The sequence below is a fragment of the Haemaphysalis longicornis genome, unplaced genomic scaffold, assembly GCF_048455015.1.
Source record: "Haemaphysalis longicornis isolate Haplotype H1 unplaced genomic scaffold, Haemaphysalis longicornis Haplotype H1 scaffold_9, whole genome shotgun sequence".
In the NCBI taxonomy this organism is placed as follows: Eukaryota; Metazoa; Arthropoda; class Arachnida; order Ixodida; family Ixodidae; genus Haemaphysalis; species Haemaphysalis longicornis.
The window spans coordinates 32,914,544-32,986,632 of NW_027526460.1; the positions used below are offsets into that span (position 1 = coordinate 32,914,544).

The following is a 72,089-nucleotide window of genomic DNA, read 5'->3' on the forward strand; positions in this document are numbered from 1 at the left end:
TCAAGGCCGCTGCGTTGGCAGCTGCTCCATACGGTGTGGTCCTGAGACTAATGTCTACCAGTTGTTTTGTATGTTTTGTAATGATACAGTGTCGATTTAGAATTAAGCCCGTTCACAGTTTTATTCGCCTTCTTGTTAGATGACGTAATTGGCGTGCGCTTTTAAGGACATCGTTTCTGAACGCCAGGTGAATGCGGGCTCTTGCCAGCCTAGCCAAGTAACGGTTTCACGTTAAAAGATTCGACACCAGTTACCATATGGATCGCACGGGCTAAGCTCGTTTCCAATGCACTTTGCAAACGGGAAACTCCCGTGAGTGGCTACCATCGTAACTCTCAGGCGTTCATTGGTTGACAGAATTACTCGCTGCGGTACGCATGAGGTCGCGAGTTCTATACCGGCCGTGGAGGCTGTTCTTAGAATAGAGACGACGTACCAAGTTCCCGTTTGTACGGTGTGTCTGCAGAAGTTCAAGAAGCGCATGTGGCCTAAATTATTCCGCAACCATTCACTGCCGGCTATCACAGTCTAGCTTCGGTGTATTGCAAAGTGGTTGGAACTTATTAAAGTGCAGCTCTCAAACGCTCGTTCTGGCGCATGACTCGCGTCGACATTGAACGGAGGAGTGCCAGCAGCACAGGGGAAGATGAAGGCGATAGGAAAGAGATTGCGGGAGGAAACCGGAGGAACTATGATGAAGGCATCGGACAAGTAATGAATGAATGAATGAATGAATGAATGAATGAATGAATGAATGAATGAATGAATGAATGAATGAATGAATGAATGAATGACTTTATTAAGGAGGAGGCCGTAGTCCCCGCTTGGAGACAGGTTCAGGGAAAAAAGCGACAAAGTAAATTTTATTGTGCTTACATCACTGATCAACATTTGTACGTTTATGGCAGAGGAGGAGAGTATGGCAAAAGAATTAGGAGAGCAGATAGCCGCGCGTGACGTGGTCCACAGAGGCCAGCGACTGCTGTGAAATCCCCATGAACATCACCCTTGCGCTATTTACCGCGATATCCCGGTTATCAATCCAGTCGCGTCACACTGGGCTGAGTTTGCACTGAGCCGCCACATAGTGTCCGCCCTCACCCCACCACTCACAGGCTACCACAACTAGCGATGCAACCAGTAAAAGGGCTTCCTCTGCGGTTACTACTGCAAATTCACCGAGTTTAAAGCGAAACTCTTAAATAACCGCTCATGCAAGTTGAGCAGTGTATGCGTCAGTTTTAGCCTTAGAGCATGGAGTGGACGCGTGCACCGATACCGTAATTGGAAACACTGCGCTGCATGAGCGGAGATCTGTCTGTCGTGGCAAGGAGAGGATGCCAGAGTTGTCTGTAACCACACATACATACGTGCACGTCTGTCAAATTATTTGCTTAAATGTGCAACATCAAAGCACATAAACAGCTGCGCTCAGATTTCGCTCTAATCACCGGTGGATCTTTTTAGCTCTTTAGAATCGGCGCTGGCAAACAGTGAAACGTTAATATGCTGTGCATCGAAATTGCTCTTCAGTGATGGGATATATATTTTGAGCAGCATGAAGCGAGACAAATCCTACATCTTAGCTAAAGCTGTTGCGTCCACGCGCGCAGTTCAATACGAATTGGATAGAGAGAACAAGCTGAATATATTAAAACGCAAATCATATCGACAATGTTGGGCGTCGCGTTTCCTATAAGCGCTGAAAAAACAAGGATAGTAAAAAATACCCCAAGAAGATCTGCTGCGCTCGCGCTATGAGTGAAGTGTTGTCTGGGTGAAAGACGGAATAAAAAGCTTTTCTTTTTATACCGCTGTGTCAAGGCGCGCACTCTACAGGTGTGACCACGAGGCTCTAAAAGGTTAAAATTTGCATACATAAGGGAAACCGCGTCGACAACCTTTGAAGAAAAAACCGTGGAACGTTATTGATGCGATCGTACGGAGATTTTTTTTTTTTTTCAATAAATTTTTTCTCTCAGATCTAATTTCCCTGAAAATGTTGGCTGGTACCTCCACAGCCCGCGTTTTATATCACCCATCAGGAACCAACTGGAGAACGATGTGATTAGTATCGCTTGGCTTGTCTTGGCTTCGACTTTGTGACTTCCCCGAAATCCGTAGATCGTGCCCGGATTTCCACCATGCACGCAAATTCGTGACAGCTTGGTGTTCTCGCGCCGTATAACCGCACAAATGCAAACAAATGTGCTTTTTTTATGCTTGTGCACACTGAAATTCATTGCTCCGGGTTTTGAAGAGCGGCGCTGTGGAAAGAAGCGCATCAGGACAAAGGTAGAAGCCATGTCATGGCCCTGCGTATAGTGCCTCTTAATTTTCTGCGTGCTGAGAACTTACTTTTCTTCTAATAACGAACCATTTGGCCCAGGTTGACATCCTAGTTTCTATTGCTTTTTTACGAGACGAGACGTAGTTCGTAATTTGTGCATCAACGTCGCCCAGAAAACGATCCTTGCTCTCAAGGTTACCGGCTGTTGCTAAAACTTCATTATAGCCACTTTACCACAGCGAAACAAAATGGCCAAAACATCAGTTTTAAGTTTTCGAGCAATGGATAACTTATTTTCTCGCCTGAAAACGTTGTACTTCAACCGGTGCTAATTTGACGCCGTTATTTTGGGCGAACTTTAGCCTTTCCACCTACACGAATGCTACCGCGGTTTCCACTAACGTGGAGTTTGAAACTCAAGACTTTGGTTTAAAATCTTGCCGCTTGTAGAAGCCGTGCGTAGAAATTTACGGGCCTCATTTTGCCAGTCTACCGATAATTTGCAAATAGGATTGGCGGCCAAGAATTTGCTGCTGTTACAAAGTAACTTAAATTCTCCCTAAGAAAAGTAGAGACTATATACAGTAAAAATAAAGATAACGAGTGACATACTTGGTCTTTAATGAAGCTGGAAAGGCTGAAATGAGGCCCACTGGTATAGAAAATCCGGCGGAGTATTCCGAATAATAGGCTTCGGTGAAAAAGAACAGCCGCCGCATGCAGCATGTACGCCCGGCATCGAAAGTTTCCGGGAGGTGAGTTCGAAAATCGTAGCGAATTCCTCTGCTGTCTTATGGTTGAGAGCTTGATTTGCCTTCTTTAGCGAATAATCAAACTTAGGAGCATCGTCCCCATACGCATAGCAGGAGCTTAGCCACCAGGCGGTACGGAAATTACCTTCCGTGTTCGAAATCGCGTCCCGTTAACTTTTGACGCCGGGTTTACCTATAACCACGAAACAAACTACGTTAGATGCAGGCTCAGCGATTACTTCCTGCTTTATTCGCGGCCTAGGTGACCCAACACCAGGTAATATTCGCGAAGGTGATGTTTGGGTGCCCAGTAAGCGAATAGATTAGCTTCGGTAGCTTAAGCCTGTCCGCAGTGTTTTGTTCCCGATAGTAAGGCATCATGGTGGATGAAAACGAGAGTTGCTGTGGGCTTCTCACATGCTTCCGTTCTTACTCCGGTTGTATTTCCGATTCCGCTTGGTGCCTTGAGACACAAACGCTAGCTGATATACCTTTTTCAATCACTACAAAGAGTGCGTTTTCTGGAAAAATAAGGAACTAAGACAAAATTGAGAAAGCTCATGTACACAAGGCGTGGTTAAATTGAAATAACTAATCCGCTGGTTCCGCAACACACTGTGACACTATTTTGGTTATTATTTTCTATGGGATCCTATCCACAGAGAAGTGATATACCGTATATCTCCGAAGCGCTGTGAGCTATATTTGGCCCCAGAAAATGGTGATGGGAAGTTCAAACACAGGAACTGAAATTTTGGCTTGTTTTAAATTTCCGCAGCACCAAGCAGTTTATAAAAAGAGCAGCCGAAATGTTTGCACCCGTGGCTTGTTCTGTACCGCCCGCTACAGCGAGAGCATAAATTTGCTCGTGCGCAGGGCTCTCTCGACAGCCTTCGTTGTTGTGTTCTGCATACTTTTTTACCAAGAAAGTCACCAGGGGAATTCATTTCCGTAAGCAAGCTTCTCTACAAGAATTTTGAGTGGGAAAAAAGAAATCGCCTGTCGTTTTTCCCAGCATGACGCAGTGCTGTCTACTGCTTGTTCTCCTTTTTAAGTCTCCATTCAAGACCCACGGTGTCTACGATGGCCACTCCTTTTCTTTTGGTGGGGGAGCCAAAGAAAAAGCACCTGTCAAACTATAATGCAGACGCAGTTGTACCACATGTCCGTCAATTCTACGGTTGACCCTTTCTGCCTCTCTCTCTCTCTGTTTCTGTCTGATGCTGCGCTGTGTTTCACCTCCCCCCTCCTCCCCTCTATTAAGGCTCCGTTCGTTCGCCGACCGGACGTCTATTACAGGCGCGCACGCGACAGATATTAAAAATGGCCTCTTCAATTAACTGGTTGTACACATAGTCTGTTCAGAAAGGTGCACATTCTCTTGAAGCCGTAAGACTTACAGAATGGTGCAGTGGAAGGGGTTTTTTTGTTCAGAAAGATGAAGTCCCCCCATCCGATTTTCGCGCACCTTAGCGTTACCATCGTCGTTCTGTAAATGCAATTGATGGTTCGCTCTGGACGTTCCGGTTTTTTGTCTCCTGCTTTTCATGACGAAAATTTATGAAGTCATATTTTTTTCTGAAATTCCCGCGGTATGTTTCTCCGTCTTTTGTTATCTTACATGTATGCACAAAGTCACTAGTGTGGTTTTAGGGGTACGCAATGACTTCTTCCAGCCCTATGATAGCCACAAAAAGGACATTCATGAACGGAAGCATCTCTGGACGTGTGTTTAGTTTTTCTTTTTTGTTCTTTTAACTGGCACTCTGTCTTGTTTTTCCTCCTTCCGACAGAAAAGAAATCGTTCTTCTAAGTCCCTCGAAAATTCTGAGAGTACGCAAGATTCGGTCGCGAGCTTTCTCGTTTCAAAGTGGCGTGTATGAGACTCGATTTTTTAAGTCGCCCCAAAGCCGTTTCTTAACTTGCGAAGCCGGCGGTCAACCCACAACTGTTCTCACAAAAGGCTGCAGCAGCAGCGCATCCTATCGTGCTGTCCTTCAATTCTTGGGCGCCAACTGGAAATAAAAGTCCCGGCTGTTTTTTTTTTTTTTTTTTTTTTTTTTTTAGGGTCAGTCCGCATTCAACTCACCATTTGTGGCGCCTTGCGCTTTCGGTTGCGAAAAAAAAAAGGGGGGGGGGGTGCGCTGACGTTTTTCAGTCCTTTTTGTTCATAGCCCTTTTTTTTACCGATGGTCACACTGCCTCACATTTTGCACTGCAGCGCTCCATTGGTATAGACAGCTAAAAGAAGCGCTTTTGCCATGGTCTAAAAGTGACAGGGCTCGCGTGAGCTCTGTATGTTGGTACCGAAAGTAGACAACCGTCTCACAGCTTAACAGATAAAATATATGTGCGGATGTTGGTTATCTTCTGGCAGACATTCCAACGTTGGTGATTTTTCCTCGGCAAAGGAGGTCAAGAGGTAAGGCTTAGCGCTAGCTTTGGCATTCAGGTGCATGTGAGTGGACGTTCGTTTCTCTTTTGCACTGGGCAGTAACCCGATTCCGGAAGGAGGCTTTTGAGCTTTCACACGAACATTAACTGTGACCAACAGTTGCATTTTATCAGAGGGATGTATCTTGGGTTTGGTTAAATTTTGTCCCTACGTGCTTACAGTCCAAATCAGTTTGAAGGTCTTTGGGGACCGGTAGCGTTAAGCAAACACGGTGACTCCGTGTTGCTCATTGTAGAGGCAGTGAAAATGTGATTTTGCAACTGCTTTCCTTACACTTAATCTGTTTTGGGCGATCAGCAACGATGATATCGACGTTTTCTCTTTGTTATGTTTTGCATAATGGCTCTGAAGACCAACAGTTTTGACAACAAAAAAAAATGTAGAAACTTTGTCTCCAGCAACAAATTCGGGTGTGCGAGAGCGTACGCCGTGACAAAGAAGTAAATGAAAAAATAAGGACAGCTGATGATGATACAGATAAGGGAAAATGCGTAAAACGACAATAGACGTACAAACTGCCCTAGAAAATAAAAGGAAGGTGTACGTTTTCGCTGCGGGTGGGAATTCAAGCCTTTCAGCAACCAGCCAACGGGTGATGGAAGCTCACATAACATAATTCCCGCGAAGGCCCCAATGCGCCTATCATTGTCCCGGTTGTCTAGATTGGATGATGCGACGGCGACAACCTTCAAATTGGTATCGACTGTAAGTCACGAAGGCTATTCGGTGCACGCACAAAGCTACTCCTTTTTTTCTTTTCGAATAACTGTTGGAATACTTGAATTACCTATTGGTGCTGCAGTTAGACTCTAGCCAACCTGGTGCCGTTTTCACGCATTGAAAGGACATGAAACGGAATAGTAATAACTGTTTATTTACCTCTATAGATTAACATCTAGAATGAGCAATTTGTTCTTTACCGAGTTACAAGCCTTTTTAAAGCGAAGCTTTTTATGTCTAACTGATGGCGTTCGATGGCCCCACATAACGCACTGCAGGAGAGCCAACTTTTCACAATGGGTTACACAAAAAAATAATGCTGATAAGCGAAAGAACATCAAGCGCCCCCCCCCCCAAAAAAAAAAAAAAAAAAAAAAGCTTCCCGTGGTCGAAATCGAATCCGGGTCTCTTGCGTTATGAAGCAGACGTCTATCCGATCGCGCCATTCTGACATGGTGGGACTAGTTCGAATTTTGGACCTCGACTCAGCTTTCACGGGAGAAAGCCTCGCGTTGTGACCATCTTTCTCTTAAGAAAGGGTTTTTAGTTTTAGATCGTAAAGTGCGGTCGAGTGGACCGTTTCTCTCGCAAAATTCTCCCCGATCATTTTTATCACGCCGGAAAAGTGGAGTGGAGTGGAGTGGATAAACTTTATGTGGACGAGCTACAGGCGCTGATGGTCGGACGCCCGCCCGGTGGGGGGCCTCCTCTAGTCCGGGAAGCCCTGGTCCGCGCTGGCTGCCCTAGCCCTCTCCACCAGGCTATGCTGGACTGAGAGGTCGGAGCTGGCCAGCTGGCCCGCCCACTGCTCGTACGTTGGGTGAGGATTTGGGGTAAGGGATGGGGTTTTCTGACACTCCCATACCATGTGGTACAGGGTGCCGGGTTGGGGACAGAAATTACACGTAGAGTAGTAGAGGGTGGGGTATACATGGCATGGAGGATAGTGGGGTGAGCATAGGAATTTGCCTGAAGTCGGCGAAAGGCAGTCGCCTCTGCTCTGGATAAATGGGGGTGTGGTGGCGGGGAGCGTCGTTGTTCGTGGCGGTAATGGGCGAGGATGTACGCGTATGAACTCAGAGTTGCTGGCTTGGGAGAGCGAAGGGGCTGCGTGACTTCGCCTTCTCGAGAAACGGCCCGGTGTGTATGAACGCGGGCAGCGGCGTGTGCCGCCTTGTTACCCTCGAAGGATTCGTGTCCGGGGATCCAGATGATGTGCATTTCCGGGAGTTGGCGCACACTTCGCATAAATTTTAAGGCCGTGGGTGTTATGCGCAACTTCCTGCTACGCCGGCAAAGAATAAAAAAATAATTAAACTTCACCAAACACTTTCGTTGCCCTTCGCGCAATCCGCCGTCAGCATGTCTTCTCCCAACGCAAGAAAGCTAGGCGGCAAAACACGCTTCGCAGGGTTTCGCGAGCTGTTTTAATTGACAGCGACTCCATACCGTTCAATTTAAAGGGACTCTGCAACACCTTCTATAAACGCTTTTTCTCTTTCATACACTGCCCAGGATGAACGCATAAATTTCATGGCATGCGCAGAATTTGCCAATTTTATTTACAGAAAGGAACTGAAGAGAGTGCACACCTAGCGTCCTATAAATGGATATCCCACCGAGAACAGGCGGCGTCTGGCATTCGCATTCAAAGAGGCGTTCCGGCCTTACAGTGAAGACATTTCATCGCTCCGCGGCGGGTACGCTTTCACAACCGATGCCAACACTTACCGCTAAGCCTAGTCCATAAACCCTTGTCTTCAATATATGCCAAAGCCTTGCCATCTCTCCATTTTTCGTCTGCACATAAGTAAGAGGTCGCTTGAATACCAGTGAATGGCTTCACTAGAGAGATAAGTCAGGTTTCCCGGAGAACACCTTTATCCTTATGCGTCTATATGGTAAGTGTCCCGAATTTCTAGCTTTTGCAGTGCACACGCTTCTGTAGAGCTTCAGGGAAGAAAAAAGAAAAGAAACAAAGGACAAAGTCAGACACGTGCGGCGTAGGTTCCTGCTACAAAACTAGGTAATCCCATCAAACACTGCGGTATTTCCAGTTCGAGGCTGCGGCATGATTCCTTCAGAAGCGACGTTGTAAAAGCCAACTTACAAGGGCCGTTTTGCAAACAATAAAAATGGGCCATCGAGAAAAAGATGCGAAAAATATCCACTTTAAACCAGGCGAAAGGTGATTTGACAGGTATAACCGCGGTCGAACTAAACTTAAACGCTGTGGTACGAAAACTAGAACGACGCGCGAAGGGGCTCAGAAAGAAAAAATAAACTGGGAGTGGAGGAAGATATCGCTGCCAGGCACACGCGAGACGGGAGTTTATTCCTTAGTGGTCCTTCCCCTTTCCTTTTCCGACATCGGATCGCTTTTCTCGTTTCCTCTTTTCGTCGGCATTCTTTTATCGCGTTCCTCGCAGACCCGAGCGGAAGCTGTTTTGTGTATGTGTATAGGACGAATGGGAAGCGGTAAGCGATTCGCTGCCTGCCTGCCTTTGCTCTTGCCTGCCTTTGCCAGCCAGCATCCTGATTGGGGAAGAAAAGGATGATGCCTGCGCAAAGGAGAGGGAAACGAAGGAGGGGGACTTCACCTTACGTGGGTGGGAAGGGGGAGCGAAAATGTGACACTGACGACGACAAGACGACAGGCTGGGAATTGTTTTCCGGCCGGGAAGCTCATTAAAATGTGACAATCGAAGCTTACGTTTATTCTGTTTCCGCTGCCCCGTTCCGTCAGTGCGCTCGTTCTCTGATCATTTCCCCTCCTTCCCTCCAGATATTATATATTTATATATGGTGAGGTATCTTCTGTTGCGCCGCACTCTTTTTCTTCTGCACCGTCGTTGTTACTTTGTTGTTTCGCCCCAAATCCGCAAGAGTTAAACCGCTGTTTTTTTTTATTTCGTTCCTTCTTTGGCAGTCTTAACAGCCCATTGTTTTTGTACGCTTTGGTTGTACGGGCTTGGCGGTGATGTGCCCCTTCCGCGACTACCTCTATTACATCCTTCGTTGGCTAACGTCCCTTCGTCGGTCCGTTAGTTTTAATATAAAACACAATTACTTTTATCATTTTATCCTCTATGAGGTGCCACGAAAAGCCTCGCTCCGGGCTTGACATTCATTTCAACCTATTTGTTTCGCTCGTAAACACACAGTCCCATTACGACGTCTCGTCTTCATTCAGCTGTCCGTTCAGTAGATTCTGGGAGCACCACTTCATCTTTGCTTTCAGTATATTTCTTTTCGCAATCATGTTTCGTTTCTAGCGGTGACCTCCCCATTTTCCTCTCTTTCATTCAGTGTCGCTATGTTTTCGCTTCCAGACTGGAATTCCCGAAATAGAATTAAAATTTATTCCGTGCTTGCCTTCTGCGCCATCGTTGTCTGCGTTTTCTCTAACGCCTCTGAGATAGGGAACAGTCACTGCCACAAGAATTTTGCGCGCCCCTGACACCCCCCCCCCCCCCTCCCGTGCCTGTTTTTTTTTTTCGTTCCTTACATCTGCTTCTCTACACCTGGAAATACAAATCTCTCTCTCTCTCTCTCTCTCTCTCTCTCTCTCTCTCTCTCTCTCTCTCTCTCTCTCTCTCTCTCTCTCTCTCTCTCTCTCTCTCTCTCTCTCTCGCACGTTTTTTTTGTGTGTGTACGCGTTACTTACCACGGCCTTCTTGCCAACCTTCGTACGCCACCGCGTCCTTCTAAACCGTGGCAGCCAACAGACAAAAAGACTAGCGTCGTTTTTCTGTTATGCTAAAGCTCCGCATTTTTTTCTGTTGTTTCTGAAATTTATTTGTTGCAGATTTCTTTCGGTGCTCCCGACACTCTATATCACCTGACACGTAAACGCACTGTTTGAATTGAAATCCGCGTCTGACTGCGCCCTTGTTTTGATCACAACATTCTACACTTCCAAATTCCGAAGTCAATTACTGCCATTTGTCCTGTGTGTCCAAAACTCGTTATACTTGAGGGGCGAGGGCCGATGTACTTTGTTGTTATGCCCATAACTGAACCGCGTTTACTTCATTTAGAATGCCTCTCTGATCCCCGCCCTCCCCCACCCCCCTTTTCTCTCTCTCTCCCTCTCTCTCTTTAAGAGAGAACATGTGGCGGCTTAGGATGAAACCGGGCTTCAGTGAGTGTTGTCTTCTTGTGATGGTGACAGCCAGAGGTTCGAGTGCGCGAAACGTAACGTTGTCACGTAGACAAAGAGGACGCAACTGACTTAAAGAAGTTTATTGGAGCGAACTTGTGCTCCCCTAACAACTAAAAAAATACACAGGCGGCGAAGCAGCAGTCAACAAAGTGACGAGCGCAGGCGGGTGTCGGCGAATCGAATACCGCAGCGCCTGCTCTGCGCGAAATTATCTTTGGGCGCGAGTGTTTCTCGAAACGTCGAGTGACATCCAGAACACTGCAGATCAAAGAAGCTTATTCTAAGCTGTTGACATTAGTTCGAAACGCTCTCCCTATCAAAACAGATTACATGTGCGACATAGAAATAAAGAATGGAGCATGCACTTCCCTTGGCACACAGATAACAGACTGGCGAAGCCGGGTGGTAAAAAAACATAAATAAAGAAACACAATGTATAGTTGGCGGCAATATAGTCTTAAAAAAAAACAAGTGCTTTGCGTCAACAGATTTCAATAGGGTTGCAAAAAGCGCGTTTCTAAACGAACATGTTGATTCAAGGCCAAGACGCTGAAATTTACCATTCGAATTCGACGCTACCCAGAATTGACCAGTGAAGCGCGGCCCTTTTTTAATTTTTTCGGGGGGCAAAAGCGGGGACAAACAAAAATAGAAAAATCGCGGGGCCTTTCCACTATCGTGAAACCTGGGGAGGAGCGAAGCATGCAGTGTATAAGTGTATTCTTGGCGCCTTGGCGTTTTCGCCAACACAGATGAAACCGTTGAGGGGTTCAGATATACAGCTTTGCTTTAAAAGTCTCTTGTCTTTGAAGCACAAAGCTTTCTAGCGCGAGGCGTAAACGAGTGTCCCGGGGTATTTTTTTTTTTTTTTGTACGCGTTACGTCCTGGCACAAAGCGTTAGCGAGTTTCCCGGTGTTTTAGTACCCTGACTACTTAAGACGAACGACGATTATGACGACGACGACAACAGGAGACGCCAACAGCCCCAGCCCCTATGGGGCTTCGCCACTAAAAGGACGAAGTGATTGACACTTTCTCCACGCTGGCTGAAAAGCACGTTCAGCGCTTCCTGATACACAAAACGCGAACCTTTTTTTGGCCGCTGGAAATGAACGAAGTATAATTTGTTGAAGCGACGAAACGCTCTTTCGGGCTGCTACCACGTTGCGCGTTGACTGATTCGTGCTTTGGTTGCGCGGCGGAGGTGGGAAAAGCTTGGAGCCTCTGCGGCCGTGCTATCTCCCCTTTCCAGGTGCGCTGCGGACAAAGTTGATTTTGGCGAGCGTAAAGGTTCATAAGTTGGGCGTTCTGCTCTTCGCTTCACTGCATATTCATTTTTGTAATCTAGTTAATCATATTCACATGGCCAGACAAAATGTGGTAGGGCCCCAAATTTTTTAGTGTTACTATTTTCAAGAGCCCTACCTTTCTTCCTTCCCTCCCTTTTCCCTTCCACTCCCTTACCTCCCCTCTCTCACACACTCTCTGTTTCTCCACCAAATCCAGCCCTCGAATAATCATAACTGTTCAATTGTACCGGTGCGTACTGTTTCGCTTGGTCGTACCATTGGAATTTAAAGCACTGAAAAACTGTTTTTAGCGTTACCTCTATTACGTCACCGTCAACATAGTGTAGCGTCTAACTGAAAATGTTTAGCACTTATTTTTGTTTTGTTTTAATAATATAAGTTACGAAGCCTGCTGTTTCAAATTAACTAATGTTATATTTTGTCCTCATGGTACTCTTACTACCTCCAACACATTACTAGCACACTAGTACCCCGCACAATAAAAAATAAACCTCCCTCAACTCAACTGGGATAAAGAGGGCAATACCCTCCTGGGACCCCGTCATTATTCAAGGGGACTCTTGTAATCGCCCGAGTTTCGTTCTCGGGGATGTTCCTACGGTGTCTTTGCATTATTAAATCGTTCCGAGCTCTTCCATTCCGACACGTGTCAGGGAACGCCTTGTCTGCAGCTGGATCCCGGCGGGACAAGAGCGGAGAAGTGCGAGTGCGCGCACGGCACAGAACGAGCGGTTGTTAATGGGGCGTCGCTCTAATCAGCATGGAGCTTTAATGACCTTGCCGCATCGCGCAAAGGGCGGATACGGAAGTGCACGCGAGGTTTAGTAATTATGCAGCAGTAAAAACGAGAAAGCTGGCACGGGCTTTGGTATCTCTGTGCCGCGTGTGGCTACGCCGAAAAAAAAGCACGCACTTCGATAGACAGCCGTGTAGAAAGGTGACGGCGTAGCTTCGACCACCTGCGGTCTCTTTCACCGTAGGTGAAACTGCGCATGCTACGACGTTTATTTTTATGTTTTCCTTCTTGGGTTGCTGTACAGGTTCCACTCCGAGGATACGACCTTTTATCCAAGATACTTTTATTACATACCACATATGGTCCATGTGCGCGTATCCAAGGCATGCTGTCACGCGTTATTGATAGATAGGGTGACGGGCGGGCAGTTTTTTTTTCGGGGGGGGGGGTGGGGGGGGGGAGGGAGGGGGGATGTCACTCAACATCGCTTACACAATAAAACACAACGACATTGATGATATTAGCTATCTGAAGCTCGGCGGAAGTAGGACAGGAAGAGGACAGAGAATGGACAGGAAGTGAGCGGGGAGGAGGGGTGAAGTAAACACAATTAGTCAAAATAAATCTGCCGTACAATCGGAATCGCACGGCTAACGCAGGCCGCACCTCTTCCCGCGTGAGTCGGAATGATCACCAATTAAATTTTTAGCCCTTACCATGAACGAGCACGCACGCGGGTCGTTGTCATCAGGCAAGGTTCTCTAACATAACTCAGAAAACGAAACACAGTCGACGCAAAGCGGCGTTCAATGTGCATGTAAATGAAGGTACAACTTTTTTGCTCCAAAAAAGAAGGAAAAGCAGCGTGAAGCTGCATTCGGGGCCAGTAGAAGCAATTCTGGCGTTGCCCTTGAGTGTCATATAAAGCCATGAAAGAGGAGACCCAATGATCCCTGCGTCAGCACTGGGACCAATAAAGGCGATTCCGCGCCGTAAACCCGTCGCTGCAGTGATGGTGCCTTCGCCTTATTAATCCGAGGCAGCTCTCGGAAAGGCGTAATCTCCGGAGCCAGGCTTTGGGAAGCACCAAGGAGTCTTACCGTTGTCTTCTTCCTAGCGGAAAGGCACGCCCGCTACACGAAGCCAAGCCCGTCCTTCGCCAGCGTTATCTACCGTCGGTTTCGGAGGTTGAGCATTATTCAGCGAAAGTCCGAGGCATAAACCAGGAGCACGGAAGAGGCCAGAGAGAATACTCGAAACTAATGGGAAGAAGCGGAAAGAAAGCAAAAATGCGGCTAAGGCGGTAACCTTATTTCCGTTTCGCGGATCCCCGGATTCCGAACATTCCTAGGTTTTTCGCCACGTCGGTTTTGGCTTCGCCGCATGACTGCTGCTCCCTCCGTGGGTTTACCCTTCCTGGCAGACCACGGTGCAGAAAGAAACAGCCCGACGGGCGGTGGGCTTGGAACAATGTCGTCTCTTCGCCCGTAGGAAACGGAAAGGAGGAGTGTACGTTCCGGAAACCTCGAGAGCGGTGGTCGTGTCTTCTTGCTGACTTTATCGGAGGGTATCAATATTTTTCGTTCATTTATGTATTTCTCCTTTCGTGCCTATCTTGCGTGTGGAGATGTTGCCAGGGCCTTGAGAGAGATAAATAATTTTGCACCATCATTGATATGGGGATTGCGTCCGATGGGAGACACGCATACTCGGGGAAGGAGCTCCTCATCGTAGGCGATGTAGTGCCTTCGATGTAAAATAACGAAAAATACAAGATAGTTGATGGCTATCTGAAGCGTTCGCGATATCATATTGCAGGCACTTTGAAACCCTTAGATTAAGTGCTGATGAGGCAACGAAACCATTACTCTAAGCAGGGTAAAAAATTAGTGTGGGCCTCTCAAAACCAAGAAGAGCTCTTGGGAGATTTGACAGGTTCCTTGAAAGGGGTCGCCTAGGAGCAGTCAAAACATTTGGTTTAACTGTCCATTCCACTCCTTATTCCATTTTTATAGGCATTTGAGAAAGGAGGTGTGGAAAGGTGACTTCGCTTTTGCTTTGTATCTCGATTAGGTTATGTAAATGGTGGGAATACGAAATTAACACCAAAGATAACTTGCTACTGTCACAAACAGACTAGGCACAATAACAAACAATCTGTACCGAAGTTTTCTTCAAGTTCATTACGTGGCCTAACACTTTTCGATCATTAGACAGCCCGATACTGCAAATTATAGTTTGAGAAGTTTTCCATCACTTACTGTGTGATCCATTCTCTCAGGCGTAATCATTCTCGCTAAGAACAGCTTGGAGTGCCTAGCTGCTCTTGGCTTTTCGAAGATATCCCTTATGGGGATAGGATTTTCGAGGGCGAAAAACCACCTGTTACTGCATCTCTAAACACTTGGATGCAGGCTCGTCGATGCGCGAGCCTTCACAGAGCTTAGTTACGAAACATGCGCGTTTCCGCAGTTACGAAAGAAGCGTGAGCACATTAAAAAAAAAAAAAAAGCAAGAATGTATCCCCCGAAAAGAACGCGTTATTATAGGCTGAATGTATTCGTTACGCAAGTGCACTTACGAAAGGCGTTGAAACTAGCGCCGGGCTGAACGAAAAAACAATGCTTTTCCCCGAAGCACTCTGCTTCGATGGGAGGTTTTCTTTGCGCAAACCGCAGCTAAAAATCTCCCCCGCAGTGCTCAGATCCGAATTCACAAGCTCGGAACAGGCGCCATGCTAACGAAAGCTTACGTGAAAGTAGCTGAGAGCTTGTCAAGCAACCAAGACGAAGATAACCAACTGCTGTTGATGATGATAATGACAAACTTTTCACTTTCAAGACAGGAGATCGGTTGTCAAACACTTGCCATGGAACTATAAACGGCTACAACTTCTTAGCAGCTAGTTCATCAAGGGTATTCTTACCTATGGAAGGTGGGTCGACGCACGGGACACAAATTACGCCCCACGCCCCCCTCCTCAATCTGTGGGACATCGTGCGGAGTACAGGTGTGGTTTACCCCCCACGATCACTCCCATTTGAGGACATGGGCGGGCTTTGTCTTAATATGTTTTTGTTCGATTCAATTCATTACAAACAGTTGTTCCTTGGTTGAAGTATTTTGTTTCCGGAGATTCAAATTCAGTGGATGCCTAAAATTCAGAACCACTAACACCCCGCACTGACTGTGCGTTGATTACGCTCATTTTGTTTAGTTGTCGCACGCTCATTGAAATTGATTGATTAATTGACTGTGGGGGTTTAACGCGCCGACGCAACGCAGGCGATGAGGCGCCGCCGTAGTGCAGGGCTCCGGATTAATTTTGACGACCTAGGGATCTCTAACGTGCGCCGAAATCTCGTACACACGGGCGTTTTTGCTTTTCGTCTCCTCAGCTCATTGAAATTGACATTGCACATGTTCGTAAATGAGCGCGCGCGCGCGTCTGCGTGTGCGTGTGCGAGTGTGTGTGTGTGTGTGTGTGTGCGTGCGTGTGCGTGCGTGTGCGAGTGTGTGTGTGTGAGAGAGAGAGAGAGAGAGAGAGAGAGAGAGAGAGAGAGAGAGAGAGAGGAGAGAGAGAGAGAGAGAGAGAGAGAGAGAGAGAGAGAGAGAGAGAGAGAGAGAGAGACTTCTAAGCTTTAAAAGTGAAAGACCTTATCGAGCATTTTTACATCAACTTGCACACTTCCCATTTCATCAACAGCTCATCCAGTACATAACTAGTACATTCTTCGTGCTTTTAGGTAAGTGACGTAAGTGGTGCTTTTTGTAAGTACACAGCTAGACGACGCTTTTCTGAAGCGGCTGTCACAACACGATTACTCAGTTATCTTCCAATCACCGCCGCTTTTACATTACTACTTGATTTGTCCCCATACGACTTCGCACGAAAAGCATGCAATTTGAAATCCAATGTGCGTTCGGCTTGTTCCCCTTTAAGTCGACACGCAAGTTACGCGATAACATTTATGGCTCTTTTATAAATGAAATATATTTATTGAACATGACCGCGTTTACCCTTTTAAAATATATCGTTGAAAAGAATTTTAAAGTCTACCTCGCAGCGAGGGCTGTAACGGCTTGACGTCTGGCGGATAAGTTTGCTTCAGATCGACGTGTAACTGCACTGTACAGGAACGAGCTGCTTCTTTCGAACTTAAGTGTGTGGCGGCGTTTCTTTTCTGATGTTCTTTTTTTTTTCTTTCAGGCTCCCTGAGTGCTGCTGCGCGCACACTTACCGGTGTCTGGACTGTGTAGCTCCAAATTACCTGCGGTTTGCTCACATTACACAACTTTGCTGTTACGCGGGAGATCTGCGCGGTTATCTGTCTTGTCACTATTGCTTCACCTTTCGCGCACATCGGCTCGCCTTGCCAGCGCGCGAGGTGCTGGAGAAAATGAGCGTGTGGCCTGGGCCGATTCTCATTCGGCTCTCCATCGTCTGATGGGGTTCCTGGCCGGTAATGGCAGCGGGCTCTGATTTATCGCTTTGACTTGGGTTCAAATAACGATTCCCGGAAAGCGGGTCTCGTTCCGTGCGTGGCTACCACCCACCACCGCCATTCTATTCTACACGCTGTGTAATTTCTTGACTTCAAGGGAAAAAAAGGGTATTATTTATTTGACCGAGTGGCAAATACAAATATATATATATATATAGTATAAGTAAAGAGTCGGATACACAGCAAGAACAATAACAAACAATGTTTACTTACGTAGCGGCAACGGGACTTGCCTTCATCAGAGTAAAGTTACATGATTTTGCTGTAACTTTACTCTGATGAAGGCAAGTCCCGTTGCCGCTACGTAAGTAAACATTGTTTGTTATTGTTCTTGCTGTGCATCCGACTCTTTACTTATACTATTTCTGCGCGCTTTGTGAGTTTATCTTTTTCTAGATTTATATATATATATATATATATATATATATATATATATATATATATATATATATATACACACACACACAGACACCCAGAAAGTGGAGGATAAATATAGCCCCGCCGGTAGCGCAGTGGTTATCGCACCAGACCGGTATTCTGGAGGTCGTGGGTTCGGATCCCACCTGGCGGGCATTTTTTCTTCACTTTTTTATTTTCCAAATTTTTTATCTTGTGAGAGAGAGAGAAAGAGAGAGAGAGAGAGAGAGAGAGAGAGAGAGAGAGAGAGAGAGAGAGCGATCTTTAATGAAGTATGGCGATGTTAGCTGGGCTAAAATGCCTAACTTGCTACGCCAGTTGATGACGTGATGAAGATGATGGCGATGATGTTCACGAAGTTGGTGCGTACATATACGGCGAGTTATTCACAGCGACTGATCTAGACCTGTGTGTTGCAGGTACTCTATGAGAGCTTTGGTAGCCCGTAAAGCACGTTTGGGACAAGCCCATGGTCCTAAAACGTCCTTTAGCTGCATGTCCACGGAAAGCGGCAGTCCCAAAGTCACTGCGAGGGATACTCTTTGAGCACTGAATCGAGCACATTCACAGAGCAGGTGCTGCAGGGTTTCTCGCATATCACAGTATGGGCAGAGTGGCGACGTAGCCTGTTTTATATTGAAGAGGAAGTTGCGCGTGTATGCGACATTCAATCGCATGCGATGTAGAATTGCTTCTACCCGCTTGGAGAGTCCTGATGGCATTTTAAATTTGTACTTGGGATCGATGAAAGATAACGGCGCGTAATGACGTGATACGTCATCCCAGGCTGCACGCTGCATGTTCCATGCCACGCTGGATGCAAGTATAGATGCATCTTTCCTGGAGAATGGTATAGCTATTGCCGATGCACGATGATTATGCGCAACGGATGAAGCAATGTCCGCCTTCACATTGCCAGTTATCCCACAATGGGCTGGAATCCACTTAAGTGCAATGTGATGGTGCGCTTGTAGAGCTTGGAGATGTAAAGCGTGTATGTCACACACAAGCTGGTCTTTTGGAAAAGATGCTAGACATTGAAGGGCAGCCCTTGAGTCAGTGAAGATGGCCCACTCTCGAGCGGGTTGCTTGACGATATGAGCGAAAGCCACCCTCAGAGCTGCAAGTTCGGTAGCCGTAGTTGACGTTCTGTGACTGAGCATGACACTGATGGTAGTACGAGATGACGGTATCCACACCCCGATAGTGGATGATGTTGATGACACCGACCCATCAGTTTACACATGAGTGTGGTCTCTGTATATCCGCGACATGTAGTCCAGGGCGAGGAACTTTAGTGCGGAAGCCGGAATATACTCCTTCCTCGTGATACCGGGCACAGTAGTCGTGATTGGTATGGGCAGGAACATCCAGGGCGGGTGCTCAGGAGGAGAAGGCTCTTGATACACCTTCGGCAGAAATTCACTCACTTCTTTAGCCCAGCTTGTCGCTAGAGGATGGCCCCGCTGTCTTGCCACAATCCGCAGACGCGCACGAAGCAACTCCTGCGTGCTTAGAGCGAGTGGTGAGAGCTGCCTGCATTCTGTCAGCGTTCCAATGGTAGATGTTGTCTTTGGAACGCCAATGCAGACCCGCAGGACTTGTGCTTGCATGCTCTCTAGCGCTTTGACAGTTCCTTTTGATAGAGGGACCAAATCAGGGATGCTGTAACTCATCAGGCCAACGCAAAGCGCTTTGTATACCCGTAGAAGAGAATTGACTGAACAACAGCCAGTGTTGGTGGAGAGCATGCGGAATATGCGGGCGAACGAAGTAATCCTGTCCTTGAGGTGGCGAACATGTGGGGACCAGGTGAGATTACTATCAAATGTCACTCCCAAAAACTTGTGGGTCGGGACGTACGGAATTGCGGTCCCTCCAACAGTGAGGCCGTAGCGCGTAAGGTCACGCTTTGTGAAGGCTATCGCAGCACACTTATTCCCTGAAATCACTAATCCTCTAGTTGCCAGAAATGCCGCAATAGAGTCAATTGCGTGCTGCAGTCTTGACCGTAACACTCGCCTATTGCGGCCAGAACTCCATATGCAGATGTCGTCAGCGTACAGAGAGATTTCTACCGACTTTGGCACGCATTTCTCCAGGCCAACTATGGCAATGTTGAAGAGTGTAGGGCTCAGCACCCCACCCTGGGGAACACCTCGGGTCACCTGATGTAGCGATGAGTCGCCCATATCGGTAGACATGTACACATACCTATCGGAGAGGTAGTCCGATAACCATACGTACATGCGGCCCCTGATGCCTAAAGACTTCAGCGCCGAGCGGATGGCTTCATGCTCGATGCAGTCATACGCTGACTTGATGTCTAGGAACACGGCAACAGCAATGTTCCGCCGACACTTTGCTTCTCTTGTGCTATTTGCAAGGGCGATGACGTTGTCGAGGCTGCTACGACCCTTGCGGAAACCAGACATCTGTGCCGGGTATATATTTCGGATGGTCAAATCCCAGTCCAAGCGGAGCAGCGCCATCTTTTCCATCAGTTTCCCGACACAACTCAGGAGTGCTATGGGTCGGTAAGACTCGATGGTGGTTGGAACTTTACCCGGCTTTAGGACTGGGACAAGGCGAGCGTGTTTCCACCTTGGCTCTAGACGACCAGTTTCCCACGAAAGATTGAAGGCATGCAGGAGGCGACTTCTTCCCTTTTCACCTAGGTGCGAGAGGGTTGTGTAGGGGATGTCATCCGGGCCTGGACAACTGGATTTCTTGACAGAAGCCAGTGCAGCGAGCAACTCTGCCATGGAGAATGGCTCGTTCATTGGGGACACCGGACCTGAGCATACCTCGTTGGGGGGAGAGTGTGGCGGTAGAAGAGCTGCTGGCGCTGCAGTACCTCTCCTGCAGAAGGCGTCAGCGACTTGGAGGTCACTGGTGTTCGTGCTCAGTGAGTCTAAATTTCTCAGTCTAAATTTCCTGAATTGGCATAGCCTCAGTTGGAAGAATAGGCCACGTATCTGGTACTTTCGTTGCAAATGTCGTCGAAAGACGATAGTCTTTGTAGACATTTGCCAAGAAAATGCCTCCCTTCGTTTTCCCACTCACCTCTCATGCTGTTCCGCTTTCGTCGCGCTCCTTCCAAGGTAAACACGCTAAAAATTTGCTCAAGTCAATTTGAATTTACCGCGTTCCACTGCTCCAGGCCGGGGGCCTCGATGCCAGCGCTGCCGTACGGCGGAGACGCGCGTGAATCGAAGCGCCCTACTGCAACGTTCCAAGCAGAACGTGGAACCTATCTAGCGGAACGTTTTGTTGCTATTGCCGTTTGATATTTTAAAATGCCGCGAGAAGGTACAGTGGCGCGGGCGACAGCAGGCGACGGAGTGAATATTTTTTCTGCAGTGGATGTAGCATTTCATTTCGCAAAAACCAAGCATCCGTGAATTTTTAGTAAAGGAACACTGCAAATGTCACTCATGTATTGATTTTCTGCCTTATATTTCAGTAATGTCTTGTTCTTGTTTAACAATGTTGACAAGTATGAACATTAAAACAGGACTTAGACGTTTAGATTTGGCTGTGAGTATATAAGACTAATGCGCAGATTCAGTTTCCCTGTGGCCGGGTAGCTGAATCAAGTCACGGACAGACAGACCAAAACGTCTGAGTTTGGGTAGCCAAAGAAAGACCGTCTCTAAAAAATGAAAGACCACGTGACAGGATAGAAAATCAGGCTTCCGCGGATCGCGCCCTCTTTGTTTACCATGTAACGCCCGCACCATCATGCTGATCCACTGAAACCTGTCAGAGTACGGCGCTGCCACAACAGATGGCGATGTGATCACGGGTATGTGCCATCCCGTCGTTTAGGCCTAATCTCACACTTTGAGCTTTCTTTGAACGTTCTCAACCGGTACACAAGGCTTGGTGCACCATTTTGCCATTGTTTAGTACGGATGATGACGTATCAAGGCGAACTGCTGGCGGCGCGGCGCCCAGTGGGGGACGGTGGTGTGCGCAAGCGTAAAGTTAAGCCTAACGTTATGCTTTCAGGTCTCACGTTATCACCTGGTACCCGCACCTTTGCGTGCAATCAGTCTGACATAGCTTGGTACGTTTTTAGGCTTAACGTCAGCGCTGCCTAAAAAGGGCGAGTAGCCAAGGCTCGTATCATAGTAACGGAGAGAGGGAAGAGGAAATGCAAAGGAAAATTGAAGGCGATTTTGATGAGGATGATGATGATGGTGGTGGTGGTGGTGGTGGTGGTGGTTGTGGTGGTGGTGGTAATGATGAGAGGACACGTGATTGTTGCACGCGCAGCTCTGTGCTTTGTTCTCCGTCGATGTCTCACCCGCCGACATATCGATACACGCGACCGTTAATAAGAGATAGTCGCGTTTGCCCGCTGAACAGCCTACTGGCCTCGCATTTCGCGGTCTCTATTAAACTTTCGTGGCTTCACACGGAACACGCGATTCCTTTCACCACCAAACACCGCCCGGATAATAATTATCAGTAGACTTACACCCAGTTTTCATAGTTTCTCCGTGTATCTTTCGGCGACGCCACATTATGAGCCCATATTCACCCATTCAAAGGCTTGGATTTGAGAAATTGCACTTCCCACGTACACGCCTGCGTAAACTTTCTCGGCAAGGCGCTGCTGCCTCCACATGTAGCGATCGTGAATATGTAGTTACAAATGTCCCGCACGCGTAATGATTGATGGAAACCTGCAATTCAGCTTGCAGCGTACACGCAGCGATACGGCGGCTTTCGGAATCGTAGCTTTTCATCATTTGGTGTCGCGTCCAGCCGCTCAAAGGATATGTAGTGGGCCCGTCTTACCTCGCCATATTTCCCCAAAGGACTTCCGCAGTGTGATGGATGGCGGCGGTTATTATTTACACCAGCGGCCCTTAAGATGTCGACCCGCCGCCGCCACCACTCGCCGGGGTCGTCAAAGGGAAAAAATTGCCCGTGTCAGGGCATGTGCAGCGGCCCGCGTTCCGCACCGTTAATCAACACGCTCGCCTATGGAGGGTTGCGACAGGGAACATGAGTTCATATTTCTTGCAACAGCTGCCGGCTCAACTTCGAGCGTAGTGACCTTAGACCCTATGCCCTAACCGACACTGCCTAAATGCTCCGTAAATCGCAGTTCCGGGGGGTGCCTAATATATATATATATATATATATATATATATATATATATATATATATATATATATATATATATATATATATATATATATATATATATATATATATAGTAAGGAAATGAGGGGCTCGTTGAGGAAATACAGAAACATACGCCGGCAGTCTACAGTGCCAAAGGAGGCATAGGGGTGTGGTTAGGCTCTTTTTCTTTTTCATTACGGTTAATTAAGTAAACATTTTTTTTAAATATACAGAAGAAAGAAAGAAAGAAAAACACGCGCCCAGAGTGGGGACCGAACCCACGCCTTTCGATTACATGTCGAATGCCTTACCAATTCGGCTATCTGGGCGACTGTGTTCTCCTTTACTTTCTGGGGTATTTATAGTTACTAGAAGTACATCTGACGCTTTAGGGTGGTAGCCAGCGCCACTCTGACTACACGGGGAGAAGGGGACCTTCTTTTCAACCCCCGGGGCGTGACTCGAACGTCTACAGCCTGTCATGAGCGGGTTACTGGCGGGAAGCCCTCTTATGCTACCTAGGCATCAAGGCTGCCAGAACCGAGATCCTCGCTAAGCTTTCGCAGAATAATATAGTAAGGAAATGAGGGGCTCGTTGAGGAAATACAGAAACATACGCCGGCAGTCTACAGTGCCAAAGGAGGCATAGGGGTGTGGTTAGGCTCTTTTTCTTTTTCATTACGGTTAATTAAGTAAACATTTTTTTTAAATATACAGAAGAAAGAAAGAAAGAAAAACACGCGCCCAGAGTGGGGACCGAACCCACGCCTTTCGATTACATGTCGAATGCCTTACCAATTCGGCTATCTGGGCGACTGTGTTCTCCTTTACTTTCTGGGGTATTTATAATTACTAGAAGTACATCTGACGCTTTAGGGTGGTAGCCAGCGCCACTCTTTTTCTGTTTTTCTTTCTTTCTTTCTTCTGTATATTTAAAAAAAATGTTTACTTAATTAACCGTAATGAAAAAGAAAAAGAGCCTAACCACACCCCTATGCCTCCTTTGGCACTGTAGACTGCCGGCGTATGTTTCTATATATATATATATATATATATATATATATATATATATATAGCGAATCAGAAATGGGAAATGAGGGGCTCGGTGAATTAAGACTGAATAAGGGTTTGCAGTCAAGAAAACCTTAACGTAATAAATAAAATAAAATAAAAATACCTTCACATAAATACCCGAAAAAGTGGTGGGGAAACAGCCCCGCCGGTAGCGTAGTGGTCATCGCACCAGACGCGTGTTCTGGAGGTCGTGGGTTCGGATCCCACCTGGCGGGCATTTTTTCACCACTTTCTTTCTGTCTCAAAAAATTCTTAATCTGTTTCTGTGACCTACCGCATTCTCCCCTTTGCTTTCCGAGGTTTTCTTGACTGCCAACCCTTATATATATATATATATATATATATATATATAAGGTAAACGATTAGGCTAGTGAAGGTTAAATAGTAAAAAGGGGCGCAATAAAAAACATAACAAGTTTACTTCGAAAACATAACTTTACATCGACGTTTCGGACGGGGACCGTCCTTTATCAAGCGTAATATTTTACAGAATGGAAGCGGTTTATATACAGTTCAAGCACTTGAGGTTCCGGGGCGGTGACATACGTTTAAGATTGGAAGCGAGGAGGAAGAGAGAAAAGCACATTGAAACATGAGAGAAAGAGCCAGCAATAAAGAAGCGCAAACTTGAAAAGCATAAATATGTGAGAGAGGGGGATGGAAAGGCAGAGGTGGGGACGGGCAAACTAAAAAGAACCGAGAGGACACGACAAACAGAAGCTTAGTAGCGATGGGAGACACGTAATTGCGTGGTCGACAGGGATGACCCACAGGGGCGGCGAGTTGTACCTGGCCGCGGCCATCGCAGGCGAACAATATGCAAGGGTTGTTGTACGCGCGCCGCTTCCAAGACTCCCGTGCCAGAAGCGCGTGTTTTTCGTCGGCCCTCAAAGACGCACCGCCATCTACTTCCCCCCACCCTTCCTGCTCAGTTCGCGGAAGCCGTAATGTGTCGCCGTGTCGGAGAAAACCGGGAAGAAACGGGCCGCCCCAGTCGCGCCGGCGTGAAGATGAGCAATCGAAAGTCCGAATGAGAGTGATTGAGGAGACATGAATCACGTTGCCTGCAGAGACAGCGAGAATAGTAAGTCAACGTGAGCGATAGGGGGCACATAATTGCGTGGTTGACAGGGGTGACGAGTTGTAAGCGCCCGCGGTCAGCGCCCGTGAACAATATGCGAGGGGTGTCCTACGTATGCGTGCCCTGAAGACTCCCGAGCGAGGGGCGCGGGGTTTCGTCGGCTCCCGAAGATAATCCCCCATTCAGTTCCCTCCACCTCCTCCTCCCAGTCAGTGTCGGCGCCAAAGTCGTAAAGTGCCCACGTGTTCGAGAAACCTGGGAAGAAAGGAGGCGCCCCCCGTCGCGATGGCGATAAGAGGGCTAAGCTGTCGAGTGATAGTAATTATGTCTGAGTGGAGAGACAGTGAAAGTAGTAAGCCAACGGGGGAGAAAAAGAGAGGGATACCGGCGCCACAAATCAAAACAGAAACAGGGCGAAGGTCAAAGGCGATACCGCGCACATGCGCACACAAGTAACAAACACGCATAAACGACCAAGTGGCCATGGAAAGAAGGAAAGACGCCAATGGCTAGACCGATTGACCCAAACAACGAAATCAACCGAGTGGCCGATAAAGCAAGCAAAATAAACAGTGACAAGACAGTTTCTTTTGATACGCGGGTACACTGGGTGAGACAAAACATTATCAATGGTGTCAAGAAAAATGACGTATAGAAACAATTCTCTAGAAATTAGGTATAGAAACAATCTTGTATAGAAACAAGAAGAATGACGTGTAGAGACATTCTTACACCATGCTGTGCTTATAGATACACACGCGTACACGGTCAACTCCTAAATAACACAATGTTTATACATAATTACAATGAGCAGATTTTTCACATCACCACAACATACCGATCAAAAAAAAAAAAAAAAAAAAAAAAAAAAAGCAGCAGAGGTGTGCGTTACGGGGACAAAAACGAAAAACTCCCCTCTTGTTCATTTATTCCACCTGCAACTGTGTTGAATTTGTGGATTAGAAATGATTCAAACATCTCTCTTTCGTGGTGTGTTCTAAACTTCGATTTTAGCACGGTCACCGTGAATTTGTCAAAAGAGTGACCAAGGCAAGTAACGTGTTTTGAGACAGGGAGGTGAGGCAGCGTTTTGGTGTGTGATCTGTGGTTATTAATTCGTACTCGCAGTGGTGTTTCCGTCTGACCGATGCACTGTGCGCTGCATACAGTGCACTGAAGAAGGTACACAACATTAGCACTATCACAATCGAAGGTTCCGCGTATTTGAAAGGAGAAGCTAGTGGCAGTGCTTTCAGCAACAAGAGTTTTTGGCATCATGGGGCAAAGCTTACAGCGGGGTTTTTTGCATGGTCCAGAGCCTTGAAATTGGGAAGTTTCAGTTTTTGAAGAAGTTATGATATCTTTCAGGTTTTTTGCTCGCCTATATACGACGCGGGGCGGTTCAGGGAGGACACGTCGCATTCGATCACTTTCCAGAAGGATGTTGTGATGTTTTCGCAAAATTGTTTTTACGTTCGGAGCGGAGGCCGAGTATGTTAGAACCAAGTTGGTTCGAGGTTTGTCAGTTTGGACGTTACTGCTGCTGTTTATTAGTTCAAGTCTGTCCAGTGTTTTCGATTTTTCAATGGCATCATTTATTACGGGAAGAGGGTATTGTTGGCGGGTTAAATCTTTGCGTAGTTGGTCACAGTTGGCGGCAAAGTCTTGAGGGTTGGAGCATATTCTTTTGAATCGGATGGACTGGCTGTAAGGAATTCCGGTTTTGCAATGGCGAACATGGCTGCTGTGAAAGTTGAGATACTGGTGTCGGTCAGTGGGTTTTCTGAAAAGTGATGTTGTCAGTTTACCGCCAGATATTTGCACGGTTACGTCCAAAAAGTTTATGCTACAGGCAGAGTACGAGTGGGAGAACCTGATGTCGCTGTGGACATTGTTGAATGCTTCAATAAACGTAAGGAGAGCATCCTCTCCGTGAGGCCAGATCAGAAATATGTCGTCAATGAATCTCTTATAGAAGAGCGGCTTTAACGGGTAGTCGCCTAGGAACTTGTTTTCCAAATTTCCCATGAAGATGTTGGCATAATTGGGACCAATCTTTGTGCCCATAGAGGTACCATTGATTTGCACATAATGGTTATTGTTGAACTCAAAGTTATTCATTTCCAGAATTATTTTCAAGAGTTCCCCAAGCGTCTGACTATCGATTGATCTGTTAAGCGGCTCCATTTCCTCATAAGCAAGTATTACTGAGTTTATGCCATCTTCGTGAGGGATGTTTGTGTATAGCGAGGCCACATCCAGGGTCACTAAAAGGCTATTTTCAGGTATACTGAGGTTAATTGTTTGGGCAAGGAAATGGGTGGTGTCTCTAATGTAGGAGGGAAGAGAGCATGGTATGTTCCGTATCAAACCGTCCACAAAACTGGATATGTATTCGGACACTGTGCCTATGCCAGACACGATCGGTCGTCCTGGATTGTTTTCCTTGTGGATTTTAGGCAGAGTATAGAACCTCCCAGCTACTGGGCTTAGTGGTAAAAGAGACCGCGCCACCGATTCAGTTATTTTTTGTCCTTTCACAAGGTGGTCCAGATTTTCCTTTATCTTATCTTTAAAGTGAGGGGTTGGATCGTTCGGCAATAATTTGTAAAAAGAAGTATTATTCAGTTGTCCCTGGGCTTCGGCTATGTAGTCTGATCGGTTCATGACCACTATCGCTCCTCCCTTGTCTGCTGGCTTTATTATTATGTCGGTACGGGTGCTTAAAGCCTCCAGGGCCTTTTCTTCCCCGCGGGAAAGGTTTTTGCGGTAGGGTGTCTGATTCCTATATGATGACACGATGTCACGTTGGACTGCCCTAATATAGATATCAAGGCATTTGTCTCTTTGCGCCGGAGGTGTCCATTGACGACTAGATGGGAGTTTTGCCTCGCCATCCGTGTTTTGCGGCTTGTCCAGGAAATATTCGCTGAGTCTTAACGATCTTGCAAAGTTATTTACGTCTCTGTAGAGCTGAAATTCATTGACGGAGCCTGTAGCAGGGCAAAAGTTGAGGCCTTTGGAGAGAACTTTATGTTCTTCTTCCGATAGTTCTACATCTGAAAGGTTAACAATCGGGTCTTCACTTTTGTCAATAGTTTGGGGTATGATCGAATGGGCAGCGCACGAAGATGTAAGGGCTGCTTCTGATCGACTGTCAGTAGTGGAGTGTACGCCGTCACGGCGAAGCTTTTTACGTTTTGTTTCCTGCAGCTCGCGCTCTTTGTTTCGTATAAAGAGTTCCAAGCGGCGGAGTTCATTTGCGATGGCCGCGGCCAGGTACAACTCGCCGCCCCTGTGGGTCATCCCTGTCGACCACGCAATTACGTGTCTCCCATCGCTACTAAGCTTCTGTTTGTCGTGTCCTCTCGGTTCTTTTTAGTTTGCCCGTCCCCACCTCTGCCTTTCCATCCCCCTCTCTCACATATTTATGCTTTTCAAGTTTGTGCTTCTTTATTGCTGGCTCTTTCTCTCATGTTTCAATGTGCTTTTCTCTCTTCCTCCTCGCTTCCAATCTTAAACGTATGTCACCGCCCCGGAACCTCAAGTGCTTGAACTGTATATAAACCGCTTCCATTCTGTAAAATATTACGCTTGATAAAGGACGGTCCCCGTCCGAAACGTCGATGTAAAGTTATGTTTTCGAAGTAAACTTGTTATGTTTTTTATTGCGCCCCTTTTTACTATATATATATATATATATATATATATATATATATATATGAGAGAGAGAGAGAGAGAGAGAGAGAGAGAGGGAGAGAGAGGGAGAGAGAGAGAGAGAGAGAGAGAGAGAGAGAGAGAGAGAGACTTTACGGCTCGCTCGTACGATGTTATTTTTTTATTTTCTTCTCTCAAATGTTGAAATCGGCGTTTCGCAACGCAAAATCGATCCGTGAATCAGGCGAAAACTTCGGACCTCCGTTGCCATTGTGACAACGTAATTGCGTGTCGGAGACGCGTTCGTTTTGCGACCAAAGTGCGTGTATCCCGAAATGTGGAAACCCATGGGCCCCGAGATCTATTTCTTGCTTGTGAAATACCGCTGTCGCATTTTCTTTTCTGGAAATGTTCTTTTATTGTTACTGCGACAAAAATGAACACAAACTGTCCGAAAGCTTTGAGGAGAAAACCAGACATTGATGTCACTAGGTGGCCGACAACATGCTTTTAAAAGGTAATGTTCAAAAAAAGCACGGATTGATGTTCCTCAACTACATTTCTTGTTTTTTTCTTGGATTCGCTGCTGACAAGTGGGCTACAATGTCTGACATACCCTGCGTCTACATTCAAGATTTTGAAACACTGTTACACGCTTTTTGTGCATCCCCGAGGCTCTCCAAATGAACGTATTTATTTCGAATGCTAAACACTACATCTCATTGCTAAATACATAATTTACTGTGCTAAGACGATGTTATCACCTTTCACATCATCATCATCATCACCACTAGCCTATCTACGCCCACTGCAGGGCAAAGGCCTCTCCCATTAATCTCACATTATACCGGTCCTGTGCTAACCCACCTTCCACTACGCCAACTCACAAATGCGTAGTCGACAGTGCTGCCGATAGTGTCGGTTGCGTTGTTAATGTGATGACGGCAAGACAGACGCGGTCATATTGCACCCTTCTCCTTCGCTCTAGCGCGAAGCGGTATTTGGACAATCCGGCGGCCTCGTTGCGGCGGCCTGTGAAGTTTAATTTGAAGAAACTCCAGCTATTTCCCGTACAACTCTTTTGTAACTGCGCAGCCCCGATTGAAAGATGGAAAAGTGCACCGGCTTCGATACTGGGCGTTACGGCGCACAAAAGGAGTATGTTTTCCGCCATTAGTCTAACATCGTCACCAGCTTCTGTCGCTATTTTTCTGTGCTCCTCAAACCAGTAACGCTTGCTGGAGAAACTCACGATCTTATGACTACCGCGTCAATGACCACGAATCGAATTTGCGTCCTCCAAGAGAACGCCAGTGTGTCTTTGCGAGTATAAGCCATGTGAGGCTCCGAGGTTGGGGGTTCCAAAAAAAAAAAAAAAAAAAAACGTGGAATTGATTGCATTAATATACAGAAGACGCCATTAGCTCCGTGCACCACCGATGCTCAAATCGATATCTCTCTATCTTCTGGAAGATAAGAGAAAGAAATGTGGAGGGAAGGCTCACCCCTCGGTCATTCGTGTCTCTTTTCTTTCTAAACTTTCATCATCGCCATGAGTGCGGGCCAGCGAAACAAAGTTATAAGGGCGGAAGCTAGAATGATGGGGTCAACACCGGGGCCGTCTGTGTTGCCTTTACTTCCTACTTCCTCCGCGTTCTTCCGCGTATACTGTAATTTGTCTGCTTCCTCCCGGATTTCTTTGTGCACAGCCCGGCCATTTCTCCCGATCATCTCTGTTTATGTGCTCCCGCGAAAACCGCGACGACGGGAGGCCACTACAAAGCAGCCGCTTCTCCCGCCACCAGGGCAGACTGCAAGGAAACGAATCGGGGAAACGATCGGGGCTGAAACGATCGCGATCGGGTCTCCCGTTCGAACCGTTTGTTGCTGTTTCAAAGGCTGGTATACTGAGGCCCTGTAGAAATGTCTGCTCTTTCATGTTTTTTTCGCGTTCATACCATGATAATATGGATGTAGACCTAGCGTAGTGTTATGTCGGCACCACGGACACGTGGGAATCGATCAGGTAGGTAGGTGGGTAAACGTTTATTTGTGGCATGAACAAGAATACGCAAACCGCCTACGAGGCGTGGCACAGGTAAACGTGTCTGTCTCCTGGTGAGGCCGTAAAAACGTGTTTGCACATGAGGCCGCACGACGACGAGGCAGCTGTCGGAATTACAAACAGAGAGGTATTTTTACGTTCACAATTGTTATCCCGCGCAATAAAGCACTTCAAATCACAAAAAAAAAAAAACATCGTAATTGTAAACGCAAACTAGGGGTACAAAGCTCAACAATCAAAGTGCAGAGTATTTGCATACGAATTGCCATCGTATAGGAAACTATATGTATGCGAATCGTACGAGTGTATAGTATATACGTCACCGGAATAGAGCAAAATAAAATAAATTTAGCAGATCCACGAAACAATTCGCGTTTTTTATTTGTGGTAGATTTGGGACAATTATAACTCATCTATGCATGTAGACAACGCGCTTAAGTCAATTTGTGAACTTGAAGTTGGGTTTTGAATTTTTAAGTTGAGCGGAATTCTTCAACTGAGAGCTGATGTGTCGTGGTGTCCGCGCGGACCGATTTTTTAAATAATGATAACAATAATGATCAATTAAGTGGGACTCACCTGTTAACTTTCCTACGGGGCTCACGACTTCATGGCCCACGGGCTTAAAAACCATCGTGCAACTACACGAAAAATTTTGTCAATCCTTCAAGATGGCTCAAACGGCCTAGTTTGCGTATTTCAGAAATATATGCCACTTCTGACTGAAATAACGAAACAAAACTCTCGCTTTCTTGTCAGCTAGCACCATCTAGTGAAAACTGAATAAACCCAAATGTGTTTCTTGTTTATATTTTATTTCAGTAAAGAAATTATTTCTTTTTAAACGAAGAAAACTAGGCCGTTAGGAACATTTTCATGTATGTGTAAAACTTTTTGTATCCGTACACGATGCTTTTTAAGCCAGTGAGTCTTGAATTTGCGAGTGCCATAGGAATGTGATCAGGTGAGTCCCCTTTAACCGTACATAAGAAAATGCGTCAACCAGCTCACATACGCGTGCAAGGGGGCGCTTGTGTGTGTGGCTTGGTGCAAATGGATTTGCGCGGCGCTTGCACATGAGCACTAGCACATATATAGAGGTTTTCTTTGGAGCAAAAGCTCAAGTACACCATGCCTCGCAAGGTCTTTCATTGCGTCGAAATGACCTTGGAGCCGCCGGAGCGCAAGTGTGTCAGGTTTGACGTCATGCCACGTGATCCTCTGCAGATAGGCGGTACCAAGATAGGCGGGAAATTAACAGCCGTTTCGCCGGCGCCTGGTTGCTAAGTCCCGCAATGTATGGCTCGCTGTCTGGTCCGTCAGCGCGCGCGCTTCAGCGCAAGTGAGAGGCTGAATCCAATCATCGAGTATATAGCCAGACGGCACGCTGCGAAGCCTCAAGCAAAGGCGAAGTTGGCTGCTGAAACACCTTAGCCAACAGAGGCCAGATTACAAAGTTATCGAGAAGCCTTTCGCTTTTCGTTCATTCGTGGTAGCTAAGTTTAAATTTGTAAAACCTTACCCCTTTTTTCTAGTAAGCAATGCTTCTTTCCCGTCCTCGCGGAATGGCTGCGTCTTAAAATCCATCGCCAAAAACCTTGCTTTAGGTGTTGATGCTAGTCTTTGTGCTTGCACTGCCAAGTCCGCCGAGACAAACGGTAAATTGAAGATCGCTGAGATTTTTTTTTTCTCCTCAATACGTGCAAAAAAAAAAAAAACAGCGGTGTCGTTGTCAAACAATGCAGTTATTACAGCGGCCGACACTGTCGTGACTTATCGCACCCGGTTTTCGCATTCAGATTCCGTTCTGTCGCTTGCACATATCGTTCTAAAATCTTGCTGGCCCTCGTGAGATGCTCGTGTGATACGCAGCAAATCCTAATGCACGAAGGCTCAGCTGTGTGTGAATGCCTCGTCGTTACAGTTCTTTCGATGCAAGTGGCAATTTTTCCGTCCATTCGCTTTGCGCTTGTGCGCGCAAAAGAACCGGAGTGTTCCAGTGTGGAGTCCGCAAGGGCGGAAACGTTCTGTGCACCCTTGATTCTAAAGCCACCAAACGACCCCACAGCATAAGCTGCTCGTTAACTTGCGATTTTCTGGCTGCCGCCCTCATTGCTACTGTTACTTTCTCGTCGAAAACACCTCAGAGAGTCGTAAGGGCGACGAATCCTGCTATGCTTGTTTTACTTGGAATCAAGAACGCGAAGTGCCGGCTTGTTGGACCTTTACAACTCGGCAGTACTGTTAACTTAGTGCCCGCTGCCAAATCACAACCCTACCGTCATGTCCCCAATCAGTAAAACAATGTCTGCTTCACCGCGGTTGGGAATATCTGACACTTTCCAGTCATACACTCGCGGGCTTTTTGCTGAAATGATTGTGTTTTTTTTAATCTACCACTGTGCTTTACATCGTAAAGATAGCTTCTCAAGTCCTACAAGGTTTATCTCTAATCTTGATGTCTATCGGTTCAAAATTAACGGACAAAAAGACCTAACTTTGCGGAGCTTGTACATTGGAATTCCCCGACAACTGGGACTCAACTCGTTTCATTGTTGTCTGCACATAAATATAGTTTTCTTTCATTTCTGCTGGAGGAGCAACTGCACGCAAACGTTTTACTTTAATACTTCGCAAATGTAGAGTTATGGACAAATGAAATGGGAACGCGAAAATATGAACGAAGACCCTCAAAATCGAAAAATACTGCACGCGTAAGTGAAGTGATCGCACGCTTTTGGTATATTTGGAAATTTACTCTCCCCAACGTTGTTTCTGTAATTAGGCCACGCGTCAATTTGACTTGCATGGAAATAAATTAAGCAATTTGTGTGTTATGGTTCATGTTTTAGTGATGGCGCTTCTTTTTTATTATTGTGCTATTTTGCCACAGGACGTCAAAAGAATGAAAAGGTAAAAAAATTTGTTTATGACTGTACAATCATTGCATATCCCTCGTTGCCTTGTACTGCGTATTTCGCTGTTCACCATGCATTGCTTCAAGTATGGTGCTTTCCGAACAGCGGAGCTGTTCATGTCTTCTTATGTGTTTGCGTATTGTTAACAGGCAATTTTGCTCGGCCAAGTGGAAAGGGGAAAAACGTTAGACCCACAACTGTGAGGGAAAGTAGCAAAAAGGAAAGGATCCAGCGAGCAAGTGCTGAAAGTGCGCGCCGCAAGGCAAATATTAGCAGTGGCTTAGCTCGGGTATTCCAGGATATACGTAGCGTGAGCTAAGGTGCAACTGATTATTCTTAGCTTTCCTGGTTGCCTAGGATTAGCTTGATTATCATGCTTACTGCTGCTTCAATGACACCAAAACGATATACGCATTGTGTGACACATGTGTATTTATCAAGAGGCTCCGGCGCAGCGTCACCAATCGCCCCAGAGCTAAGCTGGTTCCACAGGCGCACGCCGGTGTTGCTGCGACGCGCGAGCCATCGGCCGTCTCCCCCCCGCATAACCATCAAGTGGACCGGGCCGCAGCGTGCGGAACCTAGGTCGGCGAAGACGCTGCGCGCGTGGAGTGTGTGAGAGACGCCGGGCAGCGAGCAACGTTCTGTGCGTCGTGTGACGTCACTGCTCCTCGCGCATGCACAGCACGGCTATCCAGGAGCCATGCGAAACTGCTCAACTTCGGCCAGTGTAGCCGACGCTACAAAAACATTTCTCGTGGTTCGAATCGAACCTACGTCCCTCGCGTTATGCAACCGGCGTCTACCCGTTTGCGTTATCACAGCATTCGGGCGCTTAGCATTTGCTTAGGGTTCGCAGCGCGTACGTTGGCTGTCGACTTGGGCTAAGTCCAGGACTTTGGCTCCGGACTTTGGCAGTTTTAATTTGAGACTTTATGAAGGTGGATTGCGGATTTTGAGTTAACGCAGTGTGCATAAAGAAAGCTTCGCTTTTCAACTACCGTAATTACCCGATTCTAACGCGCCCCCGATTCTAACGCGCACCCGATTTTCCTGGCAAAAAAAACCGAAAAAAAAGTTCAGTTTCGTATCCGATTCTAACGCGCATGCGATTTTTCGACCTATTTTTCCGGAAAAAAGGTGCGCGTTAGAATCGGGTGATTACGGTATCTTTCTTTTTAAAAAGGTGCAGACCTAAGGAAAGACGAGTTAAAGCTAAATGAAAAACAACAGCTCCGCTGTTTCTTTAGTCTTCGCATCTCAATTGCGAAGGTAGCCGAATTTAATCTTGTTTTCTTTTTTTTTTTTTGAAGGGGGGGGGGGGGGCAGGGAGGTTTATTTGGTGGATGTGGTTCCTTTCCACCGCTAGGCTCTAAGAGCTCCCCCCGAGTATTCAGTTAGTTCAGTTAGGTACTACATTTCATTGGCGCACAAAGGAACTACGGCCTGGTTCGTGATCTTTAAGTTTTCTTATCGACGAGCATGTGCCGTGCGATGAGCGAACAAGTGGGCGTGCCGCCCGTTGGCGCCGGTGAAGAAAATATATTTAGCTTCACACGCGATTCAAGAACCACCCGTCTTGCGTGGTCTTTTCGTGACCGCCTCCGTCTTTCTCTCCCCTCGGGAATTTCGGCTTCACCGTGGCTGTTCCGTGCAGTATTAAGAACCGGCAAGCCTGTGTCCGTGCTGTGTGCAAGTCCGAGCGACTGGGTGCTAGGGTGCGCCAGTTTCCGGGCTTCCGAATTGGGTTTCCGCTGTTGAGCTAACAAGCAGCTTGAGCTTTCGATGCTCTGATTAGGTGGGGAGGGGGGAAGTTTCCCGGGAAGATTGGGGCACATGTCATTGGTCGCTTGACGCAACTACACAAAGCCGTTTATTTTTAGGAGGTTAGTGACGCTTTTTAGAGGGGAACTTTTTCTCGGAAACAAAAATATCGCAAAATTTACCTCCATGCATCGTGAGTGCTGACGTCATTTCGGAGGCTACAAGATCACCGTAATTTGTGTTCACACTCCACGCTAGAAGTCAAGTGGTGCGGTTTAACGGAGTCAGGGCTTTAATACAATTGCGCAGTCATTTTTATTGGCGGTAACTTTTGTCGGCATCCGCAAACCAAAAAAACTGGTCCCTATGACGTCATAAAGGCATTGCGAGCAGGTGGCTTAGGTGCCCCCATTATTGTTGTTTTCTTTATTATTATTTTGTCCTTGTTGAACTGCCCCCGTTAGCAATAAAAATCCCACAATTGTAACTTTCACCTTGCGGCCTTTACGATGAACCAAATTTTTATTTTATTGTAACTGTTGCTTGAAAGAAAACGATGTTTAGTGACCTTAATACATGTATAAAAATCGCTCGCCGCTCTAAATTAGCAGCTCTACTTGGCGGCGTATACGACAGTAATCAAACGCGAAGCTTCTAAATCGCTCCTGTCAAATGAACCACTCTTTTCCCGTTTGTGTACCGCGGCAAAGCTATCTCTGGAGCCATTCACTCAGAGAGGAAAGACGGGGCCGAGCTACCAACTCTTATTGACACAAAGCCACAGCCCTAGGTCTTATTTTTTCTTTCCTTTTTTGTCCCCAGTTTACGATGCCACGTCTTTTCGCCCGGCAAACATTCTTTTTCACGGATCGGCAAGCGGGGCGTATAAGTTGGCAATTGGGTCTCAATCGGGACCTCTATACAGAGCTGCAATCGGAAGTCGCGCTTCTTTTTGCTCCAACGACCAAGTTTATTCCCGGGAGCTCTCCATCTTTTTCTCCAGCCTCAATAGTTTGTTTATTTCTGTCCGTTTTTATTGGCCGAGGGCTTATTGGCTTAATTTTTTGTGTTTATTCCCGCCGACCCCAATAAACTTGTTTCTGCAATGCCTTAAGTGCGGGTTCTCGTAATACCGTCGTCTAGTGGGCTTCCTTGATGTCGGGAGTCTGAAGGAATTGAACTGCTACTCATGATTAGACGTCCTATGTTGGAGGGAGCCGAAATTGAACCTGTTCTGGCAGAAGAAAAAAACGGCGGTGGCTTAGCTCTGCTAACCCTGGATATGCTAAGAAAAAACTTCGTTTAGTCTGGTAGAGTCTTGGTTTCGCTTGGTTAACCTTTGATGTAGCTTTATTGCCGACCACGGCTCAAAGCCGTTCGGTACCGTGCAACGCTCACAGGAGGAGGCCCGGCGAACGCGGCGAATGCGGCATTCATTCATGGCGAACGCACTGTTCCTCTTCGCCATGTGCAAGACGAGTCACGTAGCCCGATACGAACGAGCGGCGCATGCGCGGGAGGCTGCGGGGGTGGCGGCTGCCCATCAGCTGATCGGCCGCTACCGCGGCAGCAGCCGCCGCGCATAAGAGCAGAACGACTGAAAACGAGGCCTTGTGCGCAGCGCCGAAAGCGGACCCGGCGAATCCCGCAATGTGCTTCCAGGGGTGTGTCGCTGGGGGTGTGTCTGCGGTCAAAAGGTTAACTTGCGCATCCTCCGCGAACATTTAAAAATGATGTTGAGCGTGAACAAACAAATCGGGCAAGGTAGCTTCAAGTTGTTCCCAAACGGGGCCCTACGTTTGCCGGCAACCTTGCCTTCGGTGTTCTCGCGCTGAGCACTGGGCCATGCGCACGCTGCAGAGAAGCAATGACAGACGCGTTTGAACGGACTAACCTATTTTGCTTTGTTCATCAAGCATTACGGTGAAAACCCGGCAGCTTCAATGTACGAACGCTGAAGGGGCTTCAAGGTGTTACTTATATATGTCGAGCTGAAAAAAATAGCGGTTCAGTTACGCTTTGCGTTCGGGTTAATTCATTTCGTTCCGGTTAAGTTCCGAATCGACTAAGTCCCGTAACGAGCCGGTTTGCGAACCTGTTCGGTAACTTTGAACCGGTTCGCGAACCGGTTTGATCAGTTAAGTTATCAGCCCAACAAGGAAAAATGTTGAGTAGCGTAAAGCTACGGTAAAAACAAAATAAAAACAACAATTTAAAATACAGCTTTTTACCAATAAGAGTGGTGCGATTTAAAAAAAAAAAACTTTAAACAATTAGGCCAGATATGAGGGAAAACAGCCTAAGTAGTGGCTATTCACCAGCCACTTTCCTGCCTAGCCCTTATGTCGTCCTAGGGACAAGTTTAGTCTGTTTTAACGAGGAATAAAACCACTGTGGTCAGTCAACACTGGGACGAAAAATTTATATATAGCTTCTTTTGCACAGGAAATAAGATATCTAAAGTTAACTGGCAGGGAAAAACTTTTCCTTTCTACAAAAGAAATTTCAAAGCCGGCTCGAATCACAGACGCTTTGAAATAACAGCGAGAAATTGGAAACTTCTACCTTCGTAAAACGAAAGCCATTCCAGCTATCGCCGGATTTTTTTCTTTTGAAACTTTATATACTTTTAAATGAGTTAATGCATGTATTTTTCATTTCAAGAAGGAAGCATTTCCAAAAAATTCCAAACAAACATGATATTTACAATAATTTTCGAAATGTCCGGTCATATTTTTCGGCAGCTAAATAATCTAGGGAGTTCAATTTTATAGCGTTTGTCACCCTTTTTTATGCTTCACGCCAATTTCAGTTTAAGTTGCAGGGATGGTTAAACTGTAAAAGTGCACCGCATTGCAGATAAGTAAAAAATTTTGCTCTAAAGCGAAAACGAATATGCAAAAAGGTCGTATTAGATTTTTTTTCCAACTTTCACTTTTCAAACTTTCAGAAATCGAAGGCAAGGTTGCTCTTTATCACATGCCTCAAAAATATGTTGCATTACTCGTGTAATTTTGTAGCTAGAAAACACGAAGTGTGACCTTGTTAGCTGTATTGCGGTGGCATACTAGGGCGGTTTATAACAAACTTCTGACGTCAACCTAAGACGAGAAAGGGCCAGTACAATCTTATCCGCTCAACGCGTCGTGATAATCTAACGATCATACCAGGCGTTATGCGCCGTGATGACAAGTTTGGTTGTATGAAAAATCAGTCAAAGGAAGGAATATCCTGAGAAAATTTCACCTTTTGGTTTTGTGCCTATTCCATGGATAAAGGCTGTGAAAAAGAGAGCGCAAACTACTCGTGCATGAACTGTGCTCGGAGCAATTTAAAACCAAGTTGTGGGCCTGGGTTTTTTTGTTTGTTTGTTTGTTTGTTTGTTTTACCGCGAAAACATGGCTGTAAATAAATATTGCCGCGTCTGATGCGCGGAATCTATGTCAGTGCTTTAGGTGCGGTATATAGTTCAGAACGGCAGAAAACTTTTAACCGCCAGGGAATGTTTCAAGGACGTCGCACTATCGACACATAGGCATTTTTTTGTTCTTTGTCTCTACCAAAAAAAAAAAAAAAGCGCGGCCTCGGCTATAATTAAACACCATTGTTTCAAGCGGCTGAGCCACCGAACCACTCCTGTGGATAACACTTGTCAAATCTTTGAACTCTCTAGGTGTTGGTCCTGTTAAGCAAATGATGCATACAGCAAAGATGCACATTCAGGGTCTGGGCCTTCGCAGTTTCGCTGTGAGCAATCTTCCAGCCTGAATGCTTCTATACAGTCGCAAAAAAGGTATGGCACAGTTGATGTTTTATATCGAATGCAGTACGACGCTCAGCCTCAAGATCTGCACGTTGGAGCAGCAGCAACATACCATTGCAACATCGGTGCGCATACATTTCCCAATCTTGCGACTGCAGTGTTGATAGTGCTGTGATTTATCTGCAAGGGAAAAGTGCGCGAGAGGTTATGAACTTGATTTTACGTCAAAGGGAAAAGCCTGAACGAAATCATCTGCTCATTATCAAGAACGGGGGCCCGTCTTCACTTGCGCGCCGCTGCCTCTGACGCCACTTTTGATCCAGTTTTGTACGTGGTCTTGCCGCCGACCTTCATGTATTCTTCTTTCCCAAAAGGTATCAGCACTTACACCCTCCACGAAATCATTTTACACGGTAAACCCCTCCTGGAATCCGTCTCTCCATTCTTTAGCTCTTCACAAGCGCGAAGCCGCATTGAACAGAGCAACAGCACGTACATTTACCGTCATAACCTGCGTGAAAACGAACGGCAATATGCGAAGCAGGCTGCTTTCTAGAAATAGTGTGCGTATCCCAACAAAAAAGTATTCCATTAATAAACCATTAATATTGCCTATTTTTTAACGAAATGTTCTTTTGCAGCTATATTTATGTGTTGTTATTTTTGTGTGTCGCTTTCTTAAGGCTACGTGCGTGTCATTTGTCAGGCGCTGGTGTTTCGCCTTGCGGCGACCTTTGTATTTTTCTTGGGTTGTCTTTGTACATTTGTAAGATGGCGACTGTCCTGCCAGTTCTTGCCGCTATCTCAACAACCACTTTGATGCTCAAACGGCATCTTAAACCCACGGCACAAACGGTAGCTCCGATGAGAGGGTGCGCTAAGGCATACCCCCTTAAGTTTTGGAATTTCTCAAAGCTCGGCGACATATACGCGATTCATGTGTGGCGCGAGCCCGCTCGCGGGGACTTTTTCCCGATACAAGGAGACGTTGACCACGCCTGCCCTTCGAAATGAAGTTCCTCGAGGACTTAGCGAGCAAATCCCCTCGTTAAATACACTCGGGGCCCCGTCGTGCGCGCGGTGCTATCGTGAGCGTTCTGCGAAGTCACCTAATTACCGCCGCCTGGACAAACAGCGCTGCGCGCAATAACGTTGGCGCGACGTATACACGCGGGTTCATCTGTTACACGCTCTCTAGACGCGTCTTTGATCCGATATATAAGCGCACTTATAGCTCCGAGTGCGCGCGCCCGTCACTATGTATGCATAAGGTGTCTGCCCTCGAGGCAGATGTAATTAGCGCTTCAACGCGCACGTTTACGACTAAGAGATGAGGTCTTACGCGACCCGACGCGGCCTGAACACTTTGTGCATCAGCGGGCTATGTTCCGTGTGAGAGGGACCTCTTCGGCGGACGGAAATATCTCTCGAAGACGCGCGCTCATGCATTTACAATAACGAGCGAGAACTGATGTGGTCCGTATTGCGTTGCGTTGTGTCGTTTTGTTTTGCCTGATGCTGTGTTCTTCTGCGCTACATTTTGTTTGGTCGAACAGTGCGTTAAGCGACCGTGAATGAACGACGTCGACGTTAAAGTTTTGTGCGTGCAAATGTCGGCCTGCTGAACTCGAAAAATATCGCAAGACCCCAAGAGTGCGCCTAATCTAGCGGCCTAGTCAGCTGCTAAATTTTCCTCCTGGATACCGATAAGTTTGCAGGAGCATAAAAAGTGTCTTAGTCTCAGAACTAAACGCTGATTAAAGGCCAAAAACCTGTCTGCCCGTGCAATATTACCTTTGACGGACGGAGTGCTCCTTCCCTAAAGTCCATTCGACCCTTATGTTTACCCGCAAACCCATGTCCCGATATCCCATAACCATCAATGGAAAGTCGATACCTTACTCCAGAAATCACAAATTTCTTGGCGTGATCATCGACAGGGACCTGTCATGGAGCGCACATGTGTCTTTCTTAAAGAAGAAACTCACCGCCATCGCCCACATTTTCAAATTTCTCGCTGGAAAGACGTGGGGCACATCGGTCAGAGGAATGCTGCAACTGTACCAGGCACTCTTCTTGGGAGTTTTGCGCTACAGCTTGCCAGCGATATCCGGTACATGCTCCTCTAACCTTCGGGTGATCCAAAGCATCCAAGCGCAGGCTCTCCGCACGTGTCTTGGTTTGCCGCGATGTGCTTCAACAGTGGGCACATTATACATTGCCCAAGACTATCCTACAGCAACTTATGTGACCACTGAGACGCTACGCCTACACATCAGGCTCCTCACGAGGCTACCAAGTCACCACCTTGCGCAGCTTCCTCAGAGTCGACCACGCTCTTCCTTTGCAGCCATTGTCGCAGCGCACAGGGCTGAGGTACCGTCAGACTACACGCCTGCGGTCACACCGTCCTCCCCGTTGTGGTGCCTGGAAACACCGGACATTCGTCTGCATGTTCCGGGCATTGGAAAAAAGGCCGACTTACCACCACTGGCTCTCAGACAGTTTTCTATGCAGTTACTGTACGAACAACACAATGACCGGAAGCATGTATACACAGACGGTTCTGTGACGTCCTCGAGTTCGGCAGGTGCGGTGGTTATACCATCAGAATCAACCAATATTCGATTCCGTGTCGCCCATGTGACGAGCTCGACGGCTACTGAACTTGCAGCCATCCGTGAAGCTCTTCAATACATCATGGAAGCTTCTCCCCAAAAATGGTCCATTTTCACCGACTCCAAAGGCGCCCTGCAAAGCTTCCCAGCAGCCCTGCGCTACGGTCCTTTGAACCAACTAGTGACAGAAATTCCGGAATTATTTCACCAGGCTGTCTTAAAGGGCCATAATATTGTATTTCAGTGGCTGCCAAGTCACTGTGGAATCACTGGCAATGTCTTGGCTGATGCAGCTGCCCGGACAGGCCATGACAGTGAAAGGACTATCTTGCTTCCGCTTGCAAGGACTGATGCCGCTAGGCTGCTTCGTCAGTTCGCGCGGAGGACCTCCATCACTCAATGGAATACACCGGACTTTGTGCACCCGCGCCTCCACAACCAGGACCCTCTACTCCAGCGTCGTCTTCCGTGTGGGCTGACTCGATCACAGTCTACTTCACTTTGTAGGCTGTGGTTGGGAGTGGCCTTTACGAAAGCCTACTCCTTCCTCATCGGGATGGCCAGTAGTGCTCACTGCGACGCCTGCGAGGTTGAAGAGACAATCGACCATGTGCTTTGTTGTTGCCCCGAGTATTCATCGGAAAGACGCGTTTTGGCAGCCGAGCTCAGAAGATTGGACAATCAACAGTTCAAGCTAGAGACTATTCTAGGACAAAGACCCCTACAATCGACTTCGCAGAAGGCAACAAAAGCCCTTCTGCGTTTTATAAAGGACACAGGTTTAGCTGAGAGACACTAGTGCCCTCGAAGGGACTAAAGTGTGTGCGCGACCCCGCTCCTATCCCCCCTTTTTCGCCTGCCATCTCTTTTATCCCCTGAACACCCCTTCCCCAGTGCCGAGTAGCAATCCGGGCTCTAAGCCTGGATAACCTCTCGGCCTTTCCTTTCGCTTTTCTCCTCCTCTCGTTCGGGTATGAAAAAAAAAAAAGTGAAATGTCCTCCTCATCGTAATAAAAAAAAAAACTGAAGTGAACTGATCGTGGCTGTATGCGTTTTCTTGTTTTAGACTGTGTGCAAAAGACGCGCTCGTTTTGTTTCAATGTTTTTTCATTTTTTTCGCGGCCTTCGGTTATGTTGAAGGAAAAATTATATTGTGCTGCAAAAATTTGTGAAGCTGGTGACTGCTGATTGCTCCAGGTGGAAATCGACTCGCAGGCGCATCCTGCTAATCCATCTGCCCGAACGACAACATTACAAACAATCACCGCGATGTGTCTCGAGAAAAAAACGAGCTATCGAATTTTAGCAACTCGAGAAGCCCTCACGGCTCGCCGCTTCTTAACATCCGCCCTCTAAACTTTGGTGGAAGAATGTGCTGACGCTTTGAATTTTCACCCAGTTGCCTTACTCCGGATTATTGGTGCGCTGAAAGCCACTGTTCTAGTTTATACGCAGACAACTGTCTCATACATTTCATCATGAAAGTGTTTTATCCCCGGCTACACCAAGATCTGACCGGCGTAATATCCGACACGGAAACGATGTCGCCGAAAAAGTTCAATTTACGCGGCGGCGCCCGGATTCTAGCCACGAACTCTCTCGCCGCAACGGGAGGTACACAGCGCTCTGTCCACTGCGCTACGAATTCAAGCGCAAGTACGTCTACGAACGCGCCTTATATCTTTCCTACTACTTTCTTCATTCAGATGGCGTCTAGGAGACGCTGCCGTGTAGGAGAAGTGAAGCTAAATAGTTCACCATGGCACTAATGAACGCCGACAGTTGGCTCCTCGATTGTAGCGTCTTCGTGTACGTGGGACGCGGGTGAATTGAGGCATCCTCCGCCACGTACTGCTTTCGGTTTCGGTTCCGTTTCGTTCGCACGGTTTTCAAGGGGCTGTGGTTTCAGTCGGATATACGCAATGTTCCGGCGCGTGCAATCCAGTGTCTAACGTTGATGCGTCACACGATGCCATAGCGACGTAATATACAGTCAAACCCCTTTACAGCGAACTGCAATATGCACCGCGATTTGTTCGATATATCCAATAGTTCGATATAGCCGAACCCGCCTATACGAGCTCATTGTTACGAGTTCGCATTGCGCGGTAGCCCCCCCCCCCCCCCCTCCTCAACTCAACCATCCCCGCATGCAGAAACGAACACAGTAAAGTAGCCATTAACCATACCCAAAATAACCCATTTATTGCAATTAATAAAGCTTCTTTCCGCTTTAACTGCCTACTTTGCAAAAAAAGCAGTGATTTTTGCTTTCACTTTCGTTTTGGCGGCTACAACTAGCATAGCATTCCCTACACGAAACATTGTATGGAGCAGTACGAGTCTGCGTTCTCCAAAATCAAGGAAGCATTGGCGGAGCACATCGACTGCCGAAAGCGCTTCATATAATCATCGGACGGCTTGCACTCGCGACATCATCGGCAACGTTGGCGAGCTCTTCCGACAGTTCACCGATGCTGCTGTCTTGGTCCGGACTCGCTGGCTGGGGGGGGTTCCGTCGTAAGTCCCACGCGTCGGAAATAGTTATAGAAAGTGTCGGCCGTCGCGCCGCTCCGTGCAAGGCGCAATGTCCCAGTCGCGGCTCTTGCTCCGTGGTCGCGGCCAATCCACATCTCAATCGCCGCTCCGAGACCATGCATTTCGGCAGCCGTTCTAGGGGCGTGGAGTTCGATATATCGGATGTGAACTTCGTTATAAGGAATATGTTTCCCATGCATTTCCGCAACTGAATTTTTTTTGTTCGATATATAGCATAATTCGCTCTATCCGGGTTTGTTATAGCCGGGTTTGACTGTAAATAGCCATGTGCAAGTTTATATGGATGCACAATAAATGCTTCTGTGCAGGCACACTTCACTTTCGCGTTTTGCCGATTCCTATGAAAGAGGCATCAACCACACCTTTTTAATGTTCGGTAGCTCTGCCAATACAATCGTTGTTTAGTACCGTCGTACTGTGGATATAAATGTCTGTAGCGCAGACGCTTCTGAGAGTGTCCGTGATTATTTGATGAGACGTCGGGGCATTTTAGGCGTCACCGGAACCTTCACAAACAATTTCTTCAAGAGGGCCTCTTATTTTGATTGCCTTAGAACAGTGTTTGTAGATGTGCTGTATAAGTGGTGTTCTTTTTTCAAGGAAACCTTGCATTACCACACTTTCAATGTTTTGCTATAGCTTACTCATCAACATAGCAGCCGCTAGGCAGTGCCCAGATTTGAGGATGATTAAAAAATATATTGTACCTTACATCCTATCCATTTACTTTACATGGCAAATTACTTTATTTGTGAATTAAGTTTGTTAGACGTGTACCCCGGTGCCGTTGTTTTTGTCAGTTTAAGCGCGCCAAAGCATTGCTGGAGTGAATTCAGTCTTCTTTTTTTTCTTAAAATATATGTGTGTGGGGGAGGAGGAGGGAGGAATGCAGGAGTTACTACATTCTAAGAAGTCCCCGCATGGCGTCTTCACCACAGTGCTCCACAATGGTCAATCAAGTGGCCTAGTGTGCGGATTCGGCGAATGACGTGGCCGAGGATTCTATTCGAGTGAAAAAGGGCATCTGGGATGGGACATTGCGCAATGCAAAACGCCATTCTCGCCTTGCGTGTTATTTCTGTGTACATGCATATTTTAGTCAAACGGTGATTTCACGTAGCCAAAGACGACGCAGTTATCTTCAAAAAAATCCCGCCCCTTCCCGCGAGGGGAACACGAGTAAATGCAGAGCATTGGGGGTCGTTAACGCCGCGTAAAGTCGCGTTAGGGTGGGTAGTTGGGTCGTAGTTGCGTTGGTGTTGGTTTGGGGTAGAGAGAGGAGAGTAAAGTCGCGTTAGGGTGGAGCGAGCGTCAACCAAGGAAGGAAGGAGCAACGCAGTGACTGAAGCACGAGCGACCGCTAGCCGCTTTATATTTGCAGCGCGCGCAGTAGAGGGAGAGCAGTACGGGGGGGAGAGCGCGCATGAGCAAACAGCGCGCGCCCTTCCACGCCCCACCGCGCTGCTATCACGCACCTGCTACGCCGAGACCGCGACGGAGCGAACGGGCTGACTACGACGCATGCGCGCGCCAGCTGCTGTTGAGAGAGAGGAGGGAAGGAGAGGCGCACTTGCTGCGGACGCGAAACTGTTGACACCGTCCGACGCAGGAACAGGCGAGGCTAAGAAATGCTCTGCATTTAAAAAATAGGTTTATTGGAGCGAACTTGTGCTCCCCTAACAGCTCAAAGAATACAGAGGCGGCGAAGCAGCAGTCAAGAAAGTGGCGCGCGCACGCGGGTGTCGGCGAATCGAATGCCGCGGCGTCTGCTCTGCGGGAGTTTATTTTTGGGCGCGGGTGTTTTTCGAACCGTCGACTTACATCGAGAGCACTGTAGATAAAAGAAGACAATTCTAGCTAGTGGTGATAGGGCGAAACATTCTCCCCATCAAATGAGTTAATCCGTGCGGCATAAGAAAGAAAGAATGGAACATGCGCTTCACTCGGGACACAGATAACACAGCCCGGGGAAGCCGGGCGGTAAAAGCAAAAAACATAACCAAATCCATTGCATGGTTCACGGAAATATGTTTGGCTTCATCATTCGCCGAATTCGCGCAGTAGCCCACTTGGTTTGGCATCTGGAGCATTGGGCTGAAGACGCAATACGGGGACTATGGAAGGTAGAAAGTGAGCGGTAGAAATTACTAAATTGAAGCCCGTCCTATACTCACCAATCGCACTTTGAAACAAACCAAAACAATCGCTCCGTGTGCCAGAGAAGAAATTGTTTCCTTTGCCCTGAGGAGGCCTCTGCCGGTATAAGGACTGAAAGGAGGGCGACACGGTTCTTGAATGTATATTTTCTGTTAGATTTGTTACCGTCTAACAGTAAAATGAAAACATCCAAACGTTTCAAATGTGGTTTGCCACTGTAAGTGAAGCCGCCCGAGGTGAATGAAGTTGCGTGAACAGCCGATTTAATCTGACCTGCTTGGTGAGTGACTGTTGCCTCTGGTAAATGAAACGTACGGCTTCGTGGCGTCACCGGCCGCGGTAAAGACCGACGAACAAGCAACTGTTGAATATTGCAGGATCCCTTGTGATCACGTGAACGCATAAAGGAAAGATATTGCTAGAAGAAACACCTAGCACCCGTCACATTGCAAGAAGTGGCGCGAATTTCGATGTCCATCTGAGGCCAGTAGCAGCAGCGTCGTAGCAACGGTGGCAATAAGGCCGGCCCTCCAGAATCTTACGTCACGGCTCGGTTTACTCCACATCTAATGGTTGATCGGAGAAGATGGCGCACGTGTCAGGAGAAACGTATAAAAGCGGATGAGGTGGTGGGTAGGAGCAGAATTGATGAAAGAAGGGAGGCGTCTTAACATGGCGTTTCCGGTATCAACAAACGAGTGGTATGGCCTCTCCTAAGTTTTTCTTTCTATCACAGGTTAACGACTCATTTAAGCCTTTTTCCTCTCTCTCCAAGGCTGTCCTATTCCTCCGTGTATTTGTACGCCATCTAAACTGTTATTGCATCGTTCATCTTTGTGAGTAAATAATGTATTGATAACGCGGCATGCATTTTAATACAGTTCGACTAACTGCATCCATGGCAGAAAGTGTTTTTCCTTGTTTTTTTTTTTTTTTTGCTTTTAGCAGTAGGGCTTTATTCTGCCGTGCGGCTTTCTGGAACTGGCGTTGACCGTAAAAGTATCTCGCCACAAAGCAAGCGTGCATGCACAGCGTTCCAGCAGGCTTTATTCCGGGAAACCGTATACGCCGCCGCCTTTTTCCGAAGCCGATCGTACCCCTAAATGTTCGTTGGCTCGATCATCTACCCGACGCATTTCAAGTGCAGCTTATTGGATTATTCCCCTCTCTGCTCGCTTTTCTCCGCTCCACTTCGTGGCTATTATTTCTTTTTTGCCGGGTCCACATGTTTTGCCGGGTCCACAAAGAACTGCAACACGTCGCACTGGCTTCTTTTCCGTTATTTTCAAGAAACTTGCTGATTTTGTAGGGTTTTTATTTGTAGTAACGCTACTTCCCAGCGATGATTGAGCTGAAATATAAGATTACGGACAACGTCAATTGGAGGTTGCGAAAGTAAACGAGCTTGCTCCTGCCTACCAATACTTGGGCAAACAGGAAGACGATAAGTTACTTCAGTGGCAAAGCTCAAAGCTATATTAGAAGACGCCTGTTCTTGTTTTTTATAATGCAATCAAAATATGTTGTAGGTCACCAGGCGGGCGTACCATTGGCACGCTGTATACATACATAACGGTTATACCTACTTTTACTGTTTTACTGTTTGCGTAATCATGCATATTCCCTGAAATCAACACGTGCCTATCTGCGGATCGCTGAGCTTTATCGTATGCTTCAAAAAACAAACAGTGAACTGATGAAATAAAAAAAAATGCCTTTATCTGCAATACGACAACAATCATAACTGTCAGCGGAGTAACAGTCAACCATCACAGTCGTGTACATATTTAGTCCGTATTCACGACGCGCGGTAAGCGAGAAATTATACCCTTGATTGTTGGCTTGTTTTGACATCAACCGCCGATTCCGGAAGTTTATGGTGGTGTCTATGACGGCTAGCGCAAGGGAAAGTACGGGACAAGAAGAGTGCGGACGACAGAGGCGTTGTTTAGGAACTGCAATTTTATTAGCAAAATCACGAGTTGTTTAGGCTAGGATTAAAGTAAATAAAAGCATTTGTCAACCGGTTTTCCTCACCCTCTATTGAAAAAAAAATCACGCAAAAGTCGCCAAAACTTATCTGACACAAACCCTTATGCACACTAGTTGCCCACGAAGGATACCTGCGCATCTTTTAGTGATGTTGAAGGGTGGCTCACGCACGTGTATTAGCTTTTTATGATCCCGTACGCTTCGGCAATTTTCCATGTTCGCTGGCTTTTGGGCCTCATCGCCATGGCTCATGGTTATGTCCTTAACGCATTCCTCTTACTTGGATACCACGACTGGCTATTAGCGAATGTTTCGGCTTTCTCGTTAATTTAATCCTCGTAGAGACGCTGCGTCTGTCGCACTGTACCCTATTCTTGCCACCCTTTCTATGCGATGCTCGCCGGTATACGTCAGTCCTACGCGTCTTTGCTTCGCTGCTGACGACCCTTTCGTACAGGTTCCCACGGCAACAGCCCGGGACTCTAAATTAATCGATCGCTGCGGGCTTCAGCGGAGCACACGGCGCTTGCACTGGAGAAGCGAAGCAACTCAGACACATAAACAAGGCGGAACAAACCGGCCGCGTTGCTCTGCTCCCTTCGTTGTCCGGTTCCCCCAGTGGCCACTGGGCATTTCTTGTACACAGAGTGCGCGCTCCGGCGTTGCTCGGCGACCTCTTAGACAATGAGCCGGAAACAATTTTAGGCGGAATGTGCCTTTCATGGCTGCGAAAAAAGTCAATGGAACGCAACAGCGCGTACTACAGTCTGCTTTGGGGACACCCGTGTGTTGCTTGGGACTCCGCTCGTCGCTTCAGTGTTTGCTGTTGGGTTCTTTTCTTGCGAAACACCTAATAACTTGCTCCGTCCGTAGGCTGTTTCTTCTGTCTTTCTTCCTTATTTGATTACTAATATGAGCTTCAATGCTTTATTCAATCATGCAACCTGAACGAATTGTTTGCGGATTCAGCCTCTAAGCGACAGTAAAAGCAGCCGCTAGGGTTGTTGCCCCAATTCGTTTCTTCCGCCGAATGAAGTCATAAAATGAATTGTTGTTGCGTTTTCCGAGGGGTTACAACTTGGGTGGCTGATTTATCCAGTTCACTGTCGTAGCATGCCATAAGGATTTCGTTAGATTGGTATTTCTGTTCTCTTTTATTTCAAACTGGAGCAGCTTGCATCTAATAACTACACACTAAGGTAGTATAAACAAAGCACCATTGTCAGTCGGAAGAGAAGGCAATTTTTCTCTGCAGTACTGATTAAAACCCAGTTTGGCGGCCAATTTTCGATGTGCTTAAGACATTACTGTCGTTTGTACACGTCTCCGCGTTTCAAACATCCCGCCTTCCCGCCCCCCTGTCTGCGTATGTCAGCAAAGCTTTACCCGAAGCCCTCAAGATAAGGTTTGGTCTCGTCTAGTGCTAGTTTGTTCTCGGATTCGTCAAAACGGATGCTTGCACGACTGGTTTCCTCCAGGGCCACAACCACTTTACATGCGTGGCGGCAGCCCTCGCTTTTGAGAACGCCGCTTCTCCACACTGCTTTGATGCCAAGAGGCGTAGCGGCACGTCTCAATTGTTGCAAGAAATTCCTTGTCCCCGTTTCGTTCCGGCCGCCTTAGCATTCAGGGAGCGTGACAAACCCCTCGTAGTTTTCTTCGCAGACGTGCAAGCGCCCTTTGTATCATCGAAGAAATAACCGGAATAACCAAAGCTCCAAATAACAAAGAGAACAAGACCTGTGGAAGCGTGTATACCGGCTCCTTGACGTCCCTTTGTGCGCGCAGTCTTCCGAACCTAACGGCGTCCGTATTACAGCACCGTTTGCAGTAAAACTCTTTTCGTGGGCCTTGTTGTGAACCGGTGCGAATTCCCGTCTCGTACACGACGTCCGGCTGTCAATTGGCGCGGGAGCAATAATGCGATCGCTGAACTAAAGCGGTTCTTTCGGGGAAAGAGCTTCCGCGGATATCGTGAAAGAACACGTGGGGAATAAAACCAGCTTTTCTTTTATCCTGCCAGAGCCAAATTAAAGTGAGTGAATGCTGCGCGCGCTGTTCAACGTAAGTAGGAGCGTATTTGTTCAATGCTTGCGCATCTGGATCGCCCACGCACGTGCTTCGAAAAGTGAGCGCACACTCGAATCTCGGTGGTTTAAGGCGGCTATGTTCCCTACGTGCTTTCTGTGTTGCTTAGCGCGAACAATAAGACAACTATGCAAGGACAACCGTCATTTATCGGTGTAACTTGCAGACTCGGTATGGGTGTCATCCTCCCTTCCCTTGTTGCATGCTTTCTTCTCTGTCGTTATGAGAAAATGTTCATTCCCTCCCTAGAATGTTCTTCCTAGTGTAGTTAGGCGTTCTCCCTTTAGGGTAGACTTATAGGTTGCAATTTTAATACGCACGTGGTGGCATCGAATTGAGCGCACTTCACTCGGACACGATGGTAGCACGGTCCTTTTTCTCTTAATTCGCCTCCCGTTTTTATTATTTCTTTCTGAATATTCATCGTTTGTTTCCTTGTTCACTTGGCCTATATTTTTCGCCTTTTGTATTGGTTAAGACTATATTTATCAGAAGGATGTTACAGTATATAAATATTAACTTGTTGACGGTTGTCGTGTGGTGAAACCACTTTTCCCACCTCCCTTTTCCCCCCAGGCATTTTTATTTTCCTGCGCGACTTTTATCCTGTGTGTCGCAAAATGGTAGTAAAACAAAGCTTTCTGTTATTTTTTCCCTGGTGCCCTGTCATGTAAGGACATTTAAGTTACGTTTTTTGGGCATTATTCTTATACACTACCTCTGGGGTAATAAACGACCTATTGCGATACACTGCCCTCTGTAGGGCGGAAAGCTTGGTATAACATGGTGCAGTTGAACTCAATGCAGTGGCAACTGTTTTAGTATCTCGCTTTGCTGGCCTACAGACATAAAGCCCTGCGGTCACTGCAGAAATATCGGAGACCAGCAAGCACTTTTCTGCACGCACCCAATAGTTGAGAAGATGTCTGCTTTCGTGTAGTTCATTCCTCTCGCCAACAGTACCCATGTACACGCTGAGAATTGCATGCACGTTGCCGTTGTAATTGCTGGAGGAAACATGAGCGTGAATGCTGAGGCATGGCCTATAACTGCGCGTCATTTTGTGTGCCGCATCTCGAATGGGAAAGTGACACGTTCCCAGAATTTCTTTTCATTTCTCCTTATGACTATAAACGAAAATATCATACCTATAACGCTCAGCTGTGCCTACCCTTACTTTCAAACTTGATTGATTGATTGATTGATTGATTGATTGATTGATTGATTGATTGATTGATTGATTGATTGATTGATTGATTGATTGATTGATTGATTGATTGATTGATTGATTGATTGATTGATTGATTGATTGATTGAAGGGTTTAACACGCCGACGCAATGCAGGAGATGAGGTGCGCCGTAGTGGAGGGCTCCGGTTTAACTTTGACCACCTGGGGATCTTTAATGTGCGCCGAAATCTCGTACACACTGGCGTTTTTGCTTTTCGCCTCCATCAGAAAAGTAGCCGCCTTACGTTCCAACTTAGCATAAATTTTGCCCGTTCTGTGCTTTCTTTCCTTCTTTTTCTTATTTGCACAGCGCAGTTCTAGAGGTAGTGCTGACCTCCGACTCAAAAACACGTTCAAGCCATATATTAAATGAAAATGCGTTCGTAAATCCAACTTTCTTTCCTTCTCCCAGATTGCAAACACCTAATTCCAAACGTGAAAGTGACGGGGAGGGGGGAGGGGGGCGCGTATTCGTTTTGTTCCACATTTGTATGCGTACATCCGCTCTTATTCCTCTTGCTCTTTCCGTTCTTCACCATCATCATCATCGTCTTCATCATCATCACCATCCTCTTATTTCTCTTCCACCGGCGCATCCTCCATTTACAGAGACCCTGCTACAGACCCCATTTCTGGGAAACCGGTGTATTTGCGTGTCACCGTTTTCTATCATAGGCACGCTTCGCCTCCCCTCGGCTCTCAGCGAACTCGCCCCCATTTGACATGTAAAGCGCGTCTGACCGACTTGCAGGCCCGGAAAACCCCGCCCACAACCGCCAAACCTTGCAACCATTGTACAAGCACTTCACTTTTCTCAGAGAAGCCACCTTAACACTTGCCAACCGAAAAAATAAAATGCAAGCTCACTGTTCTGCAACGTTGGAGTCGTCAGCCCCCATGTGGTTCGGGAAGAGAAAAAAAAAAAGACAGGAGACGGGATCAGTTGCATAGCTTGCTTCGAATGGTGAAGCAACGAATAATAGAGGTGGAGCCGCGGAACATGGGAGCTTCGTCAAACGCAAGAACGCATTGGAGGTGAAACTGAAACAAAAGCAGGAAACGACCTCGAAGTTAAACCTTTACACTAGAAGAGAGCAAACGGCATCTCGCGAATGAAAAGCAGGGGAGAACAAACCGCACCGAAGGGATACCGCCCCGAAGCAGAACTGCGTGTAGGTTTTGAGCGCTATCTGTGTTTGCCGCGTTTGCAGTCTCACTTCCCGAAATGAAACGTGCACCCTTGGTGTGTTTCGTTGTTTCGAATCCCCTTTGCGCTTCCCCTTTTCTTGCCGCGTGTTGCCCTCTTGATTTTCAGTTTAGAGGCGAAGTTGCCCCCGCAAAGGCTATTCTGTAATCCAGTTGACCACTCTGCGACCTGTCATTTGAATTGTTTGCGTTTACAAACGCTTCAGCCTGCAACCCTGACTGCTAGTGGTTGAAGCCCTCACTGTTCCTAATTTTGCTGTCGTTACAGGCAGGCCGCTGGAACGGTTAGGTAAAGATCCCATGCTTCGCGTTGCTTCCGAAAGGCGTTTCTTTCTTTTTGTGTGTGCACCGCCATGATTAAAAGCAGGCTTTCGTTGGCGCAGTGTTTTTAACCTTTTCCTTCTCAGTTGTCTTCGCCAGTAGCTCGTCATTGCTTTTTGGTTTTGTGTGCAAGTTGCAATTTCTTGTCTTTAAATAAAGAAGAAAAGAAAACAGAGTAAAAATGTGCTCCCCTCGGGCGGGTGTGTTTGGGTCCCACGAGGAGATCCTGTTATTTTTCGCGCACGCACGCACGCACGCTGTTTTTCATTGCATTGCAATGCATCTCATGTTATTCGCGTTCCCCTCCTTCCCAGAACAATGATGTCTACGTGCTGTCTAGGGGCAAGTACCTCTTGCATTGTCACTCCGGAAATAATTACGGCCAGAGTTACAGAGGTGATCCAATCGTGAAAAGCAAGAAATTAATCGCCTTGTCCCAACGTAATGCCTTTCCACAACGGAGGGTAATAATACACGTCCTTACGTCAGCATTGATATCGATAAGGTACGGTCGTATGGCCGCGTACTGATTCAAAATAATGTATCACAGTTATGCTCGCATCAAAAGTCAAATAAGAACAGCATGTGAGTAAATGCATTCCGGAAAAAGAAAACATCACGAAGAGACTAAGCCTTAGCAGCCTTCTTTTCGTTGTTAGGAGAATTCGATGAATATAGGCACACGGAAAGGCTGGCGCGTACTTTGGCGTGTTTCTCTTTTTGTTCAAGCTGAAGAAAACACTGGCAAAGTTTGTACTCTGGTAATGTTACCCGGCTGAGCGTCTGGGAGAAGAAAACGCACTTTGACCTGTACGTGTTTGCGCGGAGTAAGAGAAAGACATCGACGCGAATACACGCCGCGGAAAGCTCCGGCCTATCGTTGTACCAAGACGAAGTTGGGCCATTGAAGCAGCGCTCCTGGCATGTCCGCGGCTGCCCATCGACTGGCCTGCTCTTGTCCCCTTGACGTCGCCGAGTCGCCCACATCGAACGGATGTCCCCCTGACAGGCGACACGGTGACAGGCAGCCGGGGGTGACGAAGGGATTGTGCCTCCGTCGACCGTTATTACGAACGTAATAACGGAAGCGGCGACTACGCTGCGGCCCATGCCACCCCGTCCCATCTCTCTACTTTAGATTGGTCAAGGCCCTACGATGGCACCACGCTGCGATGTCACAGACCCGCCTTCTTTTCTCCCCCTCTTGACGCCACGGATAAGAATGCCGTTGGGGAACGTCCATGAACTTCGGGGCTTTTGGGACTCGGTGATGCGGTCGATTGTCTTTGCTGCCAGCGCTCCCGTTACATGTTTGAAAGCGCAGTTTTAGAGCGAGGCTGTCTTGCGCTGGGCGCTGAACAAAATTGCGTGCGTCTATTGCGTCGTCCCTACAAATAGTTGCACGCGCTCTCTCTACAGGTAGTGCAAAACACTCTGCAGCACTCAATCGAATATTGGTATCGCTACAGTTGTCAAGCGAAGCAAATCGTGTTATTCCAGGCTTTACAACCGATACTAGTCTAGTTACCCTCGTGTGCACTCCAAAATTTATAGATTGAACATAAACTACAAAGAACAAACAAAAGAGAAAATTCAGCGCGCGACTGTTCGCAGTAGAATCTACATTTGGGCAAGTTGGCATTTGTCAGGCATCTTAAGAGAACAGCGTAAATAAACTCATTTTTTCCCTAGTATCTGCGTATTTACGCTGTTCAAAGATGTTTAACAAATTAACGAGCGACTGTTTGACCGTAGAGGACGCTATAGTACTTGTTCCTTTGATTACAGATTTTCGCGGGTATTTGTGGCATGCGGACGAACTACACTGGTCGCATAACAGCAACTGGATTTCCCGCCCCTTCTTTCCGTCACTTCGTGAGGCAACCACGGATGCGGTTTCGACGAGGGCGACACACGCCGCGGTTTTATCCTGTCCGTGCTTTGCACTCGAAGAAGCCCTCCTTCCTGTCGGTGCCCGGAAGACAAATAAAAATAGCCCGTCCCGGCCGTTCCTCAGCCAGCGCTCAGACGCGGCCCGGGAGGCGTTTTTCGATACCGAGGCGCCGTCCAGTATTCCGCGGAAAGACGAAAACCAGATCCACGGCCGAAAGCCCCTCGCTTCCGGAGCCGCCTATACACCTCGCGATGTCGTCCTTCTTCCCCCACCATGAACATTATTGATCTCTGAAATTCTTCGCAGACGTTTTATTTTACTGCCCCCCCCCCCTTTTTTTTTTGTATTTGCGTTTTGTGTGCTTATACGTTCAAGTTGCATTCTAGCGTGTTTAGTCTCCGAGTGGTTTCTACTATAAGGCAGTAAAGAACTGCGTGGAGCACTAGCGTCCCAACTGAGTGGAAAGGGGAGGCAGGAGGAAGCGATCTCCGCTTATGTCCCTCCCGTTTCTGTAAAGTTGGCATATTCTTCTGTTAAGACACCTTGTATAACTTCCAAACGTTTATTCCGGGCGGCACACTTTGCCTTCGCTGTACCGTATTACTTTCCCTATATTGCCGTCTATCCCCGCAATCCTTCCGGCGTCACAAGCGAGCATACGTCGACACAACTGGACGCAACTCACTCGCGCTCATGAAAAACGTTTTGTCTCAAGCACTTACTCGCGCTCCCGCTCCCCACTCACCCTCACCACTCGCACTTACTCGCTCAGACAGACAGACAGACAGACGCACGGACGGACGGACGGACGGACGGACAGACACGCACACACGAACACACGCACACACACACACTGCTGTTAAGAAAGGAGCAGCTTCTAAATCGAAGGCACGCAAAGCGTCCGGTGTGTTGTCTGCACAACAGTGACAAAGCGTCTGCGCACTGCTCATACAGCACTTCATCTATCGCAATGACGTTGCACTAAAAGCCGAAGTTCACCATGTCCCGGCGTAACCGGCGTTGTCGAGAGCAGTTCCCGAGGTATACAGTGTGTTGCGACGATAACTGGAACACTTTAAAAATTTTTCCTGAGCGATCCGCCGCTCTGTTCAAGCTCAAACTTCACACAAAGGTCGCATTTTGTGGTCTATTTTGTTTGACACCGGGAACAACAACGGTAGTTACCTGTTTATTCTGAAAATAAATAAAAACGATTTTCGCCTATGGGAAAATGGCGGCGATTTGGACGTGCGAGCCCGAAAACCGGGTTTTCGGATCGTCTGTTAGCTCATTTCTAGGTGCATTTTCTGATCGTCTGCTGCACCATTTGGCTCCGTACGTGAATCCCAAACATGCGTTTCACTCTGCAGGTGGTTCCGTCGTTCCAACATCAACTTGCGCTGGCTCGCACGTCCAAATCAGCGGCCGTTTTCCCATAGGCGAAAATCGTTTTTATTTATTTTCAGAATAAACAGGTAAGTGCCGTTGTTGTTCCCGGTGTCAAACAAAATAGACCACAAAATGCGACCTTTGTGTGAAGTTTGAGCGCGAACAGAGCGGCGGATCGCTCAGGAAAAATTTTTAAAGTGTTCCAGTTATCGTCGCAACACCCTGTATATGTTCCGTGTAGGCACATTGCGCTCATGTTTGCCTGGCAAGCAGCAGAAGCGCCGTAGGAAAGGTGCCACGCATATTACTGGCTCGGTTGGTATCATTCATATTACGTAAGTGCCGGCGCTCTGTCCCAGACACCAACAGCCTGGAGTTTCACGAGTCAAGCACGGGCGCCCATAGAAAGAAGACATCTAAGTTGACTTCATGATAACAAGGCCGAGAAGAACGAACAGCTCAAGCGGCGCAGGCGAAAATACGCCAGTCGCTGCTATTGTAGCCGATTAGTCAGACTGCAGATAATACAAATGGCAGGGAGGAACGGGTACATTCATCACGGCCGTCTTTCTTTGTACCATTTCTCAGTGTCAACCCGATAGATTGTTCTCACGGCATGCTGCAGGCAGTGGGTAATAATTGCGGGAGGGTTGCAAGCTGGGCTTGTTGGAAAGGCATTCTTGGATAAAATCAGCGGATGTCCTTGTGTTTCACTTCCTTCGTCTTCGTCTGAGTTCGCGCTGGTTTTATCCAAGGGTGATAACTGCTAGATAAATCGCCACTCCTTTATTGATGCCCTAACGTGCGCTGTAGACAACTTTAGCATGAAAAGTGCAGAATTCACGGTGGCCTCTGTGCGGTGCTACGTGCCTGTATCTGTATATGCAGAAGTTTTGACGAGAGTTTGTGAGAGCCATTTTCGGCCCCAGTATCTGGCACTCGAATCCCCAAAAAAATACAGAGCGCTCTACTACTGTTACAAAAACGTACGATGTTCTGACACTGCAAAATGCTAATATATGTCAGGGTGAATCACAAACGCAATCACGAAAAACGAAGCGCAACAGGGTGCGCAAAAGGCAGACAGAAAAACCTTGCTATTTCCTTATATTTCCCGCAGCTACTGCTGCTATTATTATTTTCCCAAGTGGTTTATAAACTGTTTCTATTCGTGGGTGAAATGGCGGCTTATGTAGTAAGCTTACCGGTAATTTTCGTTGCCGTGCTGATCCATCCTTTGAGCCAACCGGCGGCACACAACTTCCACTGGAAACTCTTGGTATCATCATCACTGTCATTAGCCAACGCTCAAGTCCCAAGAACACGCCCTCTAAGTTTCTTGTCACCTTCAGTCTGCTCCTTGCACGCACTGCAGTCCCCAACGAGGAAAAGTAAAGGCCGACTTGGACACCAACAACTGGTTTGGAAATGGTGAACCCAACCAGTTGTCCCTTTCGGAGGCTCCAAACAGCAGGAACGTTGTTTCCGCCGCAGTGCAGTGGGTCGCGAATACCACGGAAACTGCCCTGCGCCACAATCGCATATGAGTTGTCGTTGGTTCACAGGGAACGGCCTCAACCACGTCTCTGTCACGGCTACACATATCTGCACAACTCGCGCACGAATTCAGGAAGGTTTGCTCAACAATTTATGTGACGTTTCTACCCAGGCAACTACGCAAAACGGCACGGGAGCGAGGGTGCTCCGTGCGGCTTGGAAGGCGCTGCAGCTGAAGCATCATCTGCGAGCGAAGGGAACTGGCTGTCTAGACGAGCGTGAAGAAGCGTCTTTGCGCGGCGGTCGGCGCGATAACAGCGGCGCCGGGCAGGAAACGCAACTTCACCACGTCATGATGTCTCCGGCGTTGTCTCAGGCAGCCAGCGAACGCTTGCACCTTTAAAGTATGGCGAGCATTGCAAGTCATTACGCTTGCCGACCACGGCAACCGTCTTCTCGTCGGGACGAAGAACAAATGGACGGCTCTAGTCCCGCTTTTGATAAAACGTCCAATGCTGTGCTGGAGGACGACGGCATAAAAAACCAAGCATGCCAATGAAAGCCGTCGTCAATGATGGTTTCCGGTAGACAAGCAGCACTAAAGAGTTTCTTAGATGACGGTGTATTTTAATAGAACCTTTGTGGGCAAGTTGGTATGGAGACATGCTAAATAAAAGCGCAGAAAAACGCGGGACAAAGAGAAGAACTACACAGGACGAGCGCTCGTCCTGTGTAGTTCTTATCTTAGTCCCGCGTTTTTCTGCGCCTTGTTAGTTAGGTTTAGTCGTTAACCCACAGCTGGGGTAGCTCAGGGGCTAATGCGTTGTGATGCTGATCCCGAGGACGCCTATTTGATCGCGGCTACTGCGATGGTTTTCAGATGGCGACAAAAAACAACTCTCATGTGACGAGATTCGGCGAGATTTCGCTTTACCACGAAGCGTATTGCGCTGAACAATTCTGCTAACGGACCACGGCAAAAATAAATGCACACGAACGAGCAATATACATCTTCGCTGTAAAAACGACCAGCACTGCGACCAATTTCGCAAATCAAAATTGTGATAACGAACCGTTAAATAAGGCAAAACAATCACATATAACACAATCCAAAATCTACGGAGCGTAAGGATTAGAATAACACGTTCTTACTGGGCTTTTTTTGCACGGACTTTCGGTGAGAAGACATATCTGCACACGGACAGAGGCACCAGGACATTTCACTCCAAGACGATTTCGGTACAAAGAGAACTTCAGGCATGCCAAGGGTTGGCTGAAAAAAACAAGAACAAAGTAAATAGCCGAAATCAATTACAGGTTTCTCGATCTTCCTATTATTGTATTTATTACGCGTAATCAGAAATGTACTAATTTTCTTGGAAGAGTTTTCTACTCTAATTATGTAGTAAGGACAATTCGCCAATCCCATTTTGTAGATTTATTTTTCTTCAACATATCTAAGAACAACTTCTTCTAAATAGTGTGTCTTCTTAGTATGGGTATTTTGCGCGTAATTATTTTTGCGCCTAATTTTTGAAACGATTTCTCGTGTCAATACTTATTAAGGATTGTTCTTCGATCCTCTTTATTTTATCTACTTTTCGCCCAGATTTGCACTAAACATTCTCTTTACTTTAATATTTTGCTGAGTAGCTACCTCCATTTTTACACATGTATTGAATTTGAGCTTCAGTAGTATCTATGAGCCTCGATCAGTGTCAGCCAGTACCACTCACGAGCTCTATATTGACCACTGACGAGTGGTGAGCGGGGATCACCCTTTGCGAGTGTCGAGTGGTGCATGCACTCACACTCGTGAGGGGTGAGTTGTTAGAGCGCTCACACTCGCGAATGATGAGGCTCACTCACCACTCACTCGTAAGTTGTGAGCGGGAAGTGTGTGATTGCATTCGTGAGTGAGCCTGTCGACGTATGCAAGCGAGTACCTAGCTCTGCTTGCGTTAACGGAGTAGCAAGCGCGGATGTGAAGTCTAGAGTCGAACGCGGGGTGCGCACATGAATAGACAAATTGCTGAAAGGACTAAAATATACTTGCTTTATTGGTTGCATATAGTATTTGCCTCAAGAGCACGTGTGTGTCAAGCAGCCAGCTTTCATTTCATTATGTCACAGCCAGCTTTCATTTTATTATGTCAAGCAGCCAGCTTTCAGTTATTCTACGCGTCGATCGCAACAGATCCGTAGACGCAAGAACTGAGCCTCAGAAGGTCTAACATCTAGAAAGTGTTGACTCAGTAACTGCCGAAACTTGGCCCGAATACTGACTAACATAAACTCCTTAATCAGTCGCGACACTCTCGCATTTGAAGGAGGACCTATCGGAATTTGTATGTTTCGTTTCGTCGGGGCCAACTACATTAGATACACTTCGACGGTGTTGCGCTAGGTACCGCGGTTCCGGCTCGGGCTGTGTTGTATGCAACGCCGCAGCCGTGGTTTGCGCACTCAGCGAAGACGCCTACGTGTCCTCTTATCTTCGAGCGGGGTGTCGAGGCGTCCGGAATTGAATCTTTCGGCGTGCCGGGTCACGTCCTGTCCGTCTCCAGTCGGCTGTGCTAGCGTCCCTCCAAATTTCGCGAGTGCGCGAAGAGGGAATGCCACCTCTTCGCCGGTTCAACACCCGCTTCGTGCACGCGCTTTATGGGCCCCGCCTTGCGCCTCGCTGTTGATGACGATGACACTTGCATGGCGCCTGCTTGACAGAAAGGCGCCATAAACCACCGCTTTACTTCCCAGCCGTAAGACCATAGCACACCCAGGTTCGGCGCGAAGATACGCCGATTTTCTGTGTCGTGCTCGCACGAGCCGAGTGACTGCAGTGCAGTGGCTCAGGGCCACGCTTTACTTTGTCTAGGGAGCGTTGCCAGGTCGGGTGTGTCATCGATCTGTCCTCTTTGGTTCTCTCCCTCTATAAACACTTACATGCTGCGTTGCGTGCCTAGCGCTCTGATCGCATTTTTTGGGGCGGCGCTCGTTAGGGCTGCCGCGCCTACCGCTGTAGTCATTCTCCGCGAAAAAGTTTTTTGCGACGATAATCGCGCGAAAATTTGTTCCAGAACGATGGCCACAGACCAAGTGTTGCGGAACCTAACTATGAAAATATAAATAGCTCCAAGTGACATCCCGCGTGTTTTATGTTGCTGACCGTGTTTGTGGCTTTTAAACGGACTTCGCGTAAGCTTTAAGCCAAAAAGTAGGAAAGATAGACAAAAAAGTGAAACGCTGAAGTGTTCCCTGTGAGGCCGGAACTGAGTTATCAGGGTGCCTCTCTTTAGTGTCTGCACTCATCACTTTGATTACGCTATTCTTAGCATAACGTGAACAGGGCCTTGCTTTTGAGAATTGAGAATTGTTTTCAAAGCGACAGAGAGCTCGCAGGCACCCTTCATGTTGCGTCAGTGGACTTCCAGCGTGAGTTTTCTGATATGACACCAACCGCCTTGTTTTAGTGCTTTTTCTGGAACTTTGCTAAAAGCTATTTTGTAAAGCGTCCTGGAGAAAAATAATAAAAAAATAGCATGAAGGCCTTTTGCATTCCGATAGCGGCGCTTTTTAGTGCTGTAATTTTTTTTACCTAAGTTGGGAAGCCAGATTCATGCCTCCACATGAAAATCAACTTGGACATTTCCTCATAAAGCTTTTTGGTTTTCCCAACTCTTAAAATGAAAGAGTACGACTTCAAAGATCTTGCTGTTCTATGCTTCAGTTGAAATATTCGCACCCAAATTTATTTCTTGACAGTAATAGAGCTGCGCTCACTCTTGAATTTTTTGTTTGCGGACATTCTTTTTGCCCTAGCTGTATTTGTTTTGAACACTTGGGACAACTGATAATTAATGTCGTGCTAATACAAAAGACGACAATAGCAGTCCCCTGATGAGGCAATAGCACCAGACGGCATTTAGACGTAAACGATACGAAGAAACTCTATAGAATGATCAATACAAAGAGACAGAAAGGAATTCACGCCTATATACAGAATAAGACAATCTAACTATGAAAAAATATTTCGCAACATCTCTTCCCTTGCGGACAAAAATGCAGAAAAAATTAACAGACATATAAATCATGCCTTACAATTTATATAACACCAGTGGTAAAAACTAGATATCGAGGCAGCGTTCAAAGTAAGCAGTCTGGACTCACTGCGACGTAATGCAGTACTGCACTTCACAAAGGCAAGCGTATACTTTGTCTGAATGTGTCTTTCCTGTCGTTTCTGTTCGCATAGAAATAATTATGACTGAGGAAGCGTAATCGATAGAAGAATAGCAAGTTGTAGTTGCGGTGTGTTCTATGTATTCAAATGTTTGCATCCGGTAGTATCTCCAAGCCACCAATGGTACATCCAATGTCCTTGTGTACGCACAGTTACTGCCTACACGCGATACTAAATATGCTAATACGCAGCATATATTCCGCCTTACACTAGGCGGTTAACTGAGGAAAGTAGAGCCAATTGCAAATGCCAAAACGAAAGCCAAAACACACAAATAGGTGCTTTACTATCTTGCGTATGGATCTGTTGTAAGACGTCCGGCTGTTGCCAGACGCGACAGAGTCGTTTCGACTTCTCCCCCAACATCCAAACAAACGTACAGCTGCCGTCAATCGGCGGCAGCTGTTAAGGGCAAATGTCGCAACGTGCCGACTTAGGAAATCGCCGTACTTCTGCCGAAGTTCTCCTGGACGATGCGGCAGATGGCTTATATGCAAAGTGTCATGACGACTGCGCAATTTCCGAACCGGAGGAGGGTCCAAACGACACAAAATAAAAACGAGACAGACTACGTGGCGGCACTAACGCAGCCTATTTCGATGCAAACAACCCTGGAGGAAAGAAAACTTTCCTCCACGGAAACAACAGAAACGTGCCGGACGTTTGTGCAAGGGGGCTTTGTACTTGAAAGTGTTGCCGTTCTTGCACGCTTTTACTTCCAAGGCGCGAGGCTATCTGCGGTCTCTACTTTTACAATTACACAGTACGTCGGAATCTTGAATCGTTTATAAGTCAGGAAGAAACATTGTTCATTACCTTGCCAGATTGAAGAAGTCTAGAATACGTAGACGAGGTTATTAGTTTTTACGCCCTATTTACGCGCACTTTTTACGAGATAACTACTCTCTCAGTACGCCATCTTTCTCGCACACTCCTGCCCGGTGATGGTGATATCAGCTATGAGGGAACACTCAAACAAGTCCGCAGGAATAAATTTAGAGAATATATTGAATTTATTAATTTGTACAACACGTGGCCGACCAGAAAATAAACGATCTATATAAACTATAGGTAGGCGAAAATGAAATTTTTTCAAGGCAGTGATAGCATATAAACTCGTTGCAAGCCACTGGGACATCATTACCAAAGTTGGAGCGGCGGCCGAGAGCAGCGCTGGCGTTTTCTTTTTTTCTTCTTGTTTTTACCGCCAACTACAGATAAACTACATCAGCTAACTAGTCAAATATTGAATTGCCTAAGTGAGCAATGTAGCCACAAATACCACCACGAATTCCCTTCCAAGTCCCTTAAGAAGGGCCATGAAAACAATATACAACTTTCTTTTGATTGAAAGAACTAGACTTTGGTACATCTCTCAGCTCTATTCCGGCAGCCGAAGAGGTGTTTTTCTTTTTTTTTTCTTACCGAGAAAAGCAAAAAAATACTGAACAACTTTCAAATTTCGCGCCATAGCGACGTAATACGGGCATTTGTGACGTGTTATAGACGGGCACCAAAAACATTTTTATCAGTGTGCTAACTGCGCGTTAGCATTCAAGTGATACGATCAAGCGTAACCAGAGGCCCCACTACAATCCTCCAGTTATGCTTCTTTGTGGTGGTTTTGGTCGGCGGTGGCCAATCGCACAAATGATATTCTGTGACGTCATAGAAAAATTACCAGAAAGTGGCTGGGGAGTCGCCACTGTTGATTATGTTTTCTTTAATACCGCGGTTATTTGTTAGAAGTTGGTGATAAAATTGGTACAGTCATGTCTCGTTAATATGGACGCCTTCGTTCCCCAGAAAAATTGTCTATATTATTAGTTGTCCATAATAAAGAATTAAGGTCAAAAACACAAATATGAAAGGACACGTGTTGAAGGTGTCTCACTTTTGAATTGGCATATTTGCTCTTTCAGCTTAGCGGAAAGCTCGATCCGTTTACGCGTAACACCAGCGTTCCCTTTCCGGCGTATGTCGCACCGAGCGATGTTGTTTGATAGAAAAAGGGTGTCACCGTGTTGTCAATACCCTAGACTGCTGTTCGTTGATCACGAATGTTCCCGATATAATTGGATGATGCTGGAAGAAAGAGCGTTCCGAGATAAATGCATGCTTCGGCGTTGTATGCAAATTGGCCAACATAGGGGCCACTGGTGGTCATCAGTCAATTTTTCTATTTTTGCTTTGTGGACCCGTGTTCATAGTACCTAGACGAAAATGCCTGTATTTACCCGTTTAGTCCCCAAAATAGTCGCCCATAGTGCGGACTGCGGGTTTCTATATTAACGGGGCAGAATTGCATGGCGAGAGACCAGTCGGCAAATATTTCGCACATATTGGGGGATGTCCACATTAACGGGGTCCGTATCAACGAGGCACGACTGTATTGTAATGTTCGGAACAAAACAGCTTTTTTAATGAACAGAACGTATTCTTTCTTGATGACCCCTTTAGGACAGTGAGGTCATAAATATTTCTTGCTGCCTTAGTCGTTCATACCTGTGTTCATGTTTCGGGCCGAGTTTCAGAAGTCATCATTTTGACCCCTGACTCTTTCTATTTTGCGCAATAGAGCGCGGCTTTTGCAATGTGTGTAGGCTCGGTAAAGTACCTAAGATAATGCAGCTGCGTGCACCGATATTTCGTAACAATAGACCATTGTTTAATGTTTTGATAGTGCCTTAATAATGAAGGAGTTGTTCTATGTAAAGCCGTCGCACTGTTAAAAATGGCGTTTGCTATCCGCGTCTGCAAGAGTCCTTAGCCTTTCACACTGCTCCTTAAAAGGCAAGTCAGGATTTGTGGAACAGCTCCGCCGTCTCGTGGGTAGGTCACGTGTATCGGGGAGCAGTTTGCTAGTGAGTTAGCGACAGGTCAAAATAAAGTCTTACCAGGGTTAATTTACCTCCCGAATGTGGTAGTGTCATTGTGACCTGAGATCTGTATCAAAAATAACACTCGCGACTTTTTTTACTTTCTCTGACTTTCGAAACTGCGATATCTTCGCGCCTAAAAGATGAGCGGCTGATATAAAACTAATGCCCCATTACGAAAAGCCATCCTTGCATGCGGCCAGCGCTGAAGTAGGGATATATAATCAGACCAAACAACAGACTTGCGATCGAGCAGTCATTAAAGTTGAGAGAGCATTGACACGGTGTTTTGAAACGCTGGGCATCAACCAGTTACCACCTGTGGCCAACCTTTTGTTGTCGCTGGCGATGTTATACTCCTGTCCTCTCAAGCGCCCGGTTAAAAACGAATGCCGTCAGCATTTCAACAAGAACAAGAAGCTATTCCCATTCGTGTTTTTGTGTTTATGTTCACGTTTTTCCAGCATGCCTCTGGTCGGTTGTTATGCTTCGTCGCGCTTTTTGGCTTCTGAGGAGTTCTTGGGTACGGTCAACTCCTTTGCCATCGCTTTCGTGTGCCCAATCCTTGGTGAGCTTGTTTAAACGCCCCGCTCATCGCTCTTCACGCCATGCCGTATGCCAATAGGCAAGCTTTCCTGCAGGCGGCGGCCGTTCATTTTCTGTACGAGGCAAAATGCACGCCTCGAGCGTTCTGTTCATTGAAAGCACGGCCTCTAACCACGGTCCTTTCCTTTCCCGCTGTTAACACCATGCTCAACAGAAAGAGGCTAGTTCTAAACTTGCCTCTCCTGCTTCAAGCTGAGGCAGTGGGCGTGTACACTTGATGCTCTACCCAGATTCTCCCGAAATTTCTTTCCTGTTGTTATTTTTCTTCCTGCAAGATATTTCTGCGCTGGCTCCCTTCTTCACATATGCATGATAGTCCCCGTCGACTTGCGAAATGGCTGCCCAAGACGAATGGCTCTAGAGTACATCTCCAACTGGCACTACGATTTATGCGTTCTGCCACCAACAGCAGCCGACAAAGCTTCGGTCGCCAGAGGAAACTAGAGCGACAGCTTTCTGTTTTTGTGCGGAATATATCTCAGGGAATCCCGGCATGCTTTTTGCGTAGTTTTTTTTACGTCGCCTTTTTGGCGGCATGCCTTGTCTTTGAGTCATTTTCAGCGGCCATTGCGCAAAGCATTTCTGCTCTAACAAATGGCGTGAACGCGAAGTGCATATATAGGCAAGACTTTTCCAAACTACTAGAACTGGTGGCATAGCTTACTGACGTCAACGTCGTTCAGCGCAAGATAAATGTTAGGCATAGCCGAGGCATAACATGGCTACATAACTGACAGTTCCAAGGTTATTTTAAATAAAAACACGCCTTGGATTGTTTTGCACGAAGATAATTGAAAAAAAAAAACAGGGTAAAAACCACTGAATCCAGGCGAGACAAAAGCAAAACAAAACGAACAGTGTCAGAGTGAGTCGCGCCAATCACAACAAAAACAAAATATATTGAAAAAGACGCTAGATTGCGCTGTTGGCTCGTACGGCGCAAATACAATCGCATAGTTCAAAGCGCCAAGCCCGGTCAACTCTTTACGGTTCATGTTTAATAGAAAAAGATTAAGAAAAGAAGACACTGCAGCGTACTGGTGCTGCTCGCAAGAACCGCGCTAGAGTAATCACCCAGATATTGTGGCCCACGGCGCTAGTGCTAAAGGATGTCGCTTTGTTCGGCAGCTTGGGTAGTTGCGAGCACGGCCCTGTGTGACTTTATTTTACTTAAGAGTATTGTCTTTCGAGAACATTTGCAGCGAAGCGAGCAGATACACGGCCGATTTTCTTGCCTTAGCCCGTGCGACATTCAAGAAATTGCAGCGTGGAGCTGGTTATATTGTGTATGCAATATTTGTAGTAAAAATCGAGCCCACAAGAAAACGCTACATATCCATAGCTTGATCATTGTAAGAGCCTTTTAATCCAGACCTGTTCACCGGCAGAAGGGAGCCTCTACATCACTACGGTTGACTAAACTAGGGCAAACGTTGCCCTTCGCTTTTTACTGTTGTGTACACCGCATTCATCGTACATCTGGTGCGTCGAAATATGGCAGAGAAATAATCGGGACAGCTTTCGTGTTTGCCTTTTGGGCGGACTGTAGACGTAATGAAGGAGCACCGGGCGGCAGCGGCCGAAGAAGCGAAGAGTTCGTCTAATTAATTACGCTAGCAAGGCCCCGTGTGCGAGAAAGTCGTTCCTCCCTGCCAGACAGCGTCGCGCAGGCGAAGCTCGCCTATGCAAACTCGTAAACGCCTCTTTTCTCCTGCAGTCTTTCTGGTTTTCTGTCGTTTTCGCCGTGTATAGCAGCCGCTTCCGATTTATTTAGTCTCTAATGAGATATGCCTCATTCGTCTCGGAATACACGGTGCACGGGCCGTATTTGTTCGGCGCGTCTCGTCAAATTAAGCCGGTGGTATTATTCTGCGGACGTCCAGGCGCGGAACGGCTCTCCCTTGGCCTTGGGTGTGATCTTCTATTTCACGCTCTTTGAACAAGTGACGCACGGTGGAAGAAAGAGAAAAATGACGGAAATAAAGACAAGAAGACGTGTGGTGCAAGTACACCAGTGTGCTCCAAAATTGGCTGTTGAATTCCTCACGTTTTGTTCACAGGTTTAGTTTTCCTTGCATAGACAGCAACATCGTCACCGATTGCCGTGTTGGGACCGTTAGTCTTGCGGATGGCAGTGTGACATGTTGGAAAGGTTACGGTTGGTCATTATTGTAGTTAAGGTGTTTGGACTACTTCAGCCAGCTTCTAGGTAGTGTTTTCCCAACGCCCAAAGTACGGGGCTCCGTTTTTATTGGACGTTCTGTGAAGACAGCGATCAATAGCGTACTCACCACATACAAGACGAGAATGGGCGCTGCAGCTGTGCGGCTATGTTTACAGTCACGTGCTTAAAAACGAGTTGGAATATAATTCATCAGCTACACCCCCTATGTCCTCACAGACGTACCTTTTCCTTCATAATCATGAGCCTGTCTACGCCCACTGCAGGGCAAAGGCCTCTCTCATAGATCTACACTTACCCGGTCCGGTGCTAACTGCAATCAATTTATCCCCGCAAAGGCTTCTTGATCTCATCTGTCCATCTAACTTTTTCCACTCCTACCACGCTTGCTTTCTCCAGATCCACTTTGTTACCGTTAATGAGCAATGGGTATCTTGCCTTCACATTACATGCTCTACCCACACACATTTCGTCTTCTTAATTTCTACTATGACCTTAACACGGATTTGTTCCCTGACCCACTCAGTTCTCTTCTTGTCTCTTAATGTTACACCAATCATTTTTCTGTTCCATTACTCGCTGAGTCATCCCCAATTTATGTTGAACCCTTTTAGTGAGCCTCCAAATTTCTGCGCCGTAAGTGAGTAAGATGCAGCTGTCGTACACTTTCTTCTTCAGGGACAATGGTAGCCATTTATTATCTGAGAATGCCTGCCGAATGCACTCCACCCCATTCCTATCCTTCTAGTTCTCCCTGCCTCATGGTTTGGATCCGGGGTCACAACTTGGCCTAAGTAGATATATTCGCTTACCACTCCCACTGCCTCGCCACCTGTCTCAAACCGCTGTGCTGTCCCGAGGTTATTGATCACTAGATTAGTTTTCTGCATATGAACTTTCAGGCCCATGGTTCTCTGCTTGTCCAGTGCGGTGACGTAGATGCACAACATCCGCCTCGCGTGCTGAAGGACCGTGGTTTGAATCCCGGTGCCGCACAATGCCCACCCGATTAAAAAAAAAAAATCCGCGTGTTGGTGGCATTACAGGGTTTAAAGGCGCCAGAAAAAAACGCGGACACTAGAAGAGAAAAAACAACCAAGACAAACGAAGCGCCACGAATTGCAGGACAAACGAATTGCAGAAGGAGGCTTCGGGTGTGGCCTGATCCCGGCGACCATTGTCAGTAACGCACTCCCTCACGAGAGCAAAACTGGCCACCCTGGTGTATTAATGGCCACAACCTCCCATGAATACGCCAATTAACTTTTTTCTTGGTAGGTTTTCAATGTGAAGCATTCTTTGTCAAGTGCCCGAGCAAGGTCTATACGTAATGCAAAAAGTGTAACGCCCTCTACTTGCACAGAAATTCGTAATTGGTAAAATTTGGCTATTTTATCCATATAACAATGTAAAAATAGATTATCGATAGCTTTGCAACCTAGAAGGAACAATTGTAACCAGCAAAAATTAAAAAAAAATCGCCGTTCTTGTCCGGCCGGCTTGCTTTCCTGCATTCAAAAAGTGTGTGCAGGGAAGCCTTCTGTAGGGCTGCTCAGGGGAATAGGAAGAGCAGTAAACTTTATTAAGGCGTGCCCTAGGTGCTGATGTGTGGGCTCCCGCCTGGGGGAGTTCGTCTAGTGCGGTATACCCTGGCCTGCGCTGGCGATCCGGGCCCTCTCCACCAGGCCATGGTGGGATGCGAGGTCGGAGCTGGTAAGCCGCGCCACCCACTTCTCGTATGTAGGTGGGGGATTAGGAGTAAGGGACGGGATTTGTTGACTCCCCATACCAGATGGTAAACGGTGCCAGGGTGGGTGCAGTATTTTCAAGATGCGGGGTAGAGAGTGGGTTACACTGCATGGAGTATGGTATTGTGGGGATAAGAGTTCGTTTGCAGTCGTCGGAATATTGTAGCTTCGGTTCCGGATAGGTGTGGGTGGGGTGATTGGTATTGTTGGCGCCCGTGCTGGTAGTGGTAGAGTACAACAGCGTATTTTCGCCGGGGAGTAGGCATGAGGATGTAGTCAGCTTGTAGGTAATCACCCTCTTGGGACGTGGCTCGGTGTGTATGGGCGCGGGCAGTGGCGTGTGCCGACTTATTTCATTTGAGGGATGCGTGGCCAGGCGACCAGGCAATCTGTAGTTCTGGAGGTTTTTTTATTTGTTTTAGTATTGCCAATCCTGGTAGGGATAGTCGTCCGATCAGGAAATTGCGGCATGCAGCTTGGGCGCCTGTCAGTATAACTGAATAGTCTTCGGAAGTAGTGGCGGCTACGGCGATGGCAACTTCTTCAGCTGTTTCAATAGATTTTGTAATGCTCGTGACTGCTGTTCATTCTGTTCCGTTGATGTCGGTCACTCTGGCAGGGTGAGACGATTTGTCGAGTGAAAGGGAGGTGGTCACGGATTGCCCGTGCCCTTGCTGCTTGTCTTGCCTTGTTAGAGATCAGATGCATGTTACGTAGGATTGGCGCCACTCTGATGTATTGTCGAATGGGCCCGGGAATGCATGTCTTCCCGTCTTACTGTTGTGTCGTCGAGTGCTCTAGCCAGCGGAGGGTCGACTTCCCTTGGTTGTGAGTTGGAGTCGTGTGAATTGAGAAATTCGATGCGGTTCTTGGATTTCTTCCCGCGCATTGCGGACGCCCACATGTAGTAACTTTCTTGTTTCCGTTTTGCGGGGCAGTCATAGTGCTGTTTTGTAGGCTTGCCGTATTGCGGTGTTCAGTTTGACTTGTTCGGAGGGTTTTAGGGCTAGGTACGGAGCACTGTATGCAATCCGGCAGATAAGGATGGCTTGAATTATTCGCAGAGTATCTTATTCTTGGAGGTGAAATTTTCGGTAAGAGACTCGATGAATAAGGTGCAAAAATTGTGAGAGAGTACGTTGGAGTGGTAAGAGCTGTTTGGGCATCTGACCCGTCTTTCGGAATGTTCAGCCCCAGAATTTGGAGGTGGGGGACGTTAGGAACTGTTTGATTATTGTTGCTGAGTTCAGGATCCTGTATAGAGCTGGAGCTGTTTAGATGTTCGTGTACCCAGTGTAAGCAAGGCGGACGTTTTGAAGGTACATTCCCACCCCCGGGCTTGCAGGTATTGTGCTACTTGGACGGCAATTTGGAGGGCGTCTTGTTGGTCACCTATGGAGCCCGTAGGAGTTCTGCAGAGTGGGAGATCATCGGCGTATAGGGCGTGTCGCAGGTTGGGTATAGTCATTTGAGGAGGTGGGTCTTTCATGCCGATGTGGAATAGTAGTGGAGATATCCATGAGCCTTGTGGGGTTCCTTTAGGTATATTTTGGAAAGTTTTGGAACGGTGGTGCCGGATTCCCATTGTTGCAGTGCGATTGGTTAGGAAAGAAGCAATGTAGTCGTTGGAAATAGGCAATGTAGTTGGCCGCAGTTAGTGGAGGCGAGACCTTGAAGGATTACTTGTGAGCCGTATTGAAAATATCTCCTTTGATGTCTGGAGCCAGGATTGAGAATTTTTGGTGATTTGTAAGTTTGTCAATATTTTTCAGGTTATGTAGAACATCTCGTGGTGAGAGATGTGAGCGGAATCCAAGCATCGTATCCGGGGAGTAACCGTTGTCCTTGATGTGGGGTGAACGTCGGTTGTGGACTATGTGTTCTAGGAGTTTTCCAACACAGGAGGTTAAGTGGTCGGGCCGTAGATTTTTTGTATTCAGAGGTTTTCCCGGTTTAGGTATGAAGGTTATATCCGCGTGTTTCTATTGTGGTGGTGCTGAGTATAAAAATAGTAACTGATTGGTGAACGCGATAATAGTCTATTAAGAGTAGTACACGATTGATGGCGATAAAAAAGTACTGTCATCGCCGCGTCAATGTCGTAACAAAAAGAAACGAAAACCAGGAGCAGCAATCCGATGGCGTTCCGGGTCAGTTGATACAATCGCTTTGATGGGATTCGTTGGGGTGAAATGTGTTGCTTCAATGCCACCAAGGAAACGTAATTTTCGTGCAAAAGAGAAGCGCGATAAGAATGCTCATATTAGTAGGCAATTATCAGGATTTCGGCACAATGTTTTGTCCTGCTCTGTCCAGCTTCTATTGCCACGCCGTATTGACGGTTATGAAGCATTCTGTCGAACTCTGCCGAATTCTTTCGAAATATGTCGTTCCTTCTCACACCTTAAGTTGACTAAAGCAGACACCTATTTGTCTGATGTCATCCTCCAGATATCTTACATCGTGAGGAGGAGGTTTCGACTGCCTGCGGCATCACTAATTCCACCACTCATAGAGTGCCACTCTCGCGTAAAAACATTCCGTTTCGCTATGACGGCTGCAAACCTGCATCGTCCAATTGATGCACCTTTCTTTTTAGTCGGACATACCTCTCGGGTACAGCTTTTTATCTACGTTCTCTCGAAGCCAACTGCAGCGACAAGGCGCTT

The 72,089-nt window shown here is 47.0% G+C and overlaps 1 long non-coding RNA gene and 3 other non-coding genes across 4 annotated transcripts; 1 reads left to right on the forward strand and 3 right to left on the reverse strand.

The window, feature by feature from the left end:
* Positions 1-8,033: 8,033 nt before the first annotated feature.
* LOC144152439 (uncharacterized) lies at positions 8,034-58,098 on the reverse strand. Its single transcript, XR_013319167.1, has 3 exons — positions 57,474-58,098; positions 38,928-38,995; positions 8,034-8,167 (listed from the first exon to the last, which is right to left on the reverse strand). It is a non-coding gene; the product is annotated as an uncharacterized LOC144152439 (long non-coding RNA).
* Trnat-ugu (transfer RNA threonine (anticodon UGU)) lies at positions 22,751-22,822 on the reverse strand. Its single transcript has one exon. It is a non-coding gene; the product is annotated as a tRNA-Thr (tRNA).
* On the reverse strand, positions 23,235-23,306 carry Trnat-ugu (transfer RNA threonine (anticodon UGU)). The gene has a single exon. It is a non-coding gene; the product is annotated as a tRNA-Thr (tRNA).
* Positions 23,710-23,782, forward strand: Trnat-cgu (transfer RNA threonine (anticodon CGU)). The gene has a single exon. It is a non-coding gene; the product is annotated as a tRNA-Thr (tRNA).
* Positions 58,099-72,089: the final 13,991 nt, after the last annotated feature.